Consider the following 72089-nt stretch of genomic DNA (forward strand, 5'->3'; position numbering starts at 1 on the left):
ACGGTAGGCTACCAGTTATGTTGACGTAGATCTGTCCACGAGAGATTATACTACAACTCATCCCCACTAGGTCTAAGGAAAAACACTGGGGTTTTGGCATAATTTATCTGGTGCCATGAAACAGATGTTTTACTGCTCTACTCACAGTAAAAGGTCAGATGTTCTATTTGACTTCCTCCAGCACATGTTTTGGCCATTGAAATCACTGATTTATTGATGTGTTATCCAATGTATTATTGGCAAAGTCATTAATAATGCAGGTCATGTAGATTTGAATAGATTTTTGTGGAAAATACAAACCATTCAGCATTAATAATTTTTAAAAGGCTGAAAATATGCATGTGTGTGAAGGGTGAGGGTAGACTCATGACGATCAAGCCATAAACCAAGAACAAGTCAGCGGTACATCTCAGATAAGCCCAGTCCAGGTGTGCCTCTCTCTTGACCTGGCGCCTGACAGAGGTATTATTGGGGGAGATTTGGGGGACAGATGTGGTGATAGGGTTTAATGAAAAACACCCAGCATGTCATTCCTATATAACAGTTCCATGGCCTCCTTCCCATCTCAGACAGAGACATTATGTTTTTGGAGTGATGTGGGGGGGTTCCCGGACTGTCATCTATCTCTCTGGGCCAGTGGTAAGCTCATTCTGCCCTCAGGGAGCTGAAACCAGTTAGAGCACATCTCCATCCACGGAGTTGTGTGTAAAAGACCGTCGTCTTGGCTGACCAATATATGTATAATAGGTACAATTCCAGAATAAGCATTTTCTGACCAGGGAACTATACAATATTATTCCAGATGGAACTAGTAAAACATACAAAGAAAGAATAGTGCTCTATTTGAAAGTCTTTATACAACACTGACCTTCTGAAGAAACCGTTGTTATAATTATGATTATTATGTTTCTATGTGATGTACTGATATCTTTGTTTCCATCTCTGAATGTGCTTGTCAATATCTCTTTGTGTCATTCCCCTGGTGATTTAATGGGGCCACATGGGACAGATCAGCACCTATCGTCAGGATTATAAGACATAAGGGGTTTATTCTGATAAAGCCCTGCCACAGCCACAGCCCTAGCCTTTCACTACTAATAATGCCCAACAAATGCTTCTCCACACGGCAGCCGGGTCATGGCTAGATGGGATACAGTTCATGTCATATTGACATCTAAAATAGTTTCTATTTTATTTCTGAGATAAGCTGTATCCCATCTAGTTAAAAAGCCAGCCATGCGGGCGAACAAAGACACAGACAAAGGTCCCATGGAGAAACGCTGTAGCCTCAGCAACATCCTTATCTGGCCAGTCCAGGTCAACCCTGCTTGTAAAAAGGGGAAAAGCAGTGGGATTTATGGAGCTGCACAGAAAGCTACAGTTGGAGTCAGTGATAGGCGCTGCTCACCCAAAGCTGTTTCAATACACAGACACCAATCATGGCTGATAACCTGGGCTGTGTCTCCCTGTTGCTCTTTGGGGAGGAGACAATAGCTGTGCCCTAAGGCTAATTAACGGGCTCACTCTGTATGAGACGGTTCTGCTCTGCTCGTTAGTGCTGTGCGCACTCACAGAAATGCAGATAAACCATCACCCCCCCCTCACCTCCCCTCCTGCCCAGTCACACCCCTCCTCTCCCTTCTGCTCTCACCTTCCAAACCTCCCCTCAGATCCACCCCTCTCTCCTCCCTCTCTTCTTGGCTCCGTGGCTGGGCTGCATGCTCACTGTCCCGAAACATGATGAACCAATCAGCCCTATGGGAATTTCTCCTCCCAGCTAGCGTCAGCTACATCTGTGTCTGTCAGGGAGGACAGTAGTATTAGCAGGGATCAAGCATCATCTCTTTTCCTTTCTGCCACAGACACTGACTGAGATCCAACTTCACTGAAAAGGAGTGAGCGTCACCAGCCAGTCTACAGCAGTTCAGGGGAAAGTTCACCCCTCCTCTTTCTCTCTCTCTCTCCTCATCAGAAACCTTCCTCTACTCCTCTAGAGCATTGGTTAATTCACAAATAACAAAGTAAGGATGCCATGCAACTTGTGGATCATTTTCTTCATTGGACTGCTAAGTTGACTGATTTCTCTACATTTTTTCTCTCCGAAGAGATGTCCTTTCCTCTGTTGTCAACGTCTGAGCGGTGACAACTAAAGCCTTCTACTTCCCGACATACAATATTACTCTACACTCTGGGATCTATATATCTGGACTTCTATATATCTGACCTCATCCTCATCCTCTTTCCCAGGGTTGTGATTACACTTTTCAGCCCTGAGATTAACCTTGAGAGTTCAGAGCAAAACAAAGGGATTAAATATTAACTGGGAGAATCTATCTTCCACACATCAAGAAGATCCTGCTGTCACACTGAAGGCAACGGGGCTTGAATAGTGAAAGTCAACTGTGAGTATGTGTCTGTGGCTTGCTCTGCTTTTTCTAGAGGAACACAAGTGATTCTTCTGGGGGTTTTATATGCACAGAAGTTTGACCTCTGTAAAGGCGAGCGGAAACTGCTGCGAGCACGTCTGAGAGGTCTTAGCATGTATATTTAATGCATCCTTTTACCTTCATGAAAGGATCAGTTAGGTGGTGCTCAAACAGAGAGAAAGAGTTAGAGTGGAAGAGGAACAGGCAGTCACGTAGGGTAACTGTATCACATAGCAGCACACACATTTAGGTTTCTACAGTGAATCACTGATGAATTACATACAGCCAGCTTTCCCGAGGAGGTAGCAGCTCATGGAAAAGTCCTACCTCTATCTCAGGTCACGTTTATGCACATGCACGGTATGTCTCTATACCTTGCTCTCACATCACATTTCTGTACATTTACTTAATTTTCCTCCCCATTCATCACTTTTAATCTTCCTCTTCCTCCATCACTATATTCTCCTCTGACAGCAGACTGCACTCCACCCCCTGTACATCTCATATATATATATATATATATCCCTGACCCCTCTCCCACTATGTATCCTTCTGTATATTTTCTCAAAATCTTATTCTCCCTTTCCTTATTATCATGTTTTCTTCATCTTCCTCCCTCCTCCAGTCTTGCATCCTTTCACATCCATCTGGCTCTTTGAAGCTTTCTTATTCTCCTCTAATTAACCAACTCCCCCTATCTCTCCTTTCCATGTGTCTCTTCTCTTTATCTCTCGTTTTCCCCCGGAGGCAGGGGCCAGGTGCAGAAGAATGAGCATGTGCAGAAAAAAAAGCAAATAAAGAGAATAACACTAAAGCCCTAGAACTTGCTATCTTGTAACTCAACAGAACAATGATAGCATTTCATTTGAATTTAGTACACAGTGGACTTGTCTCCAAATGGTCCCAAGAAATCTAGCTACTGTACAACTGACTGTCGGCTGTCTCTCATCCCAAGGTTGCACTCCTCCACCACTCAAACCCAATACATCTTTATTTTACCCATTGAAGGGGCTATGTGACCCTTCCAGCCCTCGATCCCCTGCTCTGCTCTTTGACTGAATGAAAATGACAAAAAAGGATTAAGCAGTGAAGCGTGATTTTAACGAGTCCTTGCAGGAGCCCTCAAACTTGGTGGAGCGTTAAAGAAATGTGTTGAGGCACAAGGCTATCAAATATTCAGGGAGAGGTTGCCACAAACAGGAAGGATCTGCCAAGCTTGGAGACATGACAAATGCGACAGTGGTAGTGTTAAAGACGTTGGAGCCTCAGATATGGGAACAAAAAGAACCTCAATGTTATTATGAGGCCATTAGGAATCATGTCAAGGCTTTCTACAAGACTGTATATCACCAGAACCAGAGTTCACTAGAGTTGCTATAGGGGAGAATGGGTTAAAATTGAGCCAAAGGAGAAAGTTAATCCACCCATGTTTCTAGGAAACCACACACAAAATGGATAATTTCACCAAATATTTAGGAAGAGGTCATCATTTCATTGAGTCTGTGAAGGAAGAAACCACATGGAAAAAGTGGTAAGCCACTGGGCAAAAACTGGTTGAATCAATGATGTTTCCACATTTTAACAAATAAATGCAATGCTATGAAATTGAATCAACGTGGAAAACTGATTGGATTTGCTGAAAGTAATCAACGTAGTGGAATTTCATATTTTTTCATTCAACTTTTAACCTAAATCCAATGTCATGGTGAAATGTTTTGCTGATTTCATGTTGAATTCACATTAGTTGACAACTCAACCAAATGTAAATCAAAAATAAACATTGATCTGACGTCTGTGCCCAGTGCGAAGCAACATAGGTCAAATTAATTTAGTGTGTTAGAGGATTCATGATGCTTATATCTAAACCAAAGCAGATTATTTTAAAATTGTTCTGTATATCAGTTGGGGTCTCTATAAGCTTAAATATGAGGGTAAGTTGAGCCATTGGTAAGTGCTTTCTTCCCATTTGCAATGCAAGGCATTTTGGCTGGGATATGAGTTAACGACTAGGCCGGGCCTCTGTTAAGAGTGTAAAACAAAAACATACAAAGTGTTTGTTAAGCGTTAAGCCTGTTTTAAAATAGGGTTAACCCTTGGCCTACTATTTCTGCAGCCCCTATAGGTTATCTAATTAACATAATACAACATCACCATCAAAAACGGTCTGTTTAAGCCAGAGATATGTGTTTTTGCTGGGCTACATCTCAATCCACCTCATCCACCGATTTCGCCTTTCCGCATTTGCAGTGAAAGGTGGCAGAGCTAGAGCTATGTTTGTCAGACCATGAGACATCCAGAAAATCGGTCTTCTCATGAAAACGTCTCTCGCGTCAGAAAGGTTTGACCTATAAACTATTATGGCCACTCCATTGAGAGATGGGACTCTCACAAATAAGATAGTGTCCTCCATTTTGCTCCAGGATGTCCCACAAGACTCATCTGAAATCTGTACAGCCTCATCTGACAACTTCTGTCTGTAGTGTCTGAACGGTTTGGGCTACACACTAATATGACCCCTCTGTGGAAATTAAGGTGATGAATACAGTACATATAAAAACAATATATATATATTTTCCATCTCTCAGATGTAGAGGACAGAAACTTCAGAACAGACTTCTTTTAGATTTTTGGGGAACTATCTGTTGTTGCATGTAGTGAATCTGTAGTGAATTCAATGCATTTCTATTGGCTAATAGCAATAATGCCAAATTCAATGTTTCATTCCCCCCCCAAAAAATAAAAAATGTTGATACCTTTGGAGGTCTTAAAATTCAAAGCATCTGTAGATGCTTTACAGACGGTCATACTATCAATAAACTACCTGTTGATAAGCAACTGCTTACTAAGGATAAGGTTAGGGTTATGTTTAGAATAACGGGTTAGGGTTAAAGTTAGGGTTGGGGGTAGGTTTAGGGTTAGGTTTAGGATATGGGTTAAGGTTAAGGTTAGGGCTAGGACTAGTAGATAGTTGAAATGTTACTGATAGTCGGTAAATAGTCCATCTGTAGATGCTCTACAGACTATCTAAATAAAGTGTTACCGTGTTTTCAAAATGGTAATGTTTACATGAATTTGGATTATTTCCAGGGATACATAGCATCCTGAAATATATTTAGATATATTTGTTAGAAAGAATACGATACTTCGCTTGATGGAGTGATGCCGAATGCAAAAAGAAGGCCTATCCCACTTTAGATACACATCCTTGAAGGTCTACTGCCCCCTTCTGGTTTTGATTTGACATGAAAGGAAATGGCTGGCTCTTTCTACCTCCAATGCCAGTGAACAGCGATGGGAGCGTTTATGGGAAGAAAAAATCCCTAATAATGCTGTATCTAACCCATTCTTTTCTAATATTGTCATGTGGCACATATTATATTGACGATATTCTAGATGTCAGGAGGGGCACAGAAAAGGATTTGAGTAGATTTTTGTTGTATGAAGGTATGTCAAGGAATATTGGTGTCAAGTTCAAACAGAGTGAGCCGGACGCCAGTTCGAGTTCTGGAAGTGATATGAAAGGGGTAGAAGGTGTTGTGAGGAGCTCGGGAGCCTGAACCTTGCATTGATGGATATGGTTGTGATAAAGATACGTTTGGTCCAGTGCGAGTGAGATTTTTGAAGAGGGTGATCCATGGGTGGTTTAAGGTTGGGTGGAAAAGATGGTGAGTGCTGTTGAGTCGGTGAAGGTAACCCGTAATCAGAGGGAGCAGGCACTCGATGCAACGCAACTTGGGGAAAGACCTATACCTTAGGTACCTTAGGTACAGAGCACCATTGAAGGGAGGGATTTCCGCCCGCCCGTTGGTGCGATGCATATCCGGCTGGGAGTGTGGTGAAACAGAGGTGACAAAGTCTGTTCTTTTGAGTTGTGATTCAGAGTCTTTACCTGACAAAGTAATGTTGGGATATATGAGTTATGATGTTAGAGCTGTTGTGCTGATTACACTGCAGTGTTATAGGTGTCACGTTTATGGGCATGTCGCAGCAGTGTGTAGGAGGGAGATTCCAAGATGCGGGAAGTGTGCAGGAGGACATGTGCGAGAGAGGCAGGTTGAGGTGGTCAGAGTGGAGCATAAGATGTCATATGGTGAGGCAATGAAGAAGGTAGAGGAGAGTTGATCAAGAGTAAATAGTAGATCTGTGTCAGATAAGACGGATAGGCCAAGGATATATGTTTCAGTAAGTTTGGCTTCTTAGCAATGATTGTAAACTGTAACACAGAGATGGAACATACAGTAAGTCACAGAAAATAGATGTTGTGGTGGCAGCTGCAGAGAAGAACTAGGGTGCTTAAGATTTGACTTCAGAAGAGTTACAGGGTGTGAGTGGGGGTGTCCTGTCCTCAGGTCGTTGGTCTGGGGTAGGATCAGATAGGGTTAAATAGTGGAATAGGGTGGTGGGTTTTTAATGTGTGTAGTTAGTTGGCAGGGTCGTTTTTAATATATTTGTATTTTATTTTGACCCTTTTCCCATGTTGTATCACAGTGTAATGAATTCATACTATAGTTCAGTTGGGGTTGGTAATGCAACATATTGGATGCCAAACACCTTCTTAGGGCTGAAATCCCGTTAACGGGATCAATATGACAACGGCCAGTTGTGCAGGGCGCCAAATTCAAAACAACAGAAATCTCATAATTAAAATTCCTGAAACATACATGTATCTTATACCGTTTTAAAGGTAATCTTGTTGTTAATCCCACCACATTGTCCAATTTCAAATAGGCTTTACAGTGAAAGCACCACAAACAAGTATGTTAGGTCCCCACCAACTCACAGAAAAACACAGCCATTTTCCAGCCAAAGAGAGGAGTCACAAGAAGCACAAATAGAGATAAAATGAATCACTAACCTTTGATTATCTTCATCAGATGACACTCATAGCACATCATGTTACGCAATACATGTTTGTTTTGTTTGATAAAGTTCATTTTTATATTTACAAAATCTCAGTATACATTGGCGCGTTACGTTCACTAGTTCCAAAAACATCCGGTGATATTGCAGAGAGCCACCATTTTACAGAAATACTCATTATAAATGTTGATGAAAATACAATTGTTAGACATGGAAATATACTAGATACACCTAATATAATAATAATAATAATATATGCCATTTAGCGGACGCTTTTATCCAAAGCGACTTACAGTCATGTGTGCATACATTCTACGTATGGGTGGTCCCGGGAATCGAACCCACTACCCTGGCGTTACAAGCGCCATGCTCTACCAACTGAGCTACAGAAGGACCACCTCTCCTTAATGTAACCGCTGTGTTAGATTTCAAAAAAACTTTACGGAAAAAGCAAACCATGCAATAATCCGCCATGTTGGAGTCAACATAAATCAGAAATAACATTATAAATATTCCCTTACCTTTGATGATCTTCATCCGAATGCACTCCCAAGAATCCTAGTTCCAATAAATGTTTGATTTGTTCGATAATGTCCATTATTTATGTCCAAGTAGCTACTTTTGTTAGGGCGTTTAGTACACAAATCCAAATGCTTGTGCAGGTCCAGCCGAACGTCGGACGAGAACTTCAAAAAGTTATATTACAGGTCGTAGAAACATTTCAAACTAAGTATAGAATTAATCTTTAGGATGTTTTTATCATAAATCTTCAATAACTTTCCAACCGGAGAATTCCATTGTCTGTAGAAAAGCCATGGAACGCAGGTCACCATCATGTGAAATGCGCATGACCAGGACCTGGCTCTCTGCCAGACCACTGACTCAAAGAGGTCTCATCCGGCCTCACATCACAGTAGAAGCCTCATTCAAGTTTCTAAAGACTGTTGACATCTAGTGGAAGCCTTAGGAAGTGCAACATGACCAATATCCCACTGTGTATTCAATAGGGGCTGGGTTGAAAATCGACCAACCTCAGATTTCCCACTTCCTGTTTGGATTTCTTCTCAGGTTTTTGCCTGCCATATGAGTTCTGTTATACTCACAGACATCATTCAAACCATTTTAGAAACTTCAGAGTGTTTTCAATCCAATATGACTAATAATATGCATATATTAGCAACTGGGACTGAGGAGCAGGCCGTTTACTCTGGGCACCTCTGGAAACCTCTGGTCACCTTTCATCCAAGTTACTCAATACTGCCCCTGCAGCCTTAAGAAGTTTTCAACTCCAGCAATGAAGAAGAAGAAGCGCGTGCTCCAGAATCCTGCACCTGCTCCCTCTACCGGTCTCCCACGGGTCCCCCCAATGACTTCTACTGCTGCGGTCATTGCACACATTGTTCCAACTCAAGTGACACAAAAGTATTCTACCACCCACACTCATAAAGAATACAAGATAAAATACTTTATAAATTGTAGTACAAGAATATGGAATATGTGATTGCCAATCATGGCTCTGCCTCTGCCTTGAAATTCTGGGGAATAAGGGTGCAATATTTTTTGTGAGGAAATTGTTACAGAGAGGAACTATGGATCGACTGCTTAGATTGCATCGAGCCAAATGGTCTGAATGAACAGCTATCTTTTTTGTAAATACGTTCTTCTTTGTTTATTTCTATGCCTTTTGTAATTCAAGTGGAATGTATGTGTAGGAATCTTGAATGATGATCATACTCTTGTTTGAATGACCGGTATAGTTGCTACTACTACTGACAGTATTGACATGTTTGAGTGACATGAAGAGCGGGACACTCCCCTGTAAGGGTATATAGGTGCCTCCCAACCTTTTCCTATTGAAGTCTCTGATGAAGGTAATTCATGCTGAAACATAAACCTATTGTTTGTTTGTCCAGGTTTACGCAGCAACAGAGCACTCCTTTTCTTCATTCTCCTGGATAGTCACCAGTAGAAGTATCCTGGGGTAATGAATGATAGTCACCAGTAGAAGTATCCTGGGGTAATGGATGATAGTCAACAGTAGAATTATCCTGGGGTAATGGATGATAGTCACCAGTAGAAGTATCCTGGGTTAATGGATGATAGTCACCAGTAGAAGTATCCTGGGGTAATGGATGATAGTCACCAGTAGAAGTATCCTGGGGTAATGGATGATAGTCACCAGTAGAAGTATCCTGGGGTAAGGAATGTCTTTTGGGATTTTCAAGTCCCTCAGCCGAGCACCTGATTGCCCCTTTTTTGTTTAAGCTGCACTGAAGCGTGTTTGGACATATCTACCCATGTTTCATACATCAACAATAAGGTCAGTAGATGCAAACTGTGAATATGTTGTCCACCTGAATGTATTGACAAAGTCTCTAAGTCCTTTCCATGCAGGCCTTGGAAGAGGTAGTGCTGTGTGTGAGAGAGTCATGACACATTGAGGATAATTTATAATAGCCAGGTTCCATCAAATAAGCCCAACAGTCAGACAACAATAAGAATGCAACATAGAGACGTAGCAGTAACACAATGTTCCAGTGGTGATAGAAAATATGGATCCTCAGAGGCAGATAGTTATGGGCATGAGTATCATCAGCAGACAGTCAGTATGGTCATGAGTATCATCAGCAGACAGTCAGTATGGTCATGAGTATCATCAGCAGACAGTCAGTATGGTCATGAGTATCATCAGCAGACAGTCAGTATGGTCATGAGTATCATCAGCAGACAGTCAGTATGGTCATGAGTATCATCAGCAGACAGTCAGTATGGCCATGAGTATCATCAGCAGACAGTCAGTATGGTCATGGGTATCATCAGCAGACAGTCAGTATGGTCATGAGTATCATCAGCAGACAGTCAGTATGGTCATGAGTATTATCAGCAGACAGTCAGTATGGCCATGGGTATCATCAGCAGACAGTCAGTATGGTCATGAGTATCAACAGCAGACAGTCAGTATGATCATGAGTATCATCAGCAGACAGTCAGTATGGTCATGAGTATCATCAGCAGACAGTCAGTATGGTCATGAGTATATTCAGCAGGCAGTCAGTATGGTCATGAGTATATTCAGCAGGCAGTCAGTATGGTCATGAGTTTCATCAGCAGACAGTCAGTATGGTCATGAGTATCATCAGCAGACAGTCAGTATGGTCATGAGTATCATTAGCAGACGGTCAGTATGGTCATGAGTATCACCAGCAGATGGTCAGTATGGTCATGAGTATCATCAGCAGACAGTCAGTATGGTCATGAGTATCACCAGCAGACAGTCAGTGTGGTCATGAGTATCACCAGCAGACAGTCAGTGTGGTCATGGGTATCATCAGCAGACAGGCAGTATGGTCATGAGTATCATCAGCAGACAGTCAGTATGGTCATGAGTATATTCAGCAGACAGTCAGTATGGTCATGAGTATCATCAGCAGACAGTCAGTATGGTCATGAGTATCATCAGCAGACAGTCAGTATGGTCATGAGTATCATTAGCAGACGGTCAGTATGGTCATGAGTATCACCAGCAGACAGTCAGTGTGGTCATGAGTATCACCAGCAGACAGTCAGTGTGGTCATGAGTATCATCAGCAGACAGTCAGTATGGTCATGAGTATCATCAGCAGACAGTCAGTATGATCATGAGTATCATCAGCAGACAGTCAGTATGGTCATGAGTATCATCAGCAGACAGTCAGTATGGTCATGAGTATCACCAGCAGACAGTCAGTATGGTCATGAGTATCATCAGCAGACAGTCAGTATGGTCATGAGTATCATCAGCAGACAGTCAGTATGGTCATGAGTATCACCAGCAGACAGTCAGTATGGTCATGAGTATCATCAGCAGACAGTCAGTATGGTCATGAGTATCATCAGCAGACAGTCAGTATGGTCATGAGTATCATCAGCAGACAGTCAGTATGGTCATGAGTATCACCAGCAGACAGTCAGTGTGGTCATGAGTATCATCAGCAGACAGTCAGTATGGTCATGAGTATCACCAGCAGACAGTCAGTATGGTCATGAGTATCACCAGCAGACAGTCAGTGTGGTCATGAGTATCACCAGCAGACAGTCAGTGTGGTCATGAGTATCACCAGCAGACAGTCAGTATGGTCATGAGTATCACCAGCAGACAGTCATTATGGCCATGAGTATCATCAGCAGACAGTCAGTATGGTCATGAGTATCACCAGCAGACAGTCAGTATGGCCATGAGTATCATCAGCAGACAGTCAGTATGGTCATGAGTATCATCAGCAGACAGTCAGTATGGTCATGAGTATCATCAGCAGACAGTCAGTATGGTCATGAGTATCATCAGCAGACAGTCAGTATGGTCATGAGTATCATCAGCAGACAGTCAGTATGGTCATGAGTATCATCAGCAGACAGTCAGTATGGTCATGAGTATCATCAGCAGACAGTCGGTATGGTCATGAGTATCATCAGCAGACAGTCAGTATGGTCATGAGTATCATCAGCAGACAGTCAGTATGGTCATGAGTATCATCAGCAGACAGTCAGTATGGTCATGAGTATCATCAGCAGACAGTCAGTATGGTCATGAGTATCATCAGCAGACAGTCAGTATGGTCATGAGTATCATCAGCAGACAGTCAGTATGGTCATGAGTATCATCAGCAGACAGTCAGTATGGTCATGAGTATCACCAGCAGACAGTCAGTATGGTCATGAGTATCATCAGCAGACAGTCAGTATGGTCATGAGTATCATCAGCAGACAGTCAGTATGGTCATGAGTATCATCAGCAGACAGTCAGTATGGTCATGAGTATCATCAGCAGACAGTCAGTATGGTCATGAGTATCATCAGCAGACAGTCAGTATGGTCATGAGTATCATCAGCAGACAGTCAGTATGGTCATGAGTATCATCAGCAGACAGTCAGTATGGTCATGAGTATCATCAGCAGACAGTCAGTATGGTCATGAGTATCATCAGCAGACAGTCAGTATGGTCATGAGTATCATCAGCAGACAGTCAGTATGGTCATGAGTATCATCAGCAGACAGTCAGTATGGTCATGAGTATCATCAGCAGACAGTCAGTATGGTCATGAGTATCATCAGCAGACAGTCAGTATGGTCATGAGTATCATCAGCAGACAGTCAGTATGGTCATGAGTATCATCAGCAGACAGTCAGTATGGTCATGAGTATCATCAGCAGACAGTCAGTATGGTCATGAGTATCATCAGCAGACAGTCAGTATGGTCATGAGTATCATCAGCAGACAGTCAGTATGGTCATGAGTATCATCAGCAGACAGTCAGTATGGTCATGAGTATCATCAGCAGACAGTCAGTATGGTCATGAGTATCATCAGCAGACAGTCAGTATGGTCATGAGTATCATCAGCAGACAGTCAGTATGGTCATGAGTATCATCAGCAGACAGTCAGTATGGTCATGAGTATCATTATCAGCAGACAGTCAGTATGGTCATGAGTATCATCAGCAGACAGTCAGTATGGTCATGAGTATCATCAGCAGACAGTCAGTATGGTCATGAGTATCATCAGCAGACAGTCAGTATGGTCATGAGTATCATCAGCAGACAGTCAGTATGGTCATGAGTATCATCAGCAGACAGTCAGTATGGTCATGAGTATCATCAGCAGACAGTCAGTATGGTCATGAGTATCATCAGCAGACAGTCAGTATGGTCATGAGTATCATCAGCAGACAGTCAGTATGGTCATGAGTATCATCAGCAGACAGTCAGTATGGTCATGAGTATCATCAGCAGACAGTCAGTATGGTCATGAGTATCATCAGCAGACAGTCAGTATGGTCATGAGTATCATCAGCAGACAGTCAGTATGGTCATGAGTATCATCAGCAGACAGTCAGTATGGTCATGACTATCATCAGCAGACAGTCAGTATGGTCATGAGTATCATCAGCAGACAGTCAGTATGGTCATGAGTATCATCAGCAGACAGTCAGTATGGTCATGAGTATCATCAGCAGACAGTCAGTATGGTCATGAGTATCATCAGCAGACAGTCAGTATGGTCATGAGTATCATCAGCAGACAGTCAGTATGGTCATGAGTATCATCAGCAGACAGTCAGTATGGTCATGAGTATCATCAGCAGACAGTCAGTATGGTCATGAGTATCATCAGCAGACAGTCAGTATGGTCATGAGTATCATCAGCAGACAGTCAGTATGGTCATGAGTATCATCAGCAGACAGTCAGTATGGTCATGAGTATCATCAGCAGACAGTCAGTATGGTCATGAGTATCATCAGCAGACAGTCAGTATGGTCATGAGTATCATCAGCAGACAGTCAGTATGGTCATGAGTATCATCAGCAGACAGTCAGTATGGTCATGAGTATCATCAGCAGACAGTCAGTATGGTCATGAGTATCATCAGCAGACAGTCAGTATGGTCATGAGTATCATCAGCAGACAGTCAGTATGGTCATGAGTATCATCAGCAGACAGTCAGTATGGTCATGAGTATCATCAGCAGACAGTCAGTATGGTCATGAGTATCACCAGCAGACAGTCAGTATGGTCATGAGTATCACCAGCAGACAGTCAGTATGGTCATGAGTATCATCAGCAGACAGTCAGTATGGTCATGAGTATCATCAGCAGACAGTCAGTATGGTCATGAGTATCATCAGCAGACAGTCAGTATGGTCATGAGTATCATCAGCAGACAGTCAGTATGGTCATGAGTATCATCAGCAGACAGTCAGTATGGTCATGAGTATCATCAGCAGACAGTCAGTGTGGTCATGAGTATCATCAGCAGACAGTCAGTATGGTCATGAGTATCATCAGCAGACAGCTATTGTCATATCCATCAAACTGATTATAAAATGACTGAAATAATAATACTTAGCATCTCTCGTCTGAAAAGACACTTAGTGTGCTGAAGGAGAAAATTAGCACCCACTGAAGGTAATTCAACGGTACATTAGGAGATAGATAATGCATAAAAGCTATAAATGATTGGTATGAAACAAATGTGAAAAGATTGATGAAAACCATGTTAACCAGCTCGTTGTATGTACCATCACAGAGTGTAGATGGCTTTAGAGGACTGATTTATCTTAAGCATGAGGGTAATAATCCAGAAAACTGTACCTGATATTTGTCTCTTTTTGCGCATATAATCCCCCTCTACCCACTACACTACCGCTCTCCAGAGCACACACAGAACAACATACACGTGCACTCTCTCTCCCCCTGTCTCTCCCTCTGTCTCTCTCTCTCACACCCACAAACACACCCTCACCCTCATCCCCATTCACTTTTAGCTTTACCCAAGCACACAAACATAAGCAGAGCTGCAGTGCAGGGAAAGGTTAAACGTGACTCTGAGGAGCGATCAGTGGCGGTGCATGTGGAGACTGGTGGACAGAGAAGCCATGGAAGTGGCTGACTGCCAATGGACTTGGGTAATGAGCATGAGATCTACTCTGAGCGCTGCCATAGATACCGTTCATTGATACACACCTGACCGCACACCTGACCAATGCAATGAGGTGCAGATAGGAAAATACCTCAAATAAAAAGAGAAGATCCGCACTACAGCAGGATTGGAATTTAAGGCAATGTTCTTGCATTGGCGACGATTCATGATTCATGATAATTGCTGTATAAATCGGCTCAATCTAAAATGACCATTTCATTTCAATTTACGCTTCGGATTGAATCCATCTCACTTTCTGGTTTTATTGTGATTGTGGTTGAGCTAAAATGCATACACACTAGTGCAAAGATAAAGAAGGCAGCCAAATCCATAAAAAGACACAAATACTGTATACAGTAGAAATATATGTAGTCAGGCCTCCCAAGTTGTGCAGCGGTCTAAGGCACTGCATCACAGTGCTAGCTGTGCCGCTAGAGATCCTGGTTCGAGTCCAGGCTCTGTCGCAGCCGTCCGTGACCTGGGAGACCCATGGGGTGGCACACAATTGGCCCAGCATTGTCCGGGTTAGGGGAGGGTTTGGCCGGTAGGGATGTTCTTGTCCAATCTGGTACTAGCGACTCCTGTGGCGGGCCGGACACAATGCACGCTGACACGGCATGGGTTTGAATCTGGCCCTTTGACTCATGGAGGAAGAGGGTTCATTTTAACAGGGTTAAAACAGAATCAACTCAAAGGTTAACAGTTTAGACATTTCATTGATTTTTTAAAACTTCATATTCATCACCCCAACATATGTTAAAATGGCTCGTTTCTATATTTTGCAGTAAGAAATATAGAAGAAGATAAGTGTTTCCAATAATACCCTAAACCAATTAGTAGGCAATTAGTAGACAATTAGTAGGCAATTAGTAGGCAATTAGTAGGCAATTAGTAGGCAATTAGTAGACAATTAGTAGACAATTAGACACCGCCTATTCATAATTGGTAAAATCATATGATGCATGTCGATGATGTCAATGGAAACACATCTCCCTCTGTTTTTTTTTGCTATAAAACACAGAAAAGTGCAATTTTCACATACTGTATGTTGATGTTACGGTGGCGCTGGAGATGATTAATATGAAATTGAAAACATTTAAAATTCCCCTTTAAGGTTAAGGCTATGGTTTGGGGAAGGCTTAGAACAAAATAAATAACAACAACGCGCATATGTATCATCAGTATTCATAGTATTCTTAGTGTTTGCTAGAGCATTGTGAAGTGTCCCCAAGCTTTGAACTGCTGGTGTTAGTCTGACCATAATAACTCATGTTTTGTGCCATTTTGGGTGAAAATGAATCTTGGTTAACCCAGAACTAAAGTCTCACATAATTGTTCAGATGCTCGATTAAGTGCTGGGTTCATCGTGTTAAGAGAAGAGATAGAATGAGGATCAGAACCGGAACAGAGAGCCCCACCCTCTCTCTTTGCAAGTTACGGACAAGTCTATGGGCCAAATGTCACCTCCTGTTCCGAAATTCGATAGATGCTAACACCTGCGAAATCCTGATTTGTCCAAAGCACTGGAAGTAATGGTCCTCGTTATTTCACGCATCCTGTTGTATCATGACAGATCTACAGTACCATTTATGTTTGCGTAGTCTGTCCACGAGAGACTAGGGGGAAATGGAAGTTGTGTGCTTGCCTTGTTCAATCCCCTCAAGCTGCTCTTCCTCCTCGATTGCTTACGCAATATTTGTGGAATGGAACAATGCTTTTCTTTGGCCCTACTACGTTGAGTCTCATGTGCCGTGTGCTTGTGTGTACCTGGATATAGTACGTGCATGCATTTTTGCCTGAGTGCATGTGTGTATATTTAAGCACGAGAGACAGTCATTGGTGAGTCAGAGACTGAACTCGAGAACGCCTTGTCACTCAAGTGTCCATGCAAAGTAGTCATAATGAATTAATCCACTTCCTGGCATGGAACTCGCTGACTGAGAGAGTGGCCTGGCCTATGTCTCCAACCCTTAGAGGAGAACAAGCTTTTTCTGGAGACCCTCAGTCTACTAGACAAGGGCTTAAACCTCAAGCAGACATATTCCCTTTCGTCAGGTGAGGGAAATGGAGACAGGTGCCAACCAGAAGCACTATTTTTGAGTGAGGCCAGTTAGGCTACTTTGAACTTGATCATTTCTGGCATTTTGACTTATGATCAAATAAAAGTGTGTTTCTTCCAGAGCAAGCAGTTCATGGCGAATGAGATGGTTGGAGAGAGAGAGACTGATAGATTGAAGGAGAAATAAAGAGAGGGAGAGAGAGAGAGACTGATAGATTGAAGGAGAAATAAAGAGAGTTAGAGAGAGAGACTGATAGATTGAAGGATAAATAAAGAGAGGGAGAGAGAGAGAGCCTGACAGATTGAAGAAATAAAGAGAGGGAGAGAGAGACACTGATAGATTGAAGGAGAAATAAAGAGAGGGAGAGAGAGACTGATAGATTGAAGGAGAAATAAAGAGAGGGAGAGAGAGACTGACAGATTGAAGGAGAAATAAAGAGAGGGAGAGAGAGGGAGAGACTGATAGATTGAAGGAGAAATAAAGAGAGGGGGAGAGAGTCTGATAGATTGAAGGAGAAATAAAGAGAGGGAAAGAGAGAGTCTGATAGATTGAAGGAGATATAAAGAGAGGGAGAGAGAGAGTGATAGATTGAAGGAGAAATGAAGAGAGGGAGAGAGAGAGACTGATAGATTGAAGGATAAAGAGAGGGAGAGAGAGAGACTGATAGATTGAAGGATAAAGAGAGGGAGAGAAAGAGAGACTGATAGATTGAAGGATAAAAAGGGGGAGAGAGAGAGAGTCTGATAGATTGAAGGAGAAATAAAGAGAGGGAGAGAGAGAGAGACTGATAGATTGAAGGATAAAGAGAGGGAGAGAGAGACAGATAGATTGAAGGAGAAATAAAGAGAGGGAGAGAGAGAGACTGATAGATTGAAGGATAAAGAGAGGGAGAGAAAGAGAGACTGATAGATTGAAGGATAAAAAGGGGGAGAGAGAGAGAGTCTGATAGATTGAAGGAGAAATAAAGAGAGGGAGAGAGAGAGAGACTGATAGATTGAAGGATAAAGAGAGGGAGAGAGAGAGACTGATAGATTGAAGGATAAAGAGAGGGAGAGGGAGAGAGACTGATAGATTGAAGGATAAAGAGAGGGAGAGAGAGAGTCTGATAGATTGAAGGAGAAATAAAGAGAGGGAAAGAGAGAGAGACTAACAGATTGAAGGAGAAATAAAGAGAGGGAGAGAGAGAGAGACTGATAGATTGAAGGATAAAGAGAGGGAAAGAGAGAGAGACGGATAGATTGAAGGAGAAATAAAGAGAGGAAGAGAGAGAGAGACTGATAGATTGAAGGAGAAATAAAGAGAGGGAGAGAGAGAGAGAGAGAGATCGATAGATTGAAGGAGAAATAAAGAGAGGGAGAGAGAGAGAGAGAGACCGATAGATTGAAGGAGAAATAAAGAGAGGGAGAGAGAGAGAGAGAGACTGATAGATTGAAGGAGAAATAAAGAGAGGGAGAGAGAGAGAGAGACCGATAGATTGAAGGAGAAATAAAGAGAGGGAGAGAGAGAGTGATAGATTGAAGGAGAAATAAAGAGAGGGAAAGAGAGAGACTGATAGATTGAAGGAGAAATAAAGAGAGGAAGAGAGAGAGAGACTGATAGATTGAAGGAGAAATAAAGAGAGGGAGAGAGAGAGACCGATAGATTGAAGGAGAAATAAAGAGAGGGAGAGAGAGAGACCGATAGATTGAAGGAGAAATAAAGAGAGGGAGAGAGAGAGACTGATAGATTGAAGGAGAAATAAAGAGAGGGAGAGAGAGAGAGAGTGATAGATTGAAGGAGAAATAAAGAGAGGGAAAGAGAGAGACTGATAGATTGAAGGAGAAATAAAGAGAGGAAGAGAGAGAGAGACTGATAGATTGAAGGAGAAATAAAGAGAGGGAGAGAGAGAGAGAGACCGATAGATTGAAGGAGAAATAAAGAGAGGGAGAGAGAGAGAGACTGATAGATTGAAGGAGAAATAAAGAGAGGGAGAGAGAGAGAGACTGTTAGATTGAAGGATAAATAAAGAGAGGGAGAGAGAGACTGATAGATTGAAGGAGAAATAAAGAGAGGGAGAGAGAGACTGGTAGATTGAAGCATAAAGAGAGGGAAAGAGAGAGTCTGATATATTGAAGGAGAAATAAAGAGAGGGAGAGAGAGAGAGGCTGATAGATTGAAGGAGAAATAAAGAGAGGGAGAGAGACTGATAGATTGAAGGAGAAATAAAGAGCGGGAGAGAGAGAGTGATAGATTGAAGGAGAAATAAAGAGAGGGAAAGAGAGAGTCTAATATATTGAAGGAGAAATAAAGAGAGGGACAGAGAGAGAGACTGATAGATTGAAGGAGAAATAAAGAGAGGGAGAGAGAGAGACTGATAGATTGAAGGATAAAGAGAGGGAGAGAGAGAGAGTGATAGATTGAAGGAGAAATAAAGAGAGGGAGAGAGAGATACTGATAGATTGAAGGAGAAATAAAGAGAGGGAGAGAGAGAGACTGATAGATTGAAGGAGAAATAAAGAGAGGGAGAGAGAGAGAGAGACTGATAGATTGAAGGAGAAATAAAGAGAGGGAGAGAGAGAGTGATAGATTGAAGGAGACATAAAGAGAGGGAAAGAGAGAGACTGATAGATTGAAGGAGAAATAAAGAGAGGGAGAGAGAGAGAGAGACTGATAGATTGAAGGAGAAATAAAGAGAGGGAGAGAGAGAGTGATAGATTGAAGGAGACATAAAGAGAGGGAAAGAGAGAGACTGATAGATTGAAGGAGAAATAATAAGAGGGAGACAGATTACTTCATCATCTAAAGGGACAGTACAGAAGAAGAAAAACAGCTGTCAACTGATACCTGGGCTCTCCAGTGCTGTGATGTTGATTATTTGAGTGATATAAAATGTCACAGTAATAAGCTGAAGGGCGATCCAAGGGCTCGCTGAGCCTCCCTGTGGTGAGTGGAATGTCATTTGTGTGGACCTCAGGCTGCCCTGTGTGGAAACAGAATACCAATGAGTGGAGAAGTTACTCCGAAGTATAGGTCCCGATAGGGTCAAAATAATACTGGTAGATGAACTGACAAAGTATAGATTCATCTTCCAAGGCTGAGAGGATAACATATGAGTTTTTCAGGTATCCACGATCAGAAATGGAGGATGTGATAGTCTATCATAATAGTTACACTGAGACAGCAAAGCTCAAATTGAGACAGCAAGTTAAGCAAGATATCGCACACCATACTGCGTCTTATGTAATGAACTGTCAATGTTTCCATTGTTACAACTTACGGCAGGACTCAAAATGTATTTGAAGAGCATCTGGTGCATGACACAAAGATCTCTCAGTAGACTGATGATGCAGATGTTTTGTGGAAGGGAACGACTAAGCAAGTGTCGACTTTATGGATGATAAAGGGAATCCTTCCATTACTGAGTGATCCCATTGATCCTAAGTATCATGGACAAGGTGTACAGTGGATATCCATTTAACAAGGCCCTAAACTCAGCATCTGTGATGCCACCTTCAACCCCTCTCAACAAAATGGACATTACCCATGTTGGAAGTTCTCCAGAAACACTGGGTGAGCGGATGACCTGGGACATTGCATACTTAGGCTCATGGTAACACATAGACACAGGTTTCAAACATAGGCACAGGTTGGCAATGGCACATGCTAAAAACGCTACCATCCTCATCTCCCATTAGATGTATTTTCATGGTAGTAGACACAGTCAACCCTATACACTGAGTATACAAACACTAAGAACACCTGCTCTTTTCATTACATAGACTGACCAGGTGAATCCAGGTGAAAGCTATGATCCTTCTTGATGTAACTTCAAACAGATGGAGGGGAGGAGACAGGTTAAACAATGATTTTTAAGCCTGGAAACAATTGAGACATGGATTGTGGATTGTGTATGTGTGCCATTCAGAGGGTGAATGGGCGAGACAAAAGATTGAAGTGCCTTTGAACGGGGTATGGTAGTAGGTGCCAGGCACACCGGTTTGTGTCAAGAACTGCAACGTTGGTGTGTTTTTCACACTCAACTGGAAGGTGTTCCTAATGTGTGGTATACTCAGTTTCGATCAAATATGACTCACTAAATGTTGCTCACATCTCTCTTAACAACACCATTTCTTCATCTCAATATTATTAGAGGTGTGGTTTTCTTTTCCTCCCTACAGTATTGTCAAGAACAAAAAGAAATGAAAGGAGAAACGATTGCTGTCAGATGTGACAGAGAAACACAGGAAGAATAAATGATAGCAATCACTCCAATCATTATTTCATTCCGCAGTCTCTAAGGGTGCTGCTGTTCCATTGACATAATGCCTGAGTTCATGATCATTACACTGAATAACCTGCCGGGAAGAAATGGGCAACGCTGAAATGAGCACTTGAAGTTCCTGTCTCCAGGGCTAGATGTAGGCCTCTGTTTTAACCCAATTGGTTAGAATTGAATCCAAGGTTGCATGTTCAATTACCATGGAGGCCATTTGACATATGACACTTCAGAATCTGTAGGTCACTTTGGAGAAAAAGTGTTAAGTGTAAAGGACCATTCTGGTAGCCTGGTCGCCTGTATTTTGTTGCTAATCTACAATCTACTTAATCACAAACCATAACAGTCTTGACATTGAAATAAAACATCCCAGTCAGCCCATTCAGAAGTGGAGCGGAGAGGCTGAAGCCAGGAAAACAGATAGAAATATAGAGACCAAGACCTTGGGATTTAGCACCGCCATAGTGATCTGAGGTGGATTCATCTCATAAAGGTGTGTGGGGAAACTGCAAAGGCCCAGGTTTAATTGTGTTTTATCAATCCCGGTCAGCACACATGGCGCACTACGTGTCCCAAGAACTGGGATCCTGCTCTTCTTCAGCTGGGTAAACTCAGCCAGGGGGCAGAGAAAACCCCTGATAAAACCACCGCCTCGCCAGACAATTCAAACAACCTCTGGGACAGAAATGTCACGGTCGTCTTTTGTCCATTTGTTGATTGTTCTATCAGTACAAAGCTTAAGCACATTTTATTTAGCTCCACTGATATCAGTGTTCGTCATTCAGAATCAGAAGCAATCCCTTCATCGTCACCCTGGTTACAGAGAGCCACTGAGATAATACTGTGACATCTATATCCATTTAATGCAGACAAGAAACATGCTTGCTGGTATTGGTGAGCAACGGACTAGTTATTTTAATGACCTGGATTTAAAAAGTGTCATTTGGCTAGACTGCCTATAATGACCCATGTGTCAATCTGCTAAGCCTTCGTTGTCTGCTAATGTACCTCTGTAGTGTAACAAACTGTCTGTGAGAGACCTCGATACAGACACACATATCTTTACATACTAGATGAACACACAAGAACTACAGCAAAAGAGACCTGAGTGCTTATATGACCTAATGGCCCTAAAATGTTCATACAGACATTCATGTGTGACACAGCTCTACCTGAGCTTTTTTGCATCAAAAATAGAATACACTTTAATATGACACAACACAAACATGCATACTTTTTAGGTGCTGTTATCACTTTATTTACAATGAGGTCTTAAACTGTCTTGACAATATGTTTTGCAAGGTGAATGGACCCCATATTTGGCCAGTGTGAGCATTGCTGCCCTACTTACTACTAGACTCACGTGGGGATGATTGTTGATTATTACTGCCATCTAGTGACTATTTATGGCACTACCCTTTATTTTATATACTGTACATGGAGTTTGACTTTGCATGAAAAGATCACTTGTAAACTGCATTTGTTATTTTATTAACTCACTTTATTTGTTCTTCTTTCTAGGATAGCCTACTCAAGATGGCATACCCAACAGATTACTCTCTCATAGCCATACCCCTCATACCACAATAAGGACAACGTTAGAGAAACAACATGGAAGGTGAGGGAATACAGAACTTATCCATAAATGGCAATGCATCAGACATCCACCCTGTCACACACAGTCTATGGGAGGTCATAACCATAGCAACTGTGTCGGCCATCGTGAGCCTGATTACGATAGTGGGGAACGTCCTGGTGATGCTGTCGTTTAAGGTAAACAGCCAGCTGAAGACAGTCAACAACTACTACCTGCTGAGTTTGGCTGTAGCTGACCTCATTATAGGTGTGTTCTCTATGAACCTCTACACCTCCTACATACTGATGGGATACTGGGCACTGGGGAGTGTGGCCTGTGACCTCTGGTTGGCTTTGGACTACGTGGCCAGTAATGCGTCAGTGATGAACCTGCTGGTCATCAGTTTTGACCGGTACTTCTCCATCACCAGACCCCTGACCTACAGAGCCAAGCGCACCCCCAAACGGGCTGGGGTCATGATAGGCATGGCCTGGCTGGTGTCCCTCATCCTGTGGGCCCCTCCCATACTGTGCTGGCAGTATTTTGTGGGGAAAAGGACAGTCCCTGAAAGGCAGTGTCAGATCCAGTTCTTCTCGGAGCCAGTGATAACATTTGGGACAGCCATTGCTGCGTTTTACATCCCAGTGTCAATCATGACCATCCTGTACTGTCGGATCTACAAGGAGACGGAACGTCGCACCAAGGACCTCGCGGAGCTCCAGGGCATCAACAGTTCCACAGACACTGGTGTCACCAAGCCCCAGAAAACCATCATTAGATCCTGCTTCAACTGCAAGCAGCTCAGCTCAGCCTCCCGGGACAGAACCCAGGCCTCCTGGTCCTCCTCCAACAGGAGCAATGCAGCCAAATCAGCAGCAGCCACCAACGACGAGTGGTCCAAGACTGACCAGCTGACCACCTTCAACAGCTATGCCTCCTCGGAGGACGAGGAGCGGCCCGTGTCCCCGGGGGCCTTTCAGCCCACCTGCCAGGAGTGTAGGCAGAGCACGGGTGCAGCGGGCTGTGATAAAGAACAGCTCAGCAGTTATGAGGAGAACAACTTCTTCCACACGCCACCAAAGACCAACTCCCAGAAGAGCAAGAAGTGTGTGTCCTACAAGTTTAAACCAGTTCCCAAAGACACTAGCAGCGGTGCCCAGCAAAGCAAGAATGGGGACACTAACATGGCCCCATCATCTTTCTCTTCAGCAGACTCTATGAGTGCCCCACCCTCCACCTCCTCCTCCAAGCCAATAGACACCACTCTGAAGATCCAGCTGACCAAGAGGAAGAGGATGGTGCTGATTAAGGAGAGGAAGGCTGCCCAGACTCTCAGTGCTATCCTGCTGGCCTTTATCCTGACGTGGACACCATACAACATCATGGTGCTCATCTCCACCTTCTGTTCTGACTGCATCCCTGTGTCTCTCTGGCACCTGGGCTACTGGCTGTGCTATGTCAACAGCACAGTCAACCCAATGTGCTACGCCCTCTGTAACAAGACCTTCCAGAAGACCTTCCGCATGCTGCTGCTCTGTCAGTGGAAGAAGAAGAGAGTGGAAGAGAAACTTTACTGGTACGGTCAAAACCCTGTAGTGAGCAGCAAGCTAACATGAGCCATTCACACCTTCCTTTCAGAGGAACGAGTATGAAGACTATATGACTCGATAGATGTGGAAATATTTCTGTCAGTATTTGAGTTATGTCTACACGTAGGGTGTATCAAAAGTGCAAAGGTTAGAGACAAGACTCTAGTTTGTCAATGGTATTGTTCTTTAATCAATACCTTGATCACTGCTCACAAGGAATTCAGAAGTGTTTGATAATCTTGCCCCAAATGCTGATACTGTACACCAATACATAATTGAGCATGTAAATATTAAAAATAACCCAACATGCACAAAAAAAGTTAGAGATATTTAATAGAAAAACATGTTCTGAATGTTTTCTAGGCATTATGTTAGACTACATTGTGTTTATTTTAAGGGCTATCACAGTTCTTGACTTGATTTCAGAGTGAGCTGGATAACAAATGATTGTACACTCTGATCATCAAAGCCTTGTTCACATGTACCATTGACTTTTGTCAGATACTAATAATCAAACATTCAACAGCCAATCTTTCCACCAATACACAAGCACAAACACATATACAGTACAAATGTATTCATCCCTCAATCCAAATGAATCCAGACACCACAGAAACAGAGGGGAAGAGATTTGATTAAAGTAAATGCTGAGTTTGCGATATCAAATTCTATTTAACGATTAGTCTTACTCTCAACTCAGCAGCTTTAATCTGCACATAAACTGTGTAAAACATGTGATTTCATGCAATAGTTTATGGGACACTTCCGCATAAAGTATACACCTGACAAATGACTTGTCAGATAAGGATTAGCCTTTAATCAATCAGAGTGGGTTCAGTTCAGGCCTAAGCATGGGATCATATCAGGGAGTGATTTAATCTGTCCAGGGTCACTATAAGTCACCCAGTACAGTGACAGCCCTCAACATTTACATCCATACTGAGTGGGAGACCGTAGGCTTTGATTCATGCACTGTTCTGTGTCCTGTATTCATTAGAATGTGTTTAACATCTGTCTGTACTCAGGAGACAGGCTTTTGTTTTGGTCATTCTGTACTGTATAATTCTCATGTCCCCATTGCTAGACATTACATTTACAGAATTTCAATTGACCAGAACAATCCAAAAACGTTCAAATCGAGTTATTTAATCAAGTGTGTCATCAGAAAATCTACTGTAAACTTACTGGATTGAATCTTATTTTGATCCAGTATATCTTGTTTTTTGTGCCAACAACCAACACATTCGTTCAGTGATATTAGGTGAGTAAATAAATACAGCAAAAGTGGTTTTACGTGTGTAATAAGCTATGATATAATGACCACAAAATGTGGTCTCTGATCATTTAGACATACAGTTCTGGGGGAAAGGTAGAGGGGGAGATTTAAATGTATGAAGACCCCAAAATAACTATAGCTTTTTTTTATGACTTAAAACAAATGCGTGACGAATCAGTTGATACTGAACTGTTTCCTTTACAGCATTTTGTGATCATATGTCTCTATGTATTTCTGAATTAAATGTGTTGAACTATTGTCTCTATTACGTAAACAATGTTTTGAGAAGCACTGCGTTAGAATAACCACAGATGGCATGGATCAACCTAATCTCCAGACAACAGACTCACAGTTCATCCTTCTTACAGTCCCCAGTGTGGACCACCTTTACTGTGTCTGAGGGCTTTACCATCATCCAGGCGTATTTACACAGGTGCTCTTTGTTGCAGTCCTTCTGCCAGTAGATCACGTTCCTGCGGTTGAGGTTGGCCCCAGCACAGGCGTCGTACCACCAGCCCCCTCCCGCCACACCCTGGAACTCCAGCTTAGCACAGTTTTGGAAGTAGTTGTCATTGTCTCGGTCCTTGGTGGTAAACCTCTGGTTGTCATGCAGGTAGTTCTCTGTGTCCTGGGTGAGAGCGTCTAAGGCAGAGCCCTGGAACAGACCAAGACGCAGCCTGAACCCAGACCGCTCGTCCTCCACCATGAAAGGGTCATACTCGCCAATCTTGGCGACGGCATCTTTGTCCACCAGCTTGACCCCCAGCTTGTAGCGTCCTGGCCCTCGGGTGAGATGGTGGAGGTGTTCGTTCCCCAGCCAGTGGTCACCATTCAGCAACCCAAAACCCTGCTTGTATTCGACCCAGGTGCGGTCGAAGTCCACGCTGCTGTTAACCGTGATGTGCTGTACTACAGTCCAACCACCATCTTGCATGGCGCAGTAGGCCAGGATGGGGTAGTCAGCTGGCTGAATCAAGTACACTCCATCTCTGGCCTGACCCCCTGAACCCATCAACATCTCATAGCAGTCCCTGGGGTACTCTGAAGGGTGAAAGAGCAACAAACTGAATTAACACCCACAATACGCAAATTGCACAAAGAGTTGACGAGTAACATGAGATCAAGTTGATTAAATCAAAGCAGATAATCTGGATTTATTTTTCTAATCATTGTGTACACCTATTCAAGGTATTGTATGATGACGGACCACGATGATTAACCTGCCACTCCCTGTCTTATCATCAATGGGCTAATCTTCATGACTGTTGGCAGTTTCATAATCCATGGGATTTCACCGTGTCCATGACAAGCGTAGTCAAACCTTGATGCTCTAACGTAGCATCTCTGCTGTTTAGTCTGACAAAAGTGTGTCACTACAATACACTACTGTTCTCAGCAGCAGGTAAGAAGTGTGAAAGAAGTTTATAAGGAACACAGTTGTCAAGTATGAAGTATAGAAGGGTCAGTAAGTCATTTGGTCTAGGCTTTTGCATTTGAACTACCTCCAGAATTACAGAGACTCAAAACAAACGGGTTTGTCTATCAGCAAAGATAGCCAAAATGAAATCCCACTGAAACGACACATGACAACTACAGAAACAGCCATAAGTCCTACTGTAGAATCCATTTCCACATTATGCTGGTAATCCCTACCTTTCATTCCCTGGTTGAGGACCATTTCGTGCTCTTCAGAGGTCAGGAGATGGGTGTTCTCAGCTACCAGGTGTTTAGTGTGTACTCCCATCAGACTGATCACCAGTGCTGCTGCTACTGTCCATGTCCCAAAACTCTGCATCTTCTAACGGGAACTTCCTTCAGGGTAAACAGACATGTGGATTCAATTGACCATACATACAGAGTGGTAATGCAACTTCTCTAACAATTGTGTTACGCCCATTCAAGAGATACATTTATTTGACAATTTCATACTTGGACAAAAATCTGTCATTTTTGAATACAATGTATAGAACAGGTACTTTAAGAACCTTACTCAATTGTTGTAAAGAATGAACACTTACCTTCACTGCTACTGTTCCACTGTGTGTGTTTGTGTGCTGCGCTCTGTGACCATAAACCGTTATACACACATTGTACTTTGATAGCACTATATGGGGGGAGGAGAGAGAGAGAGAGAGAGAGAGAGAACAAACAAGGCCACCCAGACTGCCAACCAGTCCACTGAGGTGCAGTCCCTTCCACACAGCCTCTACAGGCCAGTCACGACTGGACTTCAGCCTCAGCTTCACGTCACAATAGGAAACACCATGGGTTAAAGCAACCTTCAACGTATCTGTGTCAAGTGGGATGGTTGCCTAATATCTCACCTTCTGAACACTTCCTCCACTGCTGGGAAGAAGCGATTGTAACCTTTGTCTTGGTGTTGCAATGTCAGTTTGTTTTAGCTGATCAAGTAGAACAACAAACAAGACAACTTTTAAAACTGGCATCCCCTAAATGTGTTCCCCCATCCTCACAAATACTGTATCACCATGTCCCTGTTATGCAAAGAGGTATTTTACAGCAATTTGTTTTCATATACAAAGAGAGTCATAAACAAAGCACCATAAATGATAAGGCCTAAACAACTTATCTTCATGATGATTCAAACAGTGAATTTAAACTATGTCTGGAGGACCTGTGCACTAACACAACACATACTGTAGATGTACCTTATGAATAAGGCCAGGAATATTTTCTAACATGTGACCTGACCAAGAAAAACTCCAGGCATTATTTATACTCTGGGTCCTTGTTATGGGCTCTAACTAGGGCTTGGAATATTTCAATAGCCTGACTAAACAAAAATGAAACCTTCAGCAGTGGCGGTTGCTATTAACCGGAGCGCCAGGTCCAAGAGGCTTCTAAAACAGCTTCTACGCCCAAGCCATAAGACTCCTGACCATCTAGTCAAGTGGCTACCCAGACTATTCACCATTTATTTGTTTTCAATAAAACAAGTTTAAGTACCATTTTAATGAACTAAATACAACTTCAAATGGTTCACTACTGTAACCAGACAGTTCTATGCGCTTTCATCCTTTGGATCAATGTTGTGCCGTTGAGATGAAATCATGATGGCATTGTGGTCATATCAAATTCTAATTCAATGATAAGGCTTTAAAGATCCAATGCAGCCATTTTTAGCTCAATATCAAATCACTTCTGGGTAACAACTAAGTACTTTTACTGTGATTGTTTTCAATTAAAATGGTCAAAAAGAAACAAAAATAGCTTCTTAGCAAAGAGCAATTGCTTTCATCAAGAACTTTGCTAGGACTTTCTGGGAGTGGTTGGAGTGGAAATTAGCTGTCATTGGCAGAGATGTTTGGAATTCTCTTTCTCATTGGTCTATTAACTAATGTACCGCATGGTGATAGTACCATGGAAGACCAAAACCCCATACCACTGAAAGTCAGAAATGTCAGTCCTTTCAAACAGCTCTTACACTAGAAGGGAATTATTATAATTTCCACAATTTCACATTATTATTCCAACCTCATAGCGTGGAAATATACAGTATATAAAACACAGGGAAATCCTGTTTGACTGCTCTGTGCCATTAACAAGAATTAGGCACAATCATTGTCTGGAGTGTCTCTCCGAGTCAGATAGACACTCTTTAGCAGCCCTCAAATGAACTAGGTTATGTTTTTCCAAGCATAACACTTCAAGTAGTGCTGTTCATTGAGTCACAAGTCCATTTGGTTCTTGTGAGTTGTTTCACAATGGGAATTTGGAAACAAAGTCATCAGGACTTGAGCTTGACATGGGCCACCATTGCAAGCATGGCAACTGAAACAGGTAAGAGTCTATAGCCTGAAAAACAGGAACGAATGTCACATACATCACAAAGACTATTTGTACTTATGTTCAAGTGATCATGTATTTTAAATAGTGTTGCAAAAGGAGGGTATATAACTAGGAACTGTTTTGGTATCAAACTGGTGGCAGTTTGGAAAAATGTAAATGTTGGAAGAGTTGCAGAGTTGATTGAAAATAATGTAATTGTTTGATTAGATGCTTTTTCCATTAATTAGGCTATTTTCTCTTGAACTATGTATGGTCTATCTACGGGAAAAGGTCAACACAACAGCCAATGGAAACACTGGATGACTCTGACTCATCGTCAAGACTATCGGGGAAAGATTAGATAAATAATACAGAAATGGCATTAAACGTCCATTGTAATCATTGTTTTTTTTTACCAGGAAAAAAACATTCGAAATATACTTTTTTGTTATTACTTACAAGTGTCTTTGATCCTGTAGGACAAAAGAGCTATGCTATTATAGAATCAAAACTTTGGACCAATAAAACCTCCGATATTTCAATCATGACAAGTTCTACTGTACCTTAAAAAATATGTAAGCAGTTCTCCAACATTTCTTCGTCACAGGGTCAAGGCTAGATTTAGTCTCAGATTTCTTCCAAAGAGCAGCTTTGTATTGTGGAAAGCAGAACACCGGAGGTGGAATACATTCAAATATTTGTGACACCAAGCATATCACGATGACGAGACAATCAACCCTTCAGGCAAACAGACTACTGATATTTCACACCTCTGTGAAGTAGTCATTGTCTTTTGAACCAGCCTCGTCAGTCTTGTTAGTATGATGGGCAGTGGGTGGAAACTCCCATGGGTCCATGTAGACGATCTCTTACATGCTCTGCACACAGGCCATTTCGTTCTCCTTGTTGGCCACATCATAAGTCCTCCCTGTGGATCGCTGCTTCCTCCGAATGATAGTGAGATGGTGGGTCTTCCACTTACAGTACACGACACAACTCCCTTCAGTCTTCCAGGGTTGTTCCTTGAACGACCTGCCAGACGTCTATGAAACAAAGACATGGTTGAATACTCAGACATGCTAGATTCAATCATCAGTTATATGAAGCAATGACAAAAGGTATGAGGGTTGTTCCAGTTCAAGATTTCATTAAAGTGGCAATCAGCCGTTAACAATAACAAAGCCATCTCCCAGCCTCTGTATCAGTAGAAAAGCTGAAGGATGGGGTTGGATAAATTTAATCACTCTCAAATTCATAGGCAGAGCTGTGGATCCATCTATGATATCAGTTTTAACCATGTGTTGAGGCTATATAGTATTTGTTTACATTTACTTTGTTTACAAACACGGGAGTAATACAATGGTTGGTTGGTTGGTTCTGTTGGTGTACAACAGTTGAACTATGCTCATGAGGCAAAAAGTACACATTATTTTCAATCAACGTACATCAAAACTCCTCACACACACACAAAGCACTGTAAATGGCTCTGGGAATACCCACAGTGAGAGAGAAAGTACAGCTGTCTGTACAATAACGGATTGAAGGGCTGACGGCCGAGTGGGAACCTAAATCACACCAAATTGAACATACACATACATTTAAAGCTAAATTATTCCTAGGTTTGTCTGTGGCCCTACATACACTATATAGGGAAAGCAGCTGTGTAATCATTACTCCAAACTGTTATAAATTAGACAGGTTCAGCAAACAGGGAGGGAACTACCTGAATCTGTCCAACATAAACGCACATTTTCGTTGCAAAACGGAACATTTTGCAACTATTTGAAGTAATGATTTCACACAAGCTGGGTAAACTGGTTTTTACCCACAATTCTTCGCGGGCACATTGTTGTTATTTTGAATAATGACGTAGCCAGAAAAGGTGAGGGCAACTTTGTGTCTAGCTAATGTATTTTTGCCATGTTTGGTTATTTTGCGCATTTCAATTTATAGGAAGCTACTGTACACTTGCAATTATCACGATACATATATGTTTTACAGTATCATCCAGTGAACCCAGCATTGCAGTTAGCATTGGCTGCTGTCCGCTAGTTGCGTTAGCTGTTAACAGCAGCAGCACAGCTGACAAAGAGCTCGAGGCAGCAGTATAATGTTGAAGGATAGCTACAGACGATGAGCACATATAACGTGGCTTATACTAACACTTCCTCGATCTAACCTACTCTACTAGTTAGCTACCTTGCTAATGCTGCAATCACCTAACGTTACCTGTCAGTGTTGATGTACTTTCGAAGAAGTCATATTAAGAAGTCATATATTCCGATCTAATGAGGCTGGTTTTACTATCCTTTTCAGCTTGGTTTCTTAACCCAAACGAAGCCCCGGTTCCTTTCCTGAACTGTGACCAGAGACTTGACTTTGTTGGGGATTCATTAACCTCGTCCCCAGGTTCAGATTGGCTGGTGGACGTTATTGGGATTCATAAATGCCGTAAATGTACAATAGGCATACTGGATTATTGTTGTCGACCCCCTAGTGTTCAATGTGCTCAGTGCATTCGATTTCAAAATAGAAATCTTAATTGCTTTAAATACAGAATGAATCATCTATTTTCGATAACTTTTAGGTTTATCTTGTTCTCATAGTAGATTGGATCTTTCACTGCTTCTCTCTAACATACTGTTTTAAAAGATAATCATAGTTGACGTTTTTAATAACATGTTAAGGCTTGTATAATTTTATGGGGGAGGCAATCATAAAGTGATTCAGTTCTCATCAGTTAGAAAGCCAATACAAGAATAGATTAACTCAAAGCGAATGACTTGTCCTTTAAATGAGCACACATCAACAATCGCAAACAACATCAACTGCTTTTATTGACTCATCATGCCTTGCCACACTGCATTTGCTGACTTCACAGGTTTGGCTGCTGTTTCATCAGTTTGGTCAACTGATTCTGATTTCCTCATCAGAGACACACTGACTGACTGGCTGACTGTGCAGTACACTAGCACAACTGTAGAAGAACATGTATCTGGCACAGTTTTCTGTAGCCTAATTGAGACAATTTGTATCCTGAAAGGCTGGGGTTTCATTTAAGGGAAGCAGAGTCTATTGAGTTTAACTAGCCTACATGTTTTTTATCACAGCATGTGACATTGTATGAGAGGGCAACAAAAGTCATGGGACTGCAGACACAGCAGTATATTAGTATATTACCGGTATCCACTTCCTACTGTGTGAATTGCACCTCTCCTTTCCCTTCAGGACTGTGCAGAAGTAGACCAGACAGAGCAAAGATGGTGTCTGTTGTTGGTGCTGTGTTCGTTGCGTTGAGCTTGGCACCCCTGCTAGTGCTTAGTGTTCCTCCCATTGGGACCCAGCCTGAGCAGGTGCACATTTCCTATGCAGGTAGGTCTTTGATCTGTTTCCATTCATCTTTAATATAAAAATCTATATATATGTCCAGGCTTTAACCTGGGGGTGGTGTATGAATGTGGTACCTGGGGGGTGGTGTATGAATGTGGTACCTGGGGGGGTGGTGTATGAATGTGGTACCTGGGGGCGGTGTATGAATGTGGTACCTGGGGGGTGGTGTATGAATGTGGTACCTGGGGGTGGTGTATGAATGTGGTACCTGGGGGTGGTGTATGAATTTGGTACCTGGGGGCGGTGTATGAATGTGGTACCTGGGGGCGGTGTATGAATGTGGTACCTGGGGGGGTGTATGAATGTGGTACCTGGGGGTGGTGTATGAATGTGGTACCTGGGGGGGCGGTGTATGAATGTGGTACCTGGGGGCGGTGTATGAATGTGGTACCTGGGGGGCGGTGTATGAATGTGGTACCTGGGGGCGGTGTATAAATGTGGTACCTGGGGGCGGTGTATGAATGTGGTATCTGGGGGCGGTGTATGAATGTGGTACCTGGGGGGCGGTGTATGAATGTGGTATCTGGGGAGGCGGTGTATGAATGTGGTACCGGGGGCGGTGTATGAATGTGGTACCTGGGGGCGGTGTATGAATGTGGTACCGGGGGCGGTGTATGAATGTGGTACCTGGGGGCGGTGTATGAATGTGGTACCTGGGGGCGGTGTATGAATGTGGTATCTGGGGGCGGTGTATGAATGTGGTACCTGGGGGGGCGGTGTATGAATGTGGTACCTGGGGGCGGTGTATGAATGTGGTACCTGGGGGGCGGTGTATGAATGTGGTACCTGGGGGCGGTGTATGAATGTGGTACCTGGGGGCGGTGTATGAATGTGGTATCTGCGGGCGGTGTATGAATGTGGTACCTGGGGGCGGTGTATGAATGTGGTACCTGGGGGGGCGGTGTATGAATGTGGTACCTGGGGGCGGTGTATGAATGTGGTACCTGGGGGGGGGTATGAATGTGGTACCTGGGGGCGGTGTATGAATGTGGTACCTGGGGGCGGTGTATGAATGTGGTACCTGGGGGCGGTGTATGAATGTGGTACCTGGGGGCGGTGTATAAATGTGGTACCTGGGGGCGGTGTATGAATGTGGTATCTGGGGGGCGGTGTATGAATGTGGTACCTGGGGGCGGTGTATGAATGTGGTATCTGGGGAGGCGGTGTATGAATGTGGTACCGGGGGCGGTGTATGAATGTGGTACCTGGGGGCGGTGTATGAATGTGGTACCGGGGCGGTGTATGAATGTGGTACCTGGGGGCGGTGTATGAATGTGGTACCTGGGGGCGGTGTATGAATGTGGTATCTGGGGGCGGTGTATGAATGTGGTACCTGGGGGGGGCGGTGTATGAATGTGGTACCTGGGGGGCGGTGTATGAATGTGGTACCTGGGGGCGGTGTATGAATGTGGTACCTGGGGGCGGTGTATGAATGTGGTACCTGGGGGCGGTGTATGAATGTGGTATCTGGGGGCGGTGTATGAATGTGGTATCTGGGGGGGAATGTGGTGTATGAATGTGGTATCTGGGGGGGAATGTGTATGAATGTGGTACCTGGGGGGGGCGGTGTATGAATGTGGTACCTGGGGGCGGTGTATGAATGTGGTACCTGGGGGGCGTTGTATGAATTCAGATTTTTTTGTGTCCCACACACAAAGTTGCTAATTCCCGGTCTAAAGGCTTGATTCTGTCGACATACTCGAGTCATGGTTCATTCAGATCAAATTATCAAGAGAGCGGAGAGTGAAGGGCAGACAGAGTCTGTTGCGTACCGCACATCACCCACCTTGAAACTGAACAGAAGCTATTTAACCATAAACGTAATTGTTAAAACCTGGACGTTTTATGCCATTTTATGGTTGTCTTACCTTGTTTCAAAGTAGCCTAACCAAAATATGACCATAGAAATGTTGAGAAAATGATTTTATAAACACTTAATATGCCATTGAAACCAGCATTTTTCTCAAGTTCTGTTGGTTTTCAAATCAACTTTATTTTATTGTCCAGCAGCCAAAGGCATAATCCTAGTGATGTTAGTAACCCTGCCTGGTTGATGCATCTTTAGATCTCCCCTCTCTCTTCATTTTGTACTGATATTTTAATCTATGTCACATGAAAGCGCTCATGCGCGTGGTACACTTCTGAGAACAGTGTTTTCCCACTAACTGCATTTTGGTACATTTCGCATGTAACTTAAAGCCATATGCGCATTGTTGAGCTTATAATATGGAAGTAATAAAACTTTATCAACATTTTAAGCTAAACGGTCTAATCTGTTGCATCAGCCTCATTACTTAAAAATAAATAAAACATGTAATCTGCTGTGGTTGTATGAATTTTGCATCTGTCGTCCCAGAATTGTCCCAGAGTCTGTTTTGAACTGCAGACATATCTTTGATCATCCCAGGGACAACGGGACACTCTTCATTTCGAGCACTGGAGATCATTATTTTATAAAGATATAAAAAACGATTTGGTTGTAATTGTAATATTGCAATATTTTATAGGCTACCAAGGGTGGCCAACCATCCTCCATGAGAGCTTTAAAGGAGCAGTGTTGTATTTTGAGGTTTGAATATGCAAAGAAGCCAATAGGTAGAGTGTAGCCTTATTTTTGTCTATGGTAAAAAAAGATAGTAATTAATTTTATTTTGTAAAGTGGCTCCTTGCATCATACAATGATGTAAAAATGGTGTTAGACTTTTTTTTTGGGGGGGGGGACAATTGACGTGAGCTTTTGAACAAGTGGTAAAAAAACTATAATGGCAAGCTCTGTGAGCTATTGAACAATCAGCCTTTTGAGCTAGTTTCTCCCAGCTTACGTAAGTGGATCAGTAAGTATCCAGGGCTGTAACTCTCTCCAGGTGGGCAAGGTGAGCAGCCTGATCTGGCTGGATAACTATGGGGCTTTTCTCCCTAGGGTTCCCTGGCTCTATGGAGATCACCTGGACCACATTCAATGAGACGGAGGAGAGCACCGTGGAGTACGGCCTGTGGGGCGGACGGCTGTTTGAGCTTACAGCCAAGGGCAAAGCTACTCTGTTTGTGGATGGAGGATTAGAGGGGAGGAAGATGTACATCCACAGGGTCACTCTCACTGATCTGAGACCTGCCTCTGCTTATGGTAGGTTTCCATGTTAATAGAACTAGCATGATGAATTTAGGATATGTCTGTTGCCTGTCACATTCAGTCTGTGGCCTGTCATCATCATAGTATTTATAGGGGAGTGATTTCTTTCCTGTGTTGACTGCAGTGTACCACTGTGGCAGTGAGGCTGGCTGGAGTGATGTATTCTCCTTTACTGCTCTGAATGAGAGCACTAGCTGGAGTCCCAGGTTTGCCGTCTATGGGGACATGGGCAATGAGAACCCTCAGTCTCTGGCCAGACTGCAAAAGGAGACCCAGGTCGGGATGTATGATGTCATCCTACACGTTGGTAAGTGGTTAAACTCCCAACTGATTGTCTTAAGTGAATAACCTTATCAATGTTGACAATTGTTGATCCTAACTACATAATAACTTGAATCACAGTGGTATAACATTGTGTTTTACTTTGGGTGTAACATGGAGCACACTTTGGAGAGGTGATGCATGACCAATATGTGGTTTTGTGTTTTCTAGGGGACTTTGCATATGACATGCATGAGGTAAAATATCGACATATTTTTGTTTCCTGCACACACACACACGTTACAACATCCATCACTGGTCAGCTGGTAGAATGATACACATGCCATTTATGTTAAGGACTTTTTCATGAGATTTTCATGAAGTTAAACTATGGGCATAAGGGGGCACACTCAAAGTTTATGGTACCCTCAGGGTAAGATATGAAAGTGGATTATGTCAGCATGAGGCTAGACCTCTTAAGCCCATCTGGGTGTCTGGCTAGATCCATGATGACAGATGAGATAGAGCTACTCTAACCCTGCTCAGTCTTATCCCATTACTATTCATCAGCAGATCATGCCTGGGCCATGGTTAAGACACACTGCTGTAATGAGCTGCATAGCTGTGAAATGCCTTAATCCTGTGCTGAAAGACTGGAATTAGGGGCATAACACTGAAGTAACCCATGAAGTACAACAGCAGGCCTCTTTTCAGCCGAGACAACTAGCTAATGTAGACAAGAGGCCATGTTTCCCCAAACCTAACTGGCCAGTCTCACAGTGCCCTTCATAAATACTATGACATCTATTAATCACCAATGGCATACATCAGCTGCTGCTGTCTCCCTAAAATTAAATAGCAATGTTGGTTATGTTGTTCCTTTCATACTTTTCTCAAATATGGAGAAAAATGCTGGACATTATGAGCAGACAACCATAAAAATTAATCGCCGTAATTCATGCTGAGTTTGAGCTGGAATGTCGAACTCTGTTCCGCGGCTTCCTTGATATTATAAATAGAAATTCTTTCTGAAAGCTCATTAAGGGCAATGGCAACTGAAAATCAGAAGATTACCATGCCATCCACCACAGTGTGTTCATAAGCTCAATTTGCCACCATTAGAATAGTTGTGAAATCAATGGTTCTAGTTTCATTGGGGTTTTGTTTGGTATGCAAATGGAACATTCCTGAAGCTGTCTGGAAAATTGATTTACAGTACTTTGGCTTTAGATCGTTTAATGTGGTTTTTACTTGTATCCTGTCAGCCTTATTATATCAGGTTTAATTACCACTGAAACGGTTTGTTATGCTGTGGTAAATGACTAAATCTAATTGTTTCAGGACAACGGCAGGATTGGAGATGAGTTCATGCGTCAGATCCAGTCCATAGCTGCCTACGTGCCCTATATGACCTGTCCTGGGAACCACGAGGCTGCATAGTGAGTAGGACCTTATCATGACCCCCTTTACTTATTTACTTACTCCTCTCTCTCTCTCTCTCTCTCTTGCTCTCTGCTTGTCTGTCATGAGTAGAACCTTATGACCCCCTTTAATTATTTACTTATCTCTGTTTCTCTCTCTCTCTTTCACACCCACGCACATGCACACACACACACACACATGCACCAGTCATTTAGTGTTGAACTGATGATTAAAACTGACAGTGTTATGAACAGTTTCTAATCTTCATAAACAGTGAGTCAACATGGTAGCAGTCTGCTCACCATTAGCCAATGTTTTCTGCTCCTGGTACATATTTTGGTGCATTCTGTACAGGTCACATCTAATCAATGCTATTATTAAAGGGTTTGGGAAAAATACTCGGTACATGCTGTATTTCATATTGGTGAGACAGACTGCCAGACCTCCCCAGACTTGATATCCATAATGTGCTACTGTACTGTACTGTGAGGCAAGGGTAGAAGCTCCGAAAAACAACTTTTTGGTCAGAGTGGAGCAACCATAGCTTTTCCACTATAGAAAACACTTTGGTCAACTCCGCTGTGCCATTGGAACAGATGGGAACTATTTCTTCTTCTAAGGTCTGGAGGTGTTTCAAGAACCACCGATAACTAAACAAGTAAACCTTGTCCAAAATAAACACTGACTGAGACATCAGTTTCCGATCTTGCATCTAGGCCAACAGAAACTACTGACAGAAACTCACTGAAATGTTGTTTTTGTTTATTTACTACACAATGACTCTCAGACAAAGTCTACTGGTCTGTAATGTTATTTCTGTGCAGCTCAGAAAAAACAGGCTACTGTATGTTATTGACCAAGTTTAGTTTAAATACTCCACTCTCATCATGCTCAGTACAACCCTGTCCTTGATGGACAACCTTGTTGCCCCCGGGTTATTGGGGTGAATACCAGAGCTTTAGTCCTGGGGATCTTGGTCTAGGCTATCAGCTCAGTGAGAGGGCTGCACTAAAAGGTCAGCGATTTACAGTCTCAGCCATTTAGTGTCATATCCTGTACCGTGTGTGCGTGTCTGTTTCAAATACAATTGTAGTTGTCACGTGCTTCGTAAACAACAGGTGTAGACTAACAGTGAAATGCTTACTTACAGGCCCTTCCCAACAATGCAGAGATAATACAGTACCAGTCAAAAATGTGGACACACCTACTCATTACAGGGTTTTTCTTCATTGTAGAATAATATTGAAGACATCAAAACTATGAATTAACACATGGAATCATGTCGTGACCAAAAGTGTTAAACAAATCTAAATATATTTTATATTTGAGATTCTTCAATGTAGCCACCCTTTGCCTTGATGCGAGCTTTGCACACTCTTGGCATTCTCTCAACCAGCTTCATGAGGTAGTCACCTGGAATGCATTTCAATTAACAGGTGTGCCAAGTTAAAAGTTAAATAGTGGAATTTCTTTCCTTAAAGAATTTGAGTCAATCAGTTGTGTTGTGACAAGATAGGGGTGGTATACAGAAGATAGCTCTATTTGGTAAAATAGCAAGTTCATATTAGTGCAAGAACAGCTAAGCAAAGATAAATTACTGTCCATCATTACTTGAAGATATGAAGGTCAGTCAATTTGGAAAGTTTAAAGTTTCTTCAAGTGCAGTCGCAAGAATCATCAAGCGCTATGATAAAACTGGCTCTCATGAGGACCGCCACAGGAAATGAAGACCCAGAGTTACCTCTGCTGCAGAGGATAAGTTCATTAGAGTTACCAGTGCAAATAAATGCTTCACAGAGTTCATGTAACAGACACATCTCAACATAAATTGTTCAAAGGAGACTGCGTGAATCAGGCCTTCATGGTCGAATTGCTGCAAAGAAACCACTACTAAAGGACAACAATAAGAAGAAGAGACTTGCTTAGGCCAAGAAGCATGAGTAATGGACATTAGACCAGTGGATATCTGTCCTTTGGTCTGATGAGTTCAAATTTTAGGTTTTTGGTTCCAACCGCTGTGTTTTTGTGAGACGCTGAGTAGGTGAACGGATGATCTCCGCATGTGTGGTTCAAACCGTGAAGCATGGAGGAGGAGGTGTGATGGTATGGGGGTGCTTTTCTTGTGACACTGTAATTTATTTAGAATTATAGGCACAATTAACCAGCATGGCTACCACAGCATTCTGCAGCGATACGCCATCCCATCTGGTTTGCGCTCAGTGGGACTATCATTTGTTTTCAACAGGACAATGACCCAACACACCTCCAGGCTTTGTAAGGGCTATTTGGTCAAGAATAAGAGTGATGGAGTGCTGCATCAGATGACCTGGCCTCCACAATCACCCGACCTCAACCCAATTGAGATGGTTTGGGATAAGTTGGACCACAGAGTGAAAGAAAAGCAGCCAACAAATGCTCAGCATATATGGGAACTCCTTCAAGACTGTTGGAAAAGCATTCCAGGTGAAGCTGGTTGAGAGAATGCCAAGACTGTGTGAAGCTGTCATCAAAGCAAATGGTGGCTACTTTGAAGAATCTCAAATATAAAATATACTTTGATTTGTTTAACACTTTTTTGGTTACTACATCATTCCGTATGTGTTATGTCATAGTTATGATGTCTTTACTATTATTCTACAATGTAGAAAATAGAAAACTAAAGAAAAACCCTTGAATGAGAAGGTGTGTCCAAACTTTTGACTGGTACTGTATATATGTATGTACTGTGTCTGTGTGACATGATGAATAAATACACAGTGAATAGCGAATAACAATGACGAGTAAAAATAACATGGCTATATACAGGAAGTACCCGTACAGAGTCGATGTGCAGACAATGTGCTTTCAGGTGTGAGTGTGTTAGCATGAAGAAGTGATTGAATGTTAAACATCTACATTAATCATGCATCATAATGATTATGCTTCATGTATCCCCAGGCCAGGCCTGGTCTCCTCTTCCCTGGTGGAATGTGCCTAGTCTGCCTACTGCCTGGCCTAATTTAAGGAGCTGCTAACAGTAGCCTGTTTTTCTTGGCCTTGTCACCTGACATCAGAACCTGATATCAAAAAGCAGTACCCTCGAACATAGCCTAAAGCCTACCGTCCCCCTCAATCAGATACACTGTTTTATTCAGTGGTGCTTGTCAGAACCAATCAAATGATTTATTATTTAGATATTGAAAGTGTGTGGGCTACGGAGAGAAACAAAATGGTGCAGTTTCAGGCCATGTTGAGGAAAGTGATGCTGGCGATGGGGGTGTGTGCTAGTGGGTTTGGACGGTGTGTGATGTAGATGATGTTTGTATGATGTTGTCGTTTGTATGTGTATGTTTTATTGTTTAGATAAAAAAAAGTATATAATATTTAAGAACCAAGATTTTCAGCAGTTGCTTCTGCTTTTTATTTCTATTTTCTAAACCCAGTAAAAGCTGGGGTGAAAGTAGATTTTTATTCCCTGTACGGGATCTACTAAGCACGTGCACACATTTGTTTTTATGGGCCGAATCATAGAATTTCATATAGAATCTCTGTGCGCCTCGTAGTAAAGATTTGTCATTTAACTTAACAAAAATGTATTGCCTTTTTAATGTGGCATAAACACAACCATTCAGGGTGTTTTCATCTGATTGTCAAATAATCAAAGGCGGGGTACCTGCGCACGTTCTCACACTCACAAATGAATTCCAGCTATTTGCACCTGCCATTTGATGAATGTAAAGTACGTTTCAATGATTCTCATTATGCCTACATTTTTTGACTGAATTGATGAGTCTACTGCTGTCTGTGTGCGTCAGTCTCGGGCCATTCATCTCTGCCTTGGAAAAACGTCAGTGTTCTCCTCGAACCACACAGCGTTGGAGTGTTCACTGTATACCACACGTTTTCAAGGGATTTTGATCATTTTTCATGCAGCTGACATCAAGATAAATGTTTTAAAAGCCTACAGTTTTCTTTACATTTTAATTATTGTTATAGGCTCAGATTTTATCGGTACACCGTACCCCCAATATTTATTTTGCCAGGACTCTGTATGGGACCGTACTGGTTTACTTTCACCCCTGATAAAAGCAATTGAGCCGGGCTGACCACGAGTCCTCAGCATTCCAGCTGCATGAGGCCAGCATGTCCACATTAGATGCTAAGGCCCCAGTCAAGAGCGCCTTTGTTCCCCCGCACAATCTATAGTTCAATGGCCCATCTGAGGCAATAGGAAGTGACTGTTGCCATTTCAAACAATGAGCCATGACGTGAATTGATGTTCAGACAGCAATTGTTCCTTTTAAGGTTTCAAAATGCCAGGATTATGTTGGCATCTTGTAGCTCAGACTCATCAGTGAAATGAAAGGGCTGATCTGATTTGTTAGTATGTGTGGTTTCTAAACAATTTACTTGCAGGGGAAAGTCCTGTTGATTAGGATTATGAATCAGTCCATCCACGTTGCATTTGACAAGGTTTAAGCTGGATCATTTCCCTTCAAATGTGTATCATATTATTTTAGGGGAAAATAAATCACACAAGGGAAACAGCCTTTCTAGTTACAAACTATAACTGATTGTATTTGTCACATGCGCCGAATACAACAGGTGTAGGTAGACCTTACAGTGAAATGCTTACTTACAAGCCCTTAACCAACGATTCGGTTAAGAAAATCCCTAAAAAAGTAAGAGATAATAATAAAAAATAATTAAAGAGCAGTAAATAACGATAGCGGGGCGATATACAGAGGGTACCGGTACAGAGTCAATGTGCGGGGGGGCACCGGTGTCGAGGTAATTATGTACATGTAGGTAGAGCTATTAAAGTGACTGCATAGATTATAACAGAGTAGAAGCAGCGTAGAAGAGGGTGGGGGCAATGCGGGGACACAATGTAAATGAATGACACAAATAAGCATTTTCAATTGAGCTGATCAGTTTTTCCACTGTAGAGGAGAAAAAAACTTCTGAGCAGCTGTTATAGGAAGTTGTAATGATTCCCCTTTAGACATGCACATATATCATTCAGTATACCAAAACAAGGCCATATATTATTGGACCTAATAGAAGTGCTTTTATTACCCCTGTTCTATTTTCATTGTCCAGGGTCTCTTAAAATGTATATTGTTTTATGTATGAGGTAAGAGGTGTCCGCCCATGAGGAGACCTTGCGTCTCGTGTCCATCCAACAAACAGTCAGCTGCTTCCCTGCCTAGCCACCACAAGATGGGGGAATTAACCCATGACTGTGCTCCAGACTAAGTAGCTTTGACTCAGACATGCTGCTGCTCACAGCGTCTCCCAGTTCTGCATACGGCGGGACAACACTGTGGCTTCCTTTCTCAACCACCCAGAATGGGTGGACTGGTCAATTGTTACAGACCCCTTCAATTATTGAGTTATTATTACCTTTGAATTTGACCATGTAATCTTGACCTCAATGTCGACTTATCCCGTTAACTAGAGATTCTCTATTATCCTGATCTTTCCTTTAAATCTCTGATCAGAACTGTCTCTGGTTACCTAACTTTGCATTAACCCTGTCATCTGACCTCCAGCATCCATACTCACTCAGGTGGGCCGCTCTGTCCCTGTCTGCCTCTTACATAAGCCAGGAGAGCTATCAGACTCCCCCATCACTTCACCACATATCTTACTGGGTCGTTCCACCAATTCGGTGCCTTTTGAGAAGTGTAAGTTGGTTTTTTTTTAAACTTTGGATTTCACCTCATTTTAACGTCCTGTCATAAAGAGCATATATTCAACTTAATAAAAAACATGTTTTCCCATCTCAAGAGGTTAAATAAAAAAAGGACTATAGTAAGTGCCTATTAAGTGACAAATAAAGTAGCATGGTTGACCGTAACAGGGTTGACGATTTCATCTTAAATCAGCCATAAATCCCCATGTGTGCAACCAGGGATGGGCATTTTAATGCAAGTTTCACACAAAAAAATGAAATTGTTAAAACATTTCTAGCCTGTTTATGGGTAACAGGGTTAATGTGTTATGCTTGACACACTCAGTTTTCCACCACAAAACACCAGTAAATTGCCCAAAAAAGTCATATGCTTTTACACTGTGATTTGACTACATATTCAATGTTTATTTTTATTCAAACGAGAGTTCAGTTCATGTGAAAGGGTTGACCATAAAATGAGGGACAGATGTAAATGAATCACTAATCACAATAAATAAATATTCATCTTCAGAAATTACTTTGTCAAAGCATCAAAGTAGCAAGGGCTTTACAATGGGGAAATAGGGAGAAATGCTGGGGTTAAGTGGGTTAAAATCTTCCTAGAAGTTAGTGTTGACGGAGGGAAATAAAAAACACTTGAGCAAGTCTTTATTCATAAAAAATAAAAAATCTAATTTATTTTATTCTCCATGCAGTCTATATTAAAGGGCACTTTATTTAATATACTTTAACAGGCTTTTAAAATGAAATATTGGTGCACAATTTCTACTTAAAATATCAAAGGGATGCAAAAGACAGTCATTTTGTGGAATGACTCTACTGCTATAACTGGAAGGAAGATTGGCTCCAAGTTTTATATGTGAAATTCAAATCTGTAAACCCCTAAAGACAGCTAGCGCTTGGCTTGGCCTGCCGTCGTTAGTGAACGTCTTCCTAGAAAGGCTTTTCCTTTCTGCATGCCGCTTGTTAACGCAGGTTTGGCCCATTGAAATATTTAGGAAATGGCACGTGTTTGGGTGGGTGGATAGCACGCCTGCGACTGGTGCTCTCCAAGGCACAAGTCTCGGTTTGGGTGTCATTAGGGGAACCGGTTCGGTCTGTGTGTGTCCGGATCCGGTGGTTCTGGCACTATAAGATTGATAAATGACCAGTGGTAGAGGTGGTGGCGTTGTAGGAAATACCGTCTGGTCGTATCCTGTCCTGTCTCTAGAGGTGACCACTTACAGACCTTGGCTGTAGCAGTGGACTAGTGTAATAAATGGCTGTATTCCATGCAGGTTTAAAGCAGATGCTTTACTTCTGTAGTCAAAGCTGGCTAGATAGGTCATCTCCATGAGGAATGTGACTCAAAGCTATTGTGAGTGTGGGAGAGGTAAAGACCACGATTGGCTAGCAACTATAAAAAATGGCAGTGTCATTGTGTAATGAATCTTTCTGTAGTATGTATTCTGAATAGCTCTCTAAGATTAGCCTTGTTTATGTCACAAAGTGCAAAGTAACAGGTTCTAAGATCTGGGTTGAGCAGGTGGTGTGAAAGACCAGACAATGGGGTTGTTTGATTCCAGTTTAACTTTGTCAATGCATAGTTTTACAAAAAATACACTTTAGATTTCCAATATACATCCAGTTCAATTTATTTAAGTTCAGATTCAAGTCATTTAGCCAAATAAATTATCCACTTTTTGTTCAAACCAATGCAAAGTAATAATTTCAGTCAATTACACAAACCTAATAAACAGAAAGCGACCCATTCCCAAAGCAGGTGTCCTGTGGGCGGACATTGGAACCACATGATGATAGAACTAAGGTTTCTGGCACTAAATATCTCACCTGAGGTATTTAAGGCACCTAGATGGAACACTAAAGTCCATGCATCTCATTAGCCGAACCCGTTCTGTTTTCACAGCAACTTTTCCAACTACAGGAACCGCTTCAGCATGCCAGGACAGACTGAGAGTCTATGGTACAGGTAAGGGAGCATCTACCACACACACACTTACCCTCTACTGTATAGAAGTGGTCATTGATGAAAGTAAACTCACCCCCAAATGATTTGGCCAAAGAGAGGGGAGCTCTAGCTAGCATCCCCTTTGGAACACTTTGGTTCAGTCTGAGTGAAGGGGCTGACGGCACAAAGGAGCCATACATCCGATCTGTGGCAGGCTCATAACACACATGGCATTCTCTGAGGCAGTAAGATAATACCTCCTAGACCACAGACCTGCCCCTCACTCCCCTGGCTCAGGCTAAAGAAGGGATGAGGCCCCTTCTTTCCAGCACCTGCACAGCATGCAGGACTGGGGTGATGACTGAGGAGACAGACATGTACATGAGGGACACAAATGTTGCTAAGGATCCGCAAAAGACTATGGCCACGCCAACCCGCAAGCCACTGCGACCCCCCTTGATGGGCTCAGATTCTTTGTCCCCCACCCCGATTAAAGTTGCCCATCCCCGCACTAAATCTTGTCCAATTTAGCAGTGAGCTAGCCACATACAGAATGGCTCTCTCCTGGTCTCCCACTCTGCCAGGCACCGTGCAATCATAGGGCTCTCACGGTCACTACCAACATCCCTTCCATTTGGAAAACAAGATAGCTAGTAATGTTTGAGAGATTGTACTGTAAAATAGCAGTGATGACACAGCACTATTTTCTTTGTTTGTGCAATGTATCAAAAGGTAAAATGCATGCCATGTAGCCTATTACATAATGCAACTTAGTTACATTTGAATCTTTCACACGCTCCTTTGCAAATGTTCCTTTGGGGAAAGTATTTCACTATAGACTAAGTATGTGTCCCTATCAGTAGTTTGTTTACTTTGGATGGTCAAGGCTTTTGATCGTTTGTATGCTCTGTCCACAGCTGGAATGTAGGATCAGCCCATATCATTTCTCTCTCCACTGAGATCTACTTCTTTCTTGATTATGGTGTGGACCTCATCTTCAAGCAGTACGAGTGGCTTAAAAAGGACCTCGAGGTAAAGTACTTCATTTACAGTCCCAGTATTAGTGAAGCCATTTGTCGCATCTCTGGACAACTGAACCTGGCAGTGACAGTAATGCCCTTTTTAGTAGTATTTCTTGAGTAATAAACTTTGCTGTCCTAAACAGTACAAACACACACATGTGCGTGCACACACACAGCGATGTGACTCCTTCTCTTGTCTGATCCTCTCTCAGGAGGCCAACAAGCCAGAGAACCGAGCAGAGCGCCCCTGGATCATCACTATGGGACACAGACCCATGTACTGCTCTAACAACGACAAAGACGACTGCACCCAGTTTGAGAGTTATGTATGTATGGCACAAAACACCTCACTGATTAGAGAGAGAGGGGTGGATGATTATACCCTCTGTATTAGTTGTGATATTTAATAGTGTTCTTGGATGTAAGAATTAATTAATGTACAATTTGCTTTCAACAAGTGAACTTCCACAGCAACTAGTGTTAATATGCACAGGGGTTTTAGTTTCTGACCAAATCTGAGCAACTAGCTGACTGGCCAAACATCCCCTGTACTGATCATAAGTGAAGTTTTACAAGCAGAAGTAACTCCCTGCTCCCCATCAGTGCAACTATTTACTCATTACATGTTGATTGCTGTTATTTTCTGACCAAGTAGGCTCTATCACTCTGTTAATATGCTTTATAACACTTGGCCCTGATTTACTTGACATGGCATTGGCAGATATATAAAGAACAGGTAGGCTGTATCCCAGATAACTATTCTATGTTAAATACAAGCATTTACAGGATTTGTTTTCTGCGCTGTTGCTGGAGACATTAGTTGCCGTGTCTGACTAAAACTGTCAACGTCTGGCTACATTAATCCCTGAAGCACAGTTTCCATTCAGACCTGTTGCATTCAGCACTTGGCATGGGTAAGGAGTGACAGCCTGGCATGGACATGAGGGTGATATCTGATGACATTTCTGATCCTAATCCCAGCATGCTCTGTCTGTCTCTGCTCTGTCTCAGGTCCGCCTCGGACGGAATGACACAAAACCGCCAGCGCCAGGTCTGGAGGATCTATTATATCTATACGGTATGGTCTCCATTTTACACAACAGAACTGTGCTCTAAAGTTGTTACCGTCACAAAGCTGTCCTCTCAGACAGACTAACGTCCCAGCACTCGGCTTGAACAGAGTAATCCAGCAACTTTTCCTTTATTACAAAAGCTGACCATTATCCAAATGTTTTTCAATGTTACATTTCTCTCGCTTGTTGGTTGTGTTTCTTGAGTGGAACCCTTATATTTAGTGCTCTTTGAATAGCAAACGTGAGTAAATAGGTAAAACATGAGGTATGTTCTATGGGGTTCATTAATTAAAATGGTCATAATGCACCTTTTCATGGCTATATTGTATAATGCAATGAAAAAGCCTGAGGATCCCACAGTTGCTCATAGTCCTTTGTGTTGTCAATAGTCTTTGTAGATAGGCTTGGGTGGTATCCAGATTTTCAGACCGTTTCTGTACCATGCTGAATTATATGGTATTACTGAATGTGCACACAAGGGGTGCTATTTAAAAATGTATACAGTACCAGTCAAAAGTTTGGACACCTAAGGGCTTTTATTTATCCTATTTTCTACATTGTAGCATAATAGTGAAGACATCAAAACTATGAAATAACACATGGAATCATGTAGTAACCAAAAAATGTATTTGAGATTCTTGAAAGTAGCCACCCTTTGCCTTGATGACAGCTTTCCACACTCTTGCTATTCTCTCAACTAGCTTCATGAGGGAGTCACCTGGAATGCATTTAAATTAACAGGTGTGCCTTGTTAAATGTTAATTTGTGGAATTTCTTTGAGCCAATCAGTTGTTTTGTGACAAGGTAGGTTTGGTATACAGAAGATAGCCCTATTTGGTAAAAGACCAAGAACAGCTCAAATAAGCAAAGATAAATGACAGTCCATCATTACTTTAAAACATGGTCAGTCAATCCGGACAATTTTAAGAACTTTGAAAGTTTCTTCAAGTGCAGTCGTAAAAACCATCAATCTATAATCTATCTAACTAAAACTGGCTCTCATGACGACCGCACCAGGAGAGGAAGACCCAGAGTTACCTCTGCTGCAGAGATAAGTTCATTAGTTAGCTGCACCTCAACTTGCAGCCCAAATAAATGCTTCACAGAGATCAAGTAAGAAACATCTCGACATCAACTGTTCAGTGACTCAGGCCTTCATGTTTGAATTGCTGCAAAGAAACCACTACTAAAGGACACCAATAAGAAGAGACTTGCTTGGGCAAAGAAACACAAGCAACAGAGATTAGACTGGAGGTGTATTGGTGTGGGGGTGCTTTGCTGGTGACATTGTTTGTGACTTTAAATAGTATTCAAGGCACACTTAACCAGCAAGGCTAGCACAGCGATAGGCCATCCCAACTGGTTTGCGCTTAATGGGACTATCATTTGTTTTTAAACCGGACAATGACCCAACACGCCTCCAGGCTGTGTAATGGCTATTTGACCAAGGAGAGATGGAGTGTGCATCAGATGACCTGGCCTCCACAATCACCCAACCTCAACCCAATTTAGATTGTTTGGGATGACTTGGACCGTATAGTGAAGGAAAAGCAGCCAACAAGTGCTCAGCATGTGTGGGAACTCCTTCAAGATGGTTGGAAAAGCATTCCAGGTGAATCTGGTTTAGAGAATGCCAGGAGTGTGCAAATCTGTCATCAGGGCAAAGGGTGGCTACTTTGAAGAATCTCAAATATAAAATATATTTTGATTTAACATTTTAGTTACTACATGATTCCATATGTGTTATTTCATAGTAGAACAATAGTAAAGTCATCAAAACTATGTGGACAATAGTAAAACTAAAGAAACCCATGAATGAGTAGGTGTGTCCAAACTTTTGGCTGGTACTGTGTGTGTGTATTATTAGATAAGTATTCAACCCTGTGAGTCAATGCATGTTAGAATCACCGTTGGCAGTGATCGCTGCTGTGAATTTTTCTGGGCAAGTATCTAAGAGTTTTCCATACCTGGATTGTTCAACATTTGCTTTTTTTTATGCTTCATGCTCTGTCAAATTGGTTGTTGAAAAAATGGCGCCAGAAGAAATGGCAGCAGTTTTACGGGCGGCAACCAATTGTGCTATGATGTGTTTTTTTTCTTCATTATTTGTAACTTATTTTGTACACAATGTTTCTGCCACCATATTTTATGGTAAAAAAGAGCTTCTGGATATCAGGACAGCGATCACTCACCTCGGATTAGACAAAGAGCTTCTGGATATCAGGACAGGGATCACTCACCTCGGATTAGACAAAGAGCTTCTGGATATCAGGACAGCGATCACTCACCTCGGATTAGACAAAGAGCTTCTGGATATCAGGACAGGGATCACTCACCTCGGATTAGACAAAGAGCTTCTGGATATCAGGACAGGGATCACTCACCTCGGATTAGACAAAGAGCTTCTGGATATCAGGACAGGATCACTCACCTCGGATTAGACAAAGAGCTTCTGGATATCAGGACAGCGATCACTCACCTCGGATTAGACAAAGAGCTTCTGGATATCAGGACAGCGATCACTCCCCTCGGATTAGACGAAGAGCTTCTGGATATCAGGACAGCGATCACTCACCTCGGATTAGACAAAGAGCTTCTGGATATCAGGACAGCGATCACTCACCTCGGATTAGACAAAGAGCTTCTGGATATCAGGACAGCGATCACTCACCTTGGATTAGACAAAGAGCTTCTGGATATCAGGACAGCGATCACTCACCTCGGATTAGACAAAGAGCTTCTGGATATCAGGACAGCGATCACTCACCTCGGATTAGACAAAGAGCTTCTGGATATCAGGACAGGGATCACTCACCACTGATTAGACAAAGATTTTGTCTTCAACAAGCAGGACGCACAGGACATGCTCCGAACACCCGACAATGCCAACATACCAGTTATTGGCAAGAGGAAGAGACACAGGTACAGAGGACACAGAGCGGGGTACCTCGTAAGGATCCGCAGATGGCGAGTGGGAAAGCTGCCGTTACCATCAATATTACTCGCCAAAGTACAATCATTGGACAGTACAATCACGAATATCCTACCAACGGGTCATCAAAAACTGTAACATCTTATGTTTCACAGAATCGTGGCTGAATGATGACATGGCTATTCAGCTAGCGGGATATATACTGCACCAGCTAGATAGAACAGCACACTCCGGTAACACGATGTGAGGGAGGGGGGTCTTTGCATATTTGTAAACGACAGCTGGTGCACAAAATCTAAGGAAGTCTCGGGATTTTGCTCGCCTCAAGTAGACCAGACTATTTGCCAAGAGAGTTCTCATCTATACTTTTAGTGGCTGTTTATTTACCACCACAGATGGATGCTGGCACTAAGACCGCACTCAGTCAGCTGTTTTAAGGAAATAAGCAAACAGGAAACCACTCACCCAGGGGCTGAGCTCCTAGTGGCCGGAGACATTAATGCAGTGAAACTTAAATCAGTTCTACCTAATTTCTATCAGCATGTTAAATATGCAACAAGAGGGGAAAACATTCTAGATCATCTGTACTCCACAGAAAGAGACGCGTACAAAGCGCTCCCTCACCCTCCATTTGGTCAATCTGACCACAATTCTATCCTCCTGATTCCTGCTTACAAGCTCAAATTAAAACAGGAAGCACCAGTGACTCGGGTCTATAAAAAAGTGGTCAGATGAAGCAGATGCTAAACTGCACAGACTGGAACATGTTCCGGGATTCTTCAGATGGCATTGAGGAGTACACCACATCAGTCACTGGCTTTTTCAATAAGCGCATCGAGGACGTCGTCCCCACAGTGACTGTACCCACATAATCCAACCAGAAGCCATGGATTACAGGCAACATTCACACTGAGCTAAAGGGTAGAACTGTTGCTTTCAAGGTGTGGGACTCTAACGCGGAAGCTTATAAGAAATCTCACTATGCCCTCCAACGAACCATCAAACAGGCAAAGCGTCAATACAGGGCTAAGATTGAATCGTACTACACCGGCTCCGACGCTCGTCTTATGTGGCAGGGCTTGCAGACCATTACAGATGACAAAGGGAAGCACAGCCTCGAGCTGCCCAGTGACACGAGTCTACCAGACGAGCTAAATTGCTTCTGTGCTCGCTTCGAGGCAAGCAACACTGAGGCATACATGAGAGCATCAGCTGTTCCGGACGACTGTGTTATCACGCTCTCCGTTGCCAACGTGAGTAGACCTATAAACAGGTCAAGATTCACAAGGCTGCGGAGCCAGATGGATTACCAGGATTTGTGCTCCGGGCATTTGCTGACAAACTGGCAGGTGTCACTGACATTTCCAACATGTCCCTGATTGAGTTTGTAATACCAAAATGTTTCAAGCAGACCACCATAGTCCCTGTGCCCAAGAACACTAAGGCAACATACCTAAATGGCTACAGACCCGTGGCACTCACTTCCGTAGCCATGAAGTGCTTTGAAATGCTGGTAATTGCTCACATCTACACCATTATCCCAGAAACCATAGACCCACTCCAATTTGCATACCTCCCCAACAGATCCACAGATGATGCAATCTCTATTGCGCTCCACACTGCCCTTTCCCACCTGGACAAAAGGATCACCTACGTGAGAATGCTATTCATTGACTACAGCTTAGCGTTCAACACCATAGTGCCCTCAAAACTCATCACTAAGCTAAGGATCCTGGGACTGAACACCTCCCTCTGCAACTGGATCCTGGACTTCCTGACGGGCAGCCCCCAGGTGGTGAGGGTAGGTAGCAACACATCTGCCACGCTGATCCTCAACACTGGAGCCCCTCAGGGGTGCGTGCTCTGTCCCCTCCTGTACTCCCTGTTCACCCACGATTGCGTGGCCAGGCACGACTCCAACACCATCATTAAGTTTGCAGACGACACAACAGTGGTAGGCCTGATCACCGACAACGAGACAACCTATCTCTCAACTTAACCAAGTCTAAGGAGATGATTGTGGACTACAGGAAAAGGAGGACCGAGCACGCCCCCATTATAATCGACGGGGTTGTAGTGGAGTAAGTTGAAAGCTTCAAGTTCCTTGGTGTCCACATCACCAACTAACTAGAACGGTCCAAACACACCAAGACTGTTGTGAAGAGGGCACGTCAAAGCCTATTTCCCCCTCAGGAAACTAAAAAGATTTGGCATGGGTTCTCAGATCCTCAAAATGTTCTACAGCTGCACCATCGAGAGCATCCTGACTGGTTGTATCACTGCCTGGTATGGCAACTGCTCGGCCTCTGACAGCAAGGCACTACAGAGTGTAGTGCGTACGGCCCAGTACATCACTGGGGCTAAGCTGCCTGCCATCCAGGACCTCTACCCCAGGCAGTGTCAGAGGAAGGTCCTACAAATTGTCAAAGACCCCAGTCATAGACTGTTCACTCTACTACCGCATAGCAAGCAGTATCAGAGCGCCAGGACCAAAAGGTTTCTCAACAGCTTCCCAAGCCATATGACTCCTGAACAGGTAATAAAATGGCTACCTGGACTATTTGCATTGAGTGCCTCCCCCAACCCCTCTTTTACGCTGCTGCTTCTCTCTGTTTATCATATATGCATGGTCACTTTAACTATACATTCATGTACATACTCCCTCAATTGGCCCGACTAACCGGTGCCCCTGCACATTGGCTACCCGGACTATCTGCATTGTGTCCTGCCACCCACCACCCGCCAACCCCTCTTTTACGCTACTGCTACTCTTTGTTTATCACATATGTGTAGTCACTTTAACCGTGCCTACATGTACATACTACCTCAATCAGCCTGACTAACTGGTGCCTGTATATTGCCACGCTACTGTTATTTTTCACTGTCTTTACTGTTGTTTTTATTTCTTTACTTATCTATTGTTCACCCAATACCTTTTTTTTAACTTAAAAATGATCTTCACTCTCTTGGTGAGCAACTCCAGTTTAGATTTGGCCATGTTTTAGGTTATTTTCCTACTGAAAGGTGAATTAATCTCCCCGTATCTGGTGGAAACCTGGTTCAGTCTACTTTTCTTGTAGGATTTTTGCCTGGAACAACTCCCCAGTCCTTAACAATTACAAGCATATCCATAACATGATGCAGCCACCACTATGCTTGAACATATAGAGTGGTACTCGGTAATGTATTGGATTTGCCCCAAACATAACAGTTTGTATTCAGGACAAAAAGGGAATTGCTTTGCCACATTTTCTTTGCGGTACTACTTTAGTGCCTTGTTGTGACAAGGATGCATGTTTTAATAAAATAATTAATTCTATACAGGTTTCCTTTCACTCTGTCAATTAGGTTAGTTTTGCAGAGTAGCTACAATGTTGATCCATCCTCAGTTTTCTCCTATCACAGCCATTAAAATCTAACTGTTTTAAAGTCACCCTTGACCTCAAGGTGAAATCCCTATGTGGTTTCCTTCCTCTCCGGCAACTGAATTAGGGAGGACTCCTGTATCTTTGTCGTGACTGGGTGTATTGATGCACCATCCAAAGTAGAATTAATTGCTTCACCTTGCTTAAAAGTATATTCGATGTCTGTTTTTAAAATGTTTATCCATCTACAAGGTTTCCTTTTTGGCGAAGCATTGGAAAACCTCAATGGTCTTTGTGGCTCAATCTGTTTTTGAAATACACTGCTTGACTGAAGGACCTTACAGATAATTATATGTATGGGGTACATAGATGAGGTATTCATGTTATTGCACACTCTTTGCAACTTACTGAATGTGACTTAAGTACATTTTTAATCCTGAATTGGTTTAGGCTTGCCATAAGATAAGAAAGAGGTTGAATTATTATTGACTCGAGGCTTTTCATTTGACATTTGTGAACCTTTCTAAAAACGTAATTACACTTTGACATTATACAGACTGTGCACCTGCAATTTGATGAGTGGAAAGAGGCATCGGTTACAAAACACCTTAACATAATTCCACTGACATTATGGGATATTGTTAAAAAAAAAAAATAATAATTCATCTGGATGTAACACAACAAAATGTGGAATGTTAAGGCTGTGGTATTTGTATTTTTTTCAGTATTGAAAATTATGCCATATGTATATTGCCCAGGCTTATACTAGGTAAGTACTGCATCAAAATTGTCATATCAACTAATGCGACGTCTTTTTCCAGGAGTGGACCTGGAGCTGTGGGCCCATGAACACACATATGAAAGGTTGTGGCCTGTCTATGGCTACAAGGTCAGTTCCCATGTGAATAATCACTACATCACACACTCTCCATGTCATCAGTGTTTTGTCTGAAGAACCTTTAATGTTCCTCTTCCAGGTCTTCAATGGGAGCATCGAACAGCCTTATGTAAACCCCAAAGCCCCAGTACATATCATCACAGGCTCTGCTGTAAGTAGACCACTGCTTTGACCACTCCTTTTTCAGTCAATGGGGGGGGGGGGGTGTGCTGTGGTGTATAAATATACATGAATAAATGCACACATGAGTTGGTCATCCCCATATCAGAGTGGTGTCAGGACCGCACCAGAGCCTCAGTCCTGTTCCAAATGTCAGATGCCTGAGGATGAGCTTTAGGGAGGCATGTGGCTCTCCAGAAACAACATGAACCTTTGACTGAAAACGAGACACTATAGACTATCAAAGGACTGTGAAGTAGCATACAGTGCTTAGTGAAAGTCTACACAGCCTTGCAGTTTTAATATTTTGCTACCTAAAATTTCTATCTGGATTTCTTCACTGATCTGCACAACCTCCACATTTTCCAAGTAAAATACTTTTTCTGAAATAACAAGTCTTAATTGCAAAGGTCTTCACACCCCTTGCTGAGGTACATCTAAATAAGTTTAGGAGAAAATATTTTCATACAAAATCATATTTGTTGAATGAGGTCTATCTGTTTGCAAAAGTAGTGGTTCTCATGATTTTAGTTCTTGTGTCTAAGTTCCCTTGGTTAGTGAATGTCTAACAATTCAACCGCAAAGCCACCAATGAGCTTTAAAAGCATGTCTGGGATACATTTTTAAACAGGAATAGATCAGGGGAGGATAAGAAATGATTCCAATTACTTTTTGGCCTAAATTTAAAACCTTCAGGTTTGGATTAAAAGGATCGGGCCCTTTTTTTCCAGTTTTCACCTAAAATGACATACGCAAATCTAACTGCCTGTAGCTCAGGACCTGAAGCAAGGATATGCATATTCTTGATACCATTTGAAAATAAATACTTTGAAGTTTGGAAATGTGAAATTAATGTAGGAGAATAACACATTAAATCACGTAAAAGATGGTACACAAAAAACGCTTGTTTTTTTCCTCTTTGTACTATCTTTGGAATGCAAGAGGCCATAATGTATTATTCCAGCCCCGGTGCCATTTAGATTTTGGCCACTAGATGGCAGCAGTGTGTGTGTAAAGTTGTAGACTTATCCAATGAACCATTGCATATCTGTTCATAATGTTGTATCAAGACTGCCCAAATGTGCCGAATTGGTTTATTAATACATTTTCAAATTCACAACTGTGCACTCTTCTCAAACAATAGCATTGTATTATTTCACTAATAGCTACTGTTAATTGGAAAGTGCAGTTAGATTAACAAGAATTTAAGCTTTCTGCCCATGTGAGATATGTCTGTCCTGGGAATGTTTTTGTTACTTACTACCTCATGCTAATCATATTAGCCTACATTAGCTCAAACCGATCCCGTAGAGGCTAAATCCAATATAACATATCAGAGTGAAACCCTCTGTATTTTCAACTATTGTGGTGGCAGCATCATGTTATGGGTATGCTTGTCACCAGGAGGGACTGAGTTTGTCATGATCAAAATAAATATGAAAGTAGCAAAGCCCGGGTAAAAAGTTAGAGGAGAACCTTATAAATATCTAACCCTGCTAGACAATTTGGTTTTACTGTAGAAAATGTTCTTTAGGGGGAAGACAATTATATGTAATCCCTTTTTTTCTTTTTCTTTTCTTATTAACTTCAAGTCAGCTAAATCTATGCTGTGCAAGGGGTGTTTAGACTTTCACTAGGCACTGTAGGATGGCTTGTAGATATCTATGGTCTTTTCAGGGCTGCCGTGAGAATCATGATCCGTTCGTCCCTAATCCGAGGGACTGGAGTGCCTTCCGCAGTACAGATTATGGATACACCCGCATGCAGGTGCACAACACCACCCATCTGTACCTGGAGCAGGTCTCCGATGACCAGGTGAGCAGAGAGGGAAGTCCTCAGTTCTATAACTATGAAGTGAATGATCTTCTCCAATCTCTTAGTGATATGTAATACACTTCATGGGGGAAAAAACAAGTCATTGCTCTGTTCATTCAGTTTTGTTGGCTCAGTGATAAAGGAGAATGCCTCTTTGTCGTTCAGTATGGTAAGGTGATCGACAGCATCTGGGTGGTGAAGGAAAAACACGGATTCTCAGCCTGGTTCTGAAGACCCCAAGAAACCCAGCCAATCAAATCAACATCTCTTCTCAGGAAATGCACTTTGAAACCTAATCATGGTGAACTGCACTGTTGACTGCTATCAAACCAATCATAGGAAAATTATTATTTTCCAAATAATGGATATCTTTGCACACAGGCCCATCCGTGGAGGACCATTAGGGATTAGACACATGTTTCAGATTGGGAGGGAAAGCGAATCTTCAGATTTCAAACTGTCTACTCATATTGCTACCTAGATTTGTATGTATCTGTTAAATGTTTAACATAAAAAATGTATATTGTTAGTGAGAAAGGAACAAACAAACGGTTGTTTAAAGCACCAATAGAAAAATGCTATGATTCAATGTAAATCGTCTCATTTTACTGTCTTGTTAAGAATGGTACTGTAAAACAAGGCATCAGACTTTTAACTATATCAATAAATCCTGTCTTTTCAAGTGTATGTCAGTTTCTCCAGAAGTAGCAGGCACCTGGCAGGCCACCTCACAAATTGGCTTCTTTAACTCAACCTGCCCTGAGTCCTCACAGGCACACTAAGTGATAGTACCACCAGGCCATATCCTATCTGCTGCACCAAGCACGTTTTCCACTGGCCAAGAACTGGAAATATGTTTAAAAGATCAAGTCTCTCATCATTCCATCAAGATGACTGATCCTTACTTGGCGAATCTAAAACGCTGCAGCCTCCGTTGACTTGTCCAACACAACAACAGTCAGGAGCTGCATGCTGACTAGGATGGTTACTGGCAGCCCACCAGCCCAACTCAATGTGTGTTTGAGCTAACAGACTCCAGCTGTTAAAATGCAGTATACGACAAAATAGGTACTGTACCGTAACCCGTACATAACCATTCTGCCAAGGGAATAAATAAAGTCCCTGTAAATTAAAAAGGTTTTACAACTCGTCACCTGGATCAATATCCAAATGTTAAAAAAGGAAGCCGCTAACATCACAGTATGGGGCTTTAAAAGGTAGCTACACAGGAAGTTGAAGTTACCCATTACACACATGCAGTGGCTGCTGCATTACTGGTGGTATTCAGTCACTAATGAAGCCAGTACACGTAGGAGGTTGTTAATTTACTGAGCCTAACAGTAGCTCAGAGAGTTAGAGGTCGTCTGAGGCCTGGGTCATTTAACAGTACGTGCCCATTTCCTAGCCTAGCACGCATGCCTCCTGTTAATTGCCTTACATTATCTGTCTTTGGTTGCAACAGTCACTACCGAGTTCCATACGGCCTCTGGAAGCACTGTTTGTCGGGAGCTTCATGAAATGGGCTGATAGGGCCGAGCAGCACACAAGCCTAAGATCGCCAAGCGTCGGCTGGAGTGGTGTAAAGCTCGCCGCCATTGGACTCGTGCAGTGGAAACGTGTTCTCTGGATTATTATTTTTTTAACCTTTATTTAACTAGGCAAGTCAGTTAAGAACAAATTCTTGTTTTCAATGACTGCCTAGGAACAGTGGGTTAACTGCTTGTTCAAGGGCAGAACGACAGATTTGTACAATTTTGAACTTGCAACCTTCCGGTTACTAGTCCAACGCTCTAACCACTAGGCTACCCTGCCGGATTGATGAATCACGCTTCACTATCTGGCAGTTCAATGGACGAATCTGGATTTGGTGGATGCCAGGAGAATGCCTCCTGCCCCAATGCATAAAGTTTGGTGGAGGAGGAATAATGGTCTGGGAATATTTTTCATGGTTCGGGCTAGGCCCCTTAGTTCCAGTGAAGGGAAATCTTAACATTACAGCATACAATTACATTCTAGATGATTCTGTGCTTCCAACTTTGTGCCAAAAGTTTGGGGAAGGGCCTTTACTGTTTCAACATGACAATGCCCCCTTGCACAAAGCAAAGTTCATACATAAATGGTTTGTCAAGATCGCTGTGGAATAATTTGACTGGCCTGCACAGAACCCTGACCTCAACCCCATCGAACACCTTTGGGATGAATTGGAACACCGACTGCGAGCCAGGCCTAATCGCCCAACATCAGTGCCTGACCTCACTAATGCTCGTGGCTGAATGGAAGCAAGTCCCCGCAGCAATGTGGAAATCCTTATCAGAAGAGTGGAGGCTGTTATAACAATAGGGGGTAAAAACTCCATATTAATGAATGTTTGAAGAGCAGGTGTCCACATACTTTTGGTCATGTAGCGTATTTCAGTCATAGTAAGAACATTTTTACCTCAAAGTAGCTATTAGTTTAAGTCAGTGCTAGTAAGAAAAGAAAAGAAGTGTGCATGTTAGTTAACAAAAGGGAAAGGTGTTAAAAAATATATATATTGAGGGGGTGCTGTGGGATTATTTAAGATACTCTGAAGATAAAAGACCCCTATGCCACTGTGTTCCTGTCCTTTGACCCTTTATCCAGTATATTGCAGAGACCCTGTTGTGTGTGCTGAGGTGCACAGGGTACAATTTGTCGGGTGGAGGGGGACTGGTTGACTTGCTGTAAATGTATATCTTGAGACATTGTGTTTGTTTACTATGATTGATGACCACCATTTATAATCCTAGAAAGCTCTGCTGTTTTCCCTCTCAATCATCTAACCGTAATGTATATTACATGAGAGGACAATACATAGATCTCATTTCAGCAGAGGGAGCTGCTTTGTAAGCACAAAGTTCATGCTGTTAATGAGTGTATCACATGGTATTCACGTTTGTCTGTTGTTGACTGCATGTGTTTTTGTGAAAAATGTATCCCTTTCTAGGAAAAAACTAGCAAGGAGAAAATAACATGTCACTTCAGATCGCATGCCTATTTGTGAAATACGATGTGCTTATTAATGTCTATGGCAGAGATAGCAGGTTTGCGGTTAAAAGTCCTTTGTTGACCGAAGTAATTATTTCTGTATCTTGAACAGAGATGTTATTTTCTTGTGTGTCCGGCCATAATTTTGAATTGGTGGAATGTGCACTTTTACTTGGCAAAATAAAAGCAAGCTTGTTTGGCATAACAGAATCTTTGATCAGACACTAAAGACACTTTTAAATCCACCACTCCTAGTCCATGTTAGTATAGTGTGTTAGTAAAGTTGCTGTTTCCTTTGCCCTGCAGTGTAAGAAGTCAAGGAGACCTGGTGCCTTTCCTAGATAGGCTGACGGTTCCACGTAGCCTATAGGAAGTAGAGGTTGACCCTGCTCTTTGGCTTGTCTCAAATGAACACAATGGAATTCACCTTGTTCGTCCTAATCAGATTGCATGGCCCTGGGAACTATTAACAGGCCTTGCTCTGGGTTATGATGATATAGCACAGGATGTAGTACCTCCATTGTACCATCCAGGTCATGACCTTCCTGGAGTCTTCAAGGTAACATATCTACTTCCATCATCACTCATTTTACCACTTCAAGGTCATTAGTAATGACACATCTATACCCAAATAGTTGTCCTCTGGAGGCTGATGGGTTTAATAGTCTCCAGAGTGATGACCACGTAGAGACTCACGTGAGACTGGAAAGAAAACGACTCCTTCTATTCAAAACAGCCGTCAAGAATCCCTGGTAGAACACTCTAAACTCTCCTCAGAATGGCACTGCGGTTAGTCCTCACTGTTTATCTATTTCCAAAAGAGTAAAGTAGTCCCTTCAACATCAAATTCCCCCTCGAGAGTCAACGTCTGTGTGGTATTTTTGCTCCACAGGAGATCAAGAGGAGAGCTGCTTGATCCAAGGATAGCCTGCTGCCATCCTCTCTGTGGACTTGGACTTGAACATTTTTAATGAATTCAAGCTCTCAGATGTTCCGTGAAGAAATGTAATCAAATCAGAACACTCAGTGTGCTTCCACAACCACAATGCAAGAGATACAGATGTAAGATCTTAATTTGATCACTCTTTTGTTGCTGAGAATTTTACTCCACAGCAGGAAATGCAAACTTGTAGTATATTCAATGTTTAAAAGGTTTCTAAAGTTTGTAATTTTGACTTTAAAATGTAAGACTTGATTTGCCCTACAAAGAAGTTATTGTATCAACCCCAACAAGGAATCCACATCATAATTCACATTTCCTGTTGCTGCAGGATTATTTTCTGTTTCTGTAGCAAACTAGCTCAAATTAAGTTCCTATATCTGTATGATATTTTCCCTCTGCCCCTTATAAAGAGCCCAGGCTGGTATGCAGCGCTGCACATCTCCCCACATTCCTGCTGTAGATCTCCTCTTAATAACAATACCACTGATTTACAGGACCCAAGAATGTGGTGTCAACAGGAGGAGCGCAGCACGAAAAGCTAACCTCCATAGTAAATCTGAAACAAACACAACACAGGGCTCAGCGCTGGAAAAACGATATGGCAGTCCTGTGTTTTTTCGTCTCCCAAAACATGTGTAAGCAAAGTGTCACATTGTCATATTCCAGCACATGGGCTCAGATTGTCTGGTTGCAACTCACATCATCAGAATGGGGTGTCAGATGGACAGTTTCAAAAGGTGACCTCCTTTGATCGATTGCTGTATACACATGTACTATAAGTAGTTACCACTACCAGAATTCATTGTAGAGGTCCCTGTTTACACTGAAAGATACCTTGAGTGTGTGTACAATTAAGAAGATGGAATCAATGTCAATACACTAATACACCTCATGTTAACTGAAAAGGGACTACCATAGCTTAGTGCTGAGCTATTTCATACCAAATGAGACCATGCATATATTAGAATTGACCTTTGTTGTAAACACACATGTTGGCAAGACCGGAACACATAATATACATGTACTGTGTATGATCCTTTGCAGATTGCTAACTGCTAACTGCTAGCTTGCCTGCCCCGGTCTGCTAACTGCTAGCTTGTTTAGCCCCGGCCTACTAACTGTTAGCATGTTAGCATCAGCCTGCTAACTGAATCGCCGTGTACCCAGTCAGCCCAACCACTCACTGGACCCATATGTTCACTTGGCTATGCATGCCTCTCTAATATCAATATGCCTTGTCCATTACTGTCCTGGTATTTCACGGTAGAGCCTCTGGCCCTGCTCAATATGCCTTAACCAACCATGTTGTCCCACCTCCTACATATGCGATGACATCACCTGGTTTAAGCGTCTCTAGAGACTATATATGTCTCATCATTACTCAATGCCTAGGTTTACCTCCAATGTACTCACATCATACCTTACCTTTGTCTTTACACTATGCCTTGAATCTATGCTATCGTGCCCAGAAACGTGCTCCTTTTACTCTCTGTTCCGAACGTGCTAGACGGCCAGTTTGTATAGCATTTAGCCGTACCCTTATCCTACTTCTCCTCTGTTCCCCTGGTAATGTATAGGTTAATCCAGGTCCTGCAGTGCCTAGCTCCACTCCCACTCCCTAGGTGCTCTCATTTGTTGACTTCTGTAACCGTAAAAGCCTTGGTTTCATGCATGTTAACATTAGAAACCTACTCTCTAAGTATGCTTTATTCACTGCTTTAGCACACTCTGCCAACCTGGATGTCTTAGCCATGTCTGAATCCTGGCTTAGGAAAACCACCAACAACCCTGAAATCTCCATCGCTAACTATACAATTTTCCGCCAAGATAGAACTGCCAAAGGGGGCGGTGTTGCAATCTACTGCAAATATAGCCTGCAGAGTTCTGTATTACTATCCAAGTCTGTACCCAAACAATTCGAGCTTCTACTTCGAAAAATTCTCCTTTCCAGAAACAGGTCTCTCTCTGTTGCCACTTGCTATAGACCTCCCTCTGCCCCTAGCTGTGCCCTCGATACCATATGTGAATTGATTGCTCCCCATCTATCTTCTGAGCTCGTGCTACTAGGTGACCTAAACTGGGACATGCTTAACACCCCGGCCATCCTACAATCCAAGCTTGATGCCCTCAATCTCACACAAATTATCAATGAACCTACCAGGTACAACTCCAAATCCGTAAACACGGGCACCCTCATAGATGTCATCCGAACTAACTCGCCCTCCAAATACACCTCTGCTGTTTTCAATCAAGATCTCAGTGATCATTGCCTGCATCCGTAATGGGCCTGCGACCAAACGACCACCCCTCATCACTGTCAAACACTCCTTTAAAAACTTCTGCGAGCAGGCCTTTCTAATCGACCTCGCCAGGGTATCCTGGAATGACATTGACCTCATCCCGTCAGTAGATGATGCCTGGCTATTCTTTAAAAATGCATTCCTCGACATCTTAAATAAGCATGCCCCATTCAAAACATTTAGAACTAGGAATAGATATAGTCCTTGGTTCACTCCAAACCTGTCTGCCCTTGACCAGCACAAAAACATCCTGTAGCGTTCTGCATTAGCATCGAATAGCCCCCCGTGATATGCAACTTTTCAGGGAAGTTAGGAACAAATATACACAGGCAGTTAGGAAAGCTAAGGCTAGCTTTTTCAAACAGAAATTTGCATCCTGTAGTACTAACTCAAAAACGTTCTGGGACACTGTAAAGTCCATGGAGAATAAGAGCACTTCCTCCCAGCTGCTCACTGCTCTGAGGCTAGGAAACACTGTCACCACCGATAAATCCACTATAATTGAGCATTTCAATAAGCATTTCTCTACGGCTGGCCATGCTTTCCACCTGGCTACCTCTACCCCGGTCAGTCCCCATCATTTCTTCTTTACCCAAAGCCAGATAGCTGATGTTCTGAAAGAGCTGCAAAATCTGGACCCCTACAAATCAGCCGGTCTAGACAATCTGCACCCTCTCATTCTAAAATTATCTGCTGAAATTGTTTCAACCCCTATTACTAGCATGTTCAACCTCTCTTTCGTATCGTCTGAGATTCCCAAAGATTGGAAAGCTGCCGCGGTTATCCCCCTCTTCGAAGGGGGTGACACTCTAGACCCAAACTGCTACAGACCTATATCTATCCTACCCTGTCTTTCTAAGGTCTTCAAAAGCCAAGTTAACAAACAGATTACCGAACATTTCTAATCCCACCGTACCTTCTCCGCTATGCAATCTGGTTTCAGAGCTGGTCATGGGTGCACCTCAGCCACGCTCAAGGTCCTAAACGACATCATAACCGCCATCGATAAGAAACATTACTGTGCAGTCGCCTTCATCGACCTGGCCAAGGCTTTCGACTCTGTCAATCACCACATTCTTATTTGTAGACTCTGCAGCCTTGTTTTCTCAAATGATTGCCTCGCCTGGTTTACCAACTACTTCTCTGATAGAGTTCAGTGTGTCAAGTCGGAGGGCCTGTTGTCCGGACCTCTGGCAGTCTCTATGGGTGTGCCAAAGCATCCTTCATTCATGCTGCCAAACATACCCTCGTAAAACTGACCATCCTACCGATCCTTGACTTCAGTGATGTCATCTATAAAATAGCCTCCGACACTCTACTCAACAAACTGGATGCAGTCTATCACAGAGCCATCCGTTTTGTCACCAAAGCCCCATACACTAGCCACCGTTGTGACCTGTACGCACTCGTTTGTTGGCCCTCGCTTCATACTCGTCGCCAAACCCACTGGCTACAGGTCATCTTCAAGTCTCTGCTAGGTAATGCCCCGCCTTATCTCAGTTCACTGGTCACCATAGCAGCACCCACCCGTAGTACCTTCTCCAGCTGGTATATCTCACTGGTCACCCCCAAAGCCAATTCCACCTTTCCTTCCCGTTCTCTGCTGCCAATGACTAGAACGAACTGCAAAAATCAGCTGTCAGAGCAGCTCACAGATCACTGCACCTGTACATAGCCCATCTGTAAACAGCCCATCTATCTACCTACATCATCCCCATACTGTATTTATTTATTTATCTTGCTCCTTTGCACCCCAGTATCTCTACTTGTTCATTCATCTTCTGCACATCTACCATTCCAGTGTTTAATTGCTATATTCTAATTACTTCGCCACCATGGCCTATTTATTGCCTTAACTCCCTTATCTTGCCTCATTTGCACTCACTGAATATAGACGTTTTGTTTTCTCTTGTTCTACTGTATTATTGACTATATTTTGTTTATTCCATGTGTAACTCTGTGTTGTTGTATGTGTCGAATTGCTATGCTTTATCTTGGCAAGGTCGCAGTTGCAAATGAGAACTTGTTCTTAACTAGCCTGCCTGGTTAAATAAAGGTGAAATAAAAATAGACATTTCATGGAGTTTAGACAACGGCAAGAGCCGGCTTCTCTGAGCTTTGACAATGAAATCTGCAACAATCTGAGAGGCAGTACAGGTGTAATTATTTCCCCTGTTCAGTGATGGATCAGTGAGACATTAGTTTAATTGTTGGACAATGAGATTCAACCCATGCGTCAAGAACAATTCGTACAGCCAAATTTTAATTTGCTACAGCCAATTTAACACAGTAAGGGGATGGCCCTCTCATTTTGAAGTCTCTGACTCCTATTCCCCTTGTTCTCCTCTGATATAGAGACCACAAAGGGCCCAATATTGGCCACAAAGGTCAAACTTTATACTGTTAGAGACCTTAAGTTCTGGGCCCTAGGTCTGAACCCGCCCTGTGCAGCTGGGTCCTGGACTTCCTGACGGGCTGCACCCAGATGGTGAAGGTAGGAAACAACACATCCACTACGCTTATTCTCAACACAGGGGCCCCACAAGGGTGTGTGCCCCGCCCCCTCCTATACTCCCAGTTCACCCATGATTGCATGGCCATGCACACCTCAAACTCAACAGTAGTAGGCCTGATTACCAACAATGATGAGACAGCCTAGCATGACGAGACAACCAGCATTGTGTTTGGAACAAAACACTCACTGAACCCCAAACCTCAACTAAATCTTGTAATAAATCATGTGGAAATTGTGCAAGTTGAGATGACTAAACTGCTTGGAGTAACCCTATATTGTAAACTGTCATGGTCAAAACAGAAGTCTGTCTATAATAAAGCGATACTCTGCCTTAACAACACTATCAACAAGGCAGGTCCTACAGGCCCTAGTTTTGTCATATCTTGACTACTGTTCAGTCGTGTGGTCAGATGCCACAAAAAAAAAACAGAACAGGGCAGCACGGCTGGCACTTGAATGTGCACAGAGTGGTAATATTAGTAATATGCATGTCAATCTCTCCTGGCTGAAAGTGGAGGAGAGATCGACTTTGTCACTACTTTTATTTATGAGAGGTATTGACATGTTGAATGCACCGAGCTGTCTGTCTAAACTACTGGCACACAGCTCGGACACCCATGCATACCCCACAAGACATGCCACAAGAGATCTCTTCGCAGCCCCACGTCCAGAACAGACTATGGGAGGCACACAGTACTACATAGAGCCATGACTACATGGAACTCTATTCCACATCAAGTCACTGATGCAAGCAGTAAAATTAGATTTAAAAAACAGATTAAAAAACACCTTATGGAACAGCGGAGACTGTGAAGCAACACAAACATTGGCACAGGCACACACACACACGATAAGATCTGCACCATACATACACATGGATTTAGTACTGTACATATTTGATAGTGGTGGAGTAGGGGCCTGAGGGCACACAGTGTGTTGTGAAAATTGTGAATGTTATGTAAAGTTTTTAAAATTGTATCAACTGCCTTAATTTTGCTGGACCCCAGGAAGAGTAGCTGCTGTTTTGTGGATCAATAGTAAATACAGGGAGGAGGTGAGGGCCCTGGCAGAGTGGAGCCAGGAAAATAAACTCAACGTCAACAAAACGAAGGAGCTGATCGTGGTCTTCAGGAGACAACAGAGGGAGCACGCCCTCATCGACATCAACGGGACCGCATCAACTACCCAAGCCACGGTCTTCCACCCAAGCCACAACTCTATCATCCTGGAGGCGAGGTTGCTACAGGTGCATCAAAGCTGGGACCAAGAGACTGAAAAAGAGCTTCTATCTCAAGGCCATCAGACCGTTAAATATCCATCACTAGCTGGCTACCATTCGGTTACTCAACCTTAGAGGCTCTTGCCCTATTTACATAGACATGGTATCACTGGTCACTAATAATGGAACACTAGTCACTTTAATAATGTTTACATACTGTTTTACTAATTTCATATGCCACTCCGACATTGCTCGTCCCAGGGGCGCAACTTTCACTGTGGACATACATGTCCCCGCTACATTCTGAAATAGCATTTTTGCCCCCCCCCCCCCCCAAGTTCTAGCATTGGAATATGATACAAAACGAGGCAACGGTGTGTTTTAGGACCATGCTGACGCCTCCAAGCGGTCGGGTAGGCTGTTTGGAGTGTTTATCCGACTGGATTTAAAAAATATAATTATTAGAATCCCCCCCCCCACTTCTAAATCCAAAGTTGCACCCCTGGCTCATCCTAATATTTATATATTTCTTATTTCAATTATTTTACTTTTAGACTTGTGTGTATTGTTGTGAATTGTTAGATACTACTGCACTGTTGGAGCTAGGAACACAAGCATTTCGCTACACCTGTAACAACGTATGCTAAATCTGTGTATGTGACCAATACAATTTAATTTGGAACTAAAATCACAGATTAATGAGGTGCAGGTCTGAGAATACACCAAGAGCCGACAGGAAGAGAGCGCTTGTGCCAAGGAGCATGGATTCAATTTATTAACTTTGAGCCTCGACACTAAAAGGCATAGGGGGCTGTGTGACAACAGGGTATACTAGAAAACTGGCTGTTGGCAGGCAGTACTGGGGCATGCCTTTTGGCATAAGAGGTCTCCATTTGGGTCCATTTAACTCCAAACGATTCTTGTTTAACAGCCTTCTGATTTCCAGTAAGAGTAGTCTGTGCCTGATGTTCTTCTCCAAACCAGCGAAATGTACAATCGATGCTGGAGACAGCTCGCCTATTCATTCTACTGCTACTCTTTTCAGTGCTGTGTCAGACACTGTAATATGAACATCAGTAAGAGAAACAGCATGGCATGGCTGGCACAACTCTAGGTTTGGCACAGCTGACCAGTGCGTTCACAGAAAACTGCCACGGAGAACAATGCCCAGCTTCTTATGCCTTCTCCCTGTCCCGGTTTCTCCATGCCAGGCAGTCACTCCGTCTCCTGTACCATTGGTTGAGGTAATGTTCTCACATAGGGCTTAAGGCATCAGCGATAACTTGTAATGGGGAAAACCCTTACAAACAGGACAATAAGGCTGTTGATACTTGTCACAGTCAGATTGGGCATTACTGTCGTAGAGTACAGGGCTATGTGGAGGTGAACGGTCCACTGCTGAGGTGTCAGGTATAAAACCTCACTTTAACTCCATTTCATATCTGAGCATTCCCCATCTAAAGGCCCCTGTGAGGTTTACACAGTGATACAGGGTAACATGAGGAGCCTGATTTGATTTGATTTGATTTGAAGTCTCCCATTTTAAAACTATGTAGATAGGATGGACCCTATAAACAGTCTTAATTGACGCTATACTGTAAAAGAGTTATACATAGAGAACCCTTGTGGGGCATTTAGTGGTTAAAAGAAACCACAGGCCCTGTGCTGTTTGGGATTTAGAAGTGAAGCTCTGCTTCCTGCCTGCCTGCATCTGACAGTGTACTCATCTTTTGCTAGAAACCGGGCTAGAAACCGCTTAGTACCATGGGAATGTTATGACAAGAAACAACATGACACCAGCCTGTTAAGCAGACATTAAAGGGTGTTTCAACACCTTATTCCTCATGGGGGGAATATGACTGGGCTCATTCTCTGGCAGCTTCAGACTCAGAGGGATCACTCTTGGCGCACAGCGGCACTGCCATGTCAAACAGGAGAGCTATTAGCTGCTCTCAGCCCCCACCATTCCCCCTGAGGTCACATTACACTGTCTGTCATCTCAAACCCATTGACAACTGACCATGTCTACAGGGTTGCTCTCTGCTGGTTGGAGATTATGGTGATGAGCACTCAGAGTGACACTTACATAGAGAGGGCTGTGTTGGCTCTGTAGGCCTGGCAGCTTCTCACAGTTCACAGGGGAGTCTGAGGCCTATAGGCTGGATTGAATTGCCTTCTAAACTTCCATGCCACAGTTGGGGCTTCTAAGGTAATATTCTACTGGAAAAGGATATTTAGTTGTGGTTTTGTGTTTCCCACTGTCTCCCTCTGAGGGACCTCAAATAGCCCTCACCAGCCCGCTCTAACTGCAAAAACACAGATGTGCCACGACTGAATAACTATTTGAAAAATATGTTGAGCAACAGCAGGCGTTTTTGTCATTACAGTACCTGATGTCCTTGGCCTTGTGACATAGTAAGGACCAGACACAGACAGGTCTGGTGGTATGCTGCTGTCCGCTCGCTCTCTGTCTGTCTAGACCTGTACTGCTGACATTGGATCTGTCTACTGAAACTTCTCAAAACCTTCAAAAATGTATTAATGACAGCTGACAAAAATACCAAATGTTTAGTTATTTCTATTAGTTATTATTTGTCCCAAATAATGTGTGAGTCTTCGGGCTCTATTCAATCCACATTGTGGAAATTCAGCTTTACAGCGTGATTGAAATTTAAAGGCAATGTTCCTGCTTTACAGGAGACTGCATTCACGGTAACACTGCTTATGCCGGCTCAATTGGAAGTTACCTTTAAATTTCTAGCGCGGAATCTGCAATTCTTCAGCTTTAAAGTTTGAAGAGAGCCCTTACTATTAGTTATCTCCAATGAATAAACTATGTAACCATAAATTGTTACACCAATAAACATTCATTATGTAACCATATTCTAATCTTACAGAATTCATGAAACCCCAGAAAAACGGCTCACCTATTAGGCCCTTCTCATGATAAGAGGAACAGGTGTTTGTAGTTTCTCACCTGTTTCACCACGAGAGGGAGAGAACCCTCTTGTGGCTGCCCGTTGCTTATTTAAGCTCAGGACTAGCAGAAAGGGGGTCTGTAAGATGGCTCTAAAGGACAGTACCAAACTTCACTACTTGTTCTACCAGTAAACCAAAACCAACAGGGCACACGCGATGCACGTAGAAGTGTTTTCTCTGTCACCTCAACCTGTGCTTTTTTTCTCTCATATCATCTCAATTCTGTGTGGGAGAGCAGATACCGTACAATCAAGAGCTGGGCCTGAAATTACTAGAATTATTTGGGGGAATTCATTTGCAAGTTTGACGTATTTGCCCCTCCAAGAGTAACAAGCGTTATTGTACATGTGCTGACCACCTGAGTTGGAAGACTACCTGAGCTTCATACAAATGGACAGGAGGAACTCCAGAGCAGTTATTATGAATACATCAATACTGGCTTGATAGACTTCTTTGGCTACGGTAAAGGACAATGGATTGGCTGCTGCTGACCAGGGTAAAAAGAAACAGAACTGAAATACCTGCCGGACCTAACAATATGCAATATCACGCCTCTAATGAATCCAACCAAATACCTTTCTTATCAAATCAATATATTTGCACAGCTTATCAGATATTGATGGCATCCTGATGGCATGCCATGGGAGGGATAGATTGGGATTGTCCTGGCCAGGCCGGATGTGGCCTGAGCTAGAGAGGTTCCACTGGCCTGCCCAGGAGCCCTCTGGGTAAATCTTATTATCAGTCCAACGCAGCTCTCCCCATGCAGGCTTTTCCATGCAGCTCTTTCTCTAAAGAGCCCACGTTTTGATCATTAAGGGAACAGCACCTCTGGAATGTTCTCCAGCTGGCCCGGGACACTTTATCTGATAGAGACTGGATCTGGTCTGGTGCTGTGTTTTGATCGCACACAACAGGACCAGGCCGAAGCAGTGCAGAGGGTCAGGGGGACTGCTAGTCAGTTACTGTAACTCCCTCCCTCATGACCTCACATCTGTTGTTCATGCTTGAACCAAACACATTTTCTTATTTCTATGGAGCATTAAAACTATTCGTCACCTAGATTTTTCTTGACAACAGGTTGTTAATGTTATGAATCAAAGCGTAAAAGGAATGAAATATTTCCATGCATGACACATCCTCATAAAACAATTATGATCCCAGTTCAAACATAAAAAGGTGTAGTTGATGGTGTTATTTCAGATATTATTGTAATAAATAATGGAGATTATTTCATTTGTTTGTGTGCATAAACTTTGTGTCAAAGTTATTTTGGATTTGACTCCAGCACAAGAAAACAGAACGTTAAACTGCATTAATAAACCCTTCAAATCTGAAGACACAAATCACCTTTCCACTTTACAAAAACAAGTGATTTTTTTTCAGGTCTTGCACATAATTGTTTCGCCACCCATTCATTATATGTTATGCTGGGGTACGGGATGTTCCCATTTCTTGATTAAAATAGGGAAAGCGAATCCAAAGTTTGGACTGAGGAGTCCTGTGTTGAAGCCTTCATCAATTTCTCTGGCTGAGGTTTATTCAGTGAAAAGCATGAGCTGCTATTGAAATAAAGAGAATCGCACACTCTACATATAAGCTTCCAGTAATTTACTGAGTAAACCACAAACATTTCGGCATCACAGTGCCTTCCATTCGATGTCCCTCATTTGGATATATCCACTGGGTGTATATGCATGCATGAATAAATTAATATAAAGGGGTGAAACAAACAATTGATCAAATCAAATGTTATTCGTCACATACATGTGTTTACCAGATGTTATTGCAGGTGTAGCGAAATGCTTGTGTTTCTAGCTCCGACAGTGCAGTAATATCTAACAAGTAATATCTAACAAGTAATATCTAACAATTTCACAACATATACCCAATTACAGTAAAGGAGTAAAGGAATGTAATTAAGAATATATAAATGTATGGACGAGTAATGTCAGAGCGGCATAGACTAAGATACAGTAGAATAGTATAGAATACAGTATATACAGTGGGTCAAAAAAGTATTTAGTCAGGCACCAATTGTGTAAGTTCTCCCACTTAAAAAGATGAGAGAGGCCTGTCATTTTCATCATAGGTACACTTCAACTATGAGAGACAAAATGAGAAAAAAAAATCCAGAAAATCACATTGTAGGATTTTTAATTAATTAATTTGTAAATTATGGTTGTATTACAGACTCGGACAGGGAGAGGTTGAAAATGTCAGTGAAGACACTTGCCAGGTGGTCAGCCGATGCTCGCAGTACACGTCCTGGTAAGCTGTCTGGCCCTGTGGCCTTGTGAATGTTGACCTGTTTAAAGGTCTTACTCACATCGGCTGCGGAGAGCATGATCACACAGTCTTTCGGGAACAGCTGTTTCAGTGAACATGCATGTTTCTGTGTTATTTGCCTCGAAACGAGCATATAAGTTATTTAGCTCTTCTGGTAGGCTTGTGTCACTGGGCAGCTCTCGGGTGTGCTTCCCTTTGTAGTCTGTAATGGTTTGCAAGCCTTGCCACATCTGACGAGCATCAGAGACGGTTTGATACGATTTGATCTTAGTCCTGTATTGACGCTTTGCCTGTTTGATGGTTCGTCAGAGGGCATAGCGGGATTTCTTATAACCTTCCGGGTTAGAGTCCTGCACCTTGAAAGTGGCAGCTGTAACCTTTAGCTCAGTGTGGATGTTGCCTGTGATGCATGGCTTCTGGTTGGGGTATGTACGTACAGTCACTGTGGGGAAGATGTC

The 72089-nt window shown here is 42.6% G+C and overlaps 3 protein-coding genes across 4 annotated transcripts; 2 read left to right on the top strand and 1 right to left on the bottom strand.

Annotated features, from left to right (window-relative positions):
• Nucleotides 1–1869: 1869 nt before the first annotated feature.
• LOC124001100 (muscarinic acetylcholine receptor M5-like) lies at nt 1870–26540 on the top strand. Its single transcript, XM_046307650.1, has 2 exons — nt 1870–2402; nt 22580–26540. The coding sequence occupies exon 2, from the start codon at nt 22670–22672 to the stop codon at nt 24248–24250; it is 1581 nt and encodes a 526-aa protein (XP_046163606.1). The 5' UTR covers nt 1870–2402; nt 22580–22669; the 3' UTR covers nt 24251–26540.
• Nucleotides 24539–31721, bottom strand: zgc:194887 (uncharacterized protein LOC571819 homolog). The gene is made up of 5 exons (XM_046307653.1): nt 31518–31721; nt 29852–30331; nt 27518–29761; nt 27153–27311; nt 24539–26540 (listed from the first exon to the last, which is right to left on the bottom strand). Exons 4-5 carry the CDS (start codon nt 27292–27294, stop codon nt 25846–25848), a joined length of 837 nt encoding a protein of 278 aa, XP_046163609.1. The 5' UTR covers nt 27295–27311; nt 27518–29761; nt 29852–30331; nt 31518–31721; the 3' UTR covers nt 24539–25845.
• On the top strand, nt 31061–57062 carry acp7 (acid phosphatase 7, tartrate resistant (putative)). Of its 2 annotated transcripts, XM_046307652.1 has the most exons (15): nt 31061–31170; nt 31605–31739; nt 32517–32660; nt 35599–35802; nt 35933–36115; nt 36301–36326; nt 37411–37508; nt 45075–45137; nt 46034–46148; nt 46351–46464; nt 47150–47216; nt 54330–54397; nt 54486–54557; nt 56243–56380; nt 56546–57062. In XM_046307652.1, the coding sequence occupies exons 3-15, from the start codon at nt 32549–32551 to the stop codon at nt 56609–56611; spliced, it is 1326 nt and encodes a 441-aa protein (XP_046163608.1). In that variant the 5' UTR covers nt 31061–31170; nt 31605–31739; nt 32517–32548; the 3' UTR covers nt 56612–57062. The 2 variants fall into 2 exon arrangements, with proteins under 2 accessions (XP_046163608.1, XP_046163607.1); XM_046307651.1 differs by lacking the exon at nt 31061–31170 and having other exon boundaries at nt 31562–31739.
• Nucleotides 57063–72089: the final 15027 nt, after the last annotated feature.

This window comes from Oncorhynchus gorbuscha, linkage group LG17 (genome assembly GCF_021184085.1).
Source record: "Oncorhynchus gorbuscha isolate QuinsamMale2020 ecotype Even-year linkage group LG17, OgorEven_v1.0, whole genome shotgun sequence".
Taxonomy (NCBI): Eukaryota; Metazoa; Chordata; class Actinopteri; order Salmoniformes; family Salmonidae; genus Oncorhynchus; species Oncorhynchus gorbuscha.

Coding starts and splice junctions, on each gene's coding strand:
- LOC124001100 (XM_046307650.1), top strand. CDS start 22,670: ATGGAAGGTGAGGGAATACAGAACTTATCCATAAATGGCAATGCATCA.
- zgc:194887 (XM_046307653.1), bottom strand. CDS start 27,294: ATGCAGAGTTTTGGGACATGGACAGTAGCAGCAGCACTGGTGATCAGT. Junction 26,541..27,152: donor CCTCAACCAGGGAATGAAAG/GTAGGGATTACC, acceptor TTCACCCTTCAG/AGTACCCCAGGGACTGCTAT.
- acp7 (XM_046307651.1), top strand. CDS start 31,577: ATGAGGCTGGTTTTACTATCCTTTTCAGCTTGGTTTCTTAACCCAAAC. Junction 36,116..36,300: donor TGATGTCATCCTACACGTTG/GTAAGTGGTTAA, acceptor TGTGTTTTCTAG/GGGACTTTGCATATGACATG. Junction 37,509..45,074: donor GGGAACCACGAGGCTGCATA/GTGAGTAGGACC, acceptor CTGTTTTCACAG/CAACTTTTCCAACTACAGGA.